The 55,880-nt window shown below is 41.3% G+C and overlaps 2 protein-coding genes and 1 long non-coding RNA gene across 3 annotated transcripts; 1 reads left to right on the top strand and 2 right to left on the bottom strand.

Moving 5' to 3' along the window:
• The first annotated feature begins 1,718 nt into the window (after positions 1-1,718).
• LOC138986409 (uncharacterized) lies at positions 1,719-48,880 on the top strand. The gene is made up of 3 exons (XR_011463261.1): positions 1,719-1,889; positions 44,410-44,486; positions 48,786-48,880. It is a non-coding gene; the product is annotated as an uncharacterized lncRNA (long non-coding RNA).
• Positions 33,456-34,028, bottom strand: LOC102283089 (ferritin heavy chain). Its single transcript, XM_005911061.2, has one exon. It carries the CDS (start codon positions 34,026-34,028, stop codon positions 33,456-33,458), a length of 573 nt encoding a protein of 190 aa, XP_005911123.2.
• A 1,668-nt stretch (positions 48,881-50,548) lies between the features above and the next one.
• Positions 50,549-51,100, bottom strand: LOC102279158 (ferritin heavy chain-like). Its single transcript, XM_070366598.1, has one exon. The coding sequence runs from the start codon at positions 51,098-51,100 to the stop codon at positions 50,549-50,551; it is 552 nt and encodes a 183-aa protein (XP_070222699.1).
• Between the last annotated feature and the right edge of the window lie 4,780 nt (positions 51,101-55,880).

Genomic DNA, 55,880 nt, shown 5'->3' with positions numbered 1-55,880 from the left:
CAACTTTCACATGCATATGTGACTACTAGAAAAAACCATAGCTTTGACTACCCAGACCTTTGTTAGCAAAGTAATGTCTCTGCTTTTTAATGTGCTGTCTGTGTTGGTCATAGCTTCTCTTCCAAGGAGCAAGTGTGTTTTAATTTCATGGCTGCAGTCACCATCTGCAGTGATTTTGGAGCCCAAGAAAATAAATTCTGTCACTGTTTCCATTGTTTCCCCATCTATTTGCCATGAAGTGATGGGACCAGATGCCACGATCTTAGTTTTCTGAATGTTGAGTTTTAAGCCAACTTTTTCACTCTCCTCTTTCACTTTCATTTAGAGGCTCTTGACTATAAGTGCCTGCATTTATTTCTGGGCTTTCTATCCTGTTTCATTGATTTGTACATCTATTTTTATACCACTACCATTCTAAACGTTTTTCTGTCTATGTAGGAAATTTACAACTTTCCAGCAGATTACCTGAAATACAGAGTTTGCTTAAGAGTATGTGAGAAAATATTTGAATTGCATCAGGAAGATTTTAAGTACTTATGCTAAATTTTAACATTTTATTTTTTCTCTTCCATGTTTTTGCCATAGGAAAAGTCAGGGAGAAAGGCTTTCCATGGTGGAAAGTATGATGTTGTTGCCATATCCTGAACAATAGAAGTTATTTCAAATCTAGAAAAATGTCTGAAACTTGAATGGTGGGGATAGAGTTGGGGAGGTTCATGCAAAAAAAAAAAGATGAAAAAGGATGTCTTAAGCTAAGGCTCCTCTATCATTTTGCTCATATTAAAGATAAGATGTAAGTAGCCAGGTTTTTGTGACAAAATCCCCTACATTATTGCTATTGGATATGCTTTCGAAGTAGATGAAATTCATGAGGTGAATTATCACTGCAAATCCTGAATTCTACACCCTTGTCTCTGTCTCAATTCTGCACAGAATCCAGCCTACTAAAAACTTTGGCTTGCCAGAAATAAAATATTAAAAAGAAGGAAACTATGTTACTTAAGTGAACTATGTAATAAGCACTAACAGCTCTGCCACAAATATGACAATTAGAACACTCTGCATTTTGAGTAATCACATCCATTTCAAAAGGAAACATGAGCAAGGCTCTTCATTGATGAGCCAAACCCATTTCCTGAGGGGCATATCTATTGACTAATTTTAGGATTTCAAAATAAAACCAAGTTGGCGTCTTTTTATTTTGTGCAAGCAGAAAGTGAACAGAGGGAAATAGGAATACATGGAAGTTACTGAAGGACTGGTGGCTGTGGTGGGGCCACTTTGTGCTGGGCATTTGATATTCCCAAGAGACCCATCATGTTGCAGTGGCGTCTCACGTCCGCTCGCTTCCTCACACCTCTATATTCATGTGAGGTGATGCCACAGTCTGGCAAGACCACATCTCTCCTCCACTCGCCGCTGTTATTCTGACTCTTTAGAAATATGTCCTTGTTGCTGCGGTGATCTCAAGATGAGTCAGGAATGTTGATTTTTCAGTGTGTGTTCTTCCAAACCAGCCGTTTCTTTGGCAGTCTAATTCAGTGAAGGCCGTAAGAACGAGTCATGTTATCCAAACAGAGAGAAATAAAACCACAGCTAGGCGTTATGTTGGCAGCAGGCGTCTCATGGCGAGCTTTCCCATACAGTCTGGCCGACTGTTCCCTCAATTGCTTAAGGTGAGAAACTCGTCACCAGATATCACTGCACGTAGGATGAGAGGACTTCCTGACCTGGGGCTCCTCAGAGATGCGTCTCAGCATGGCCCTAGAAGGCTCCTTCCCTGGACTTCACCTCGCTCAGAGCTGGACTTGGTGACACGTCCACCTTTATCCTCCTCCCCAAGGAAATAGCGTCCTTCTCCCACCTCGCCTGAGACTCTGGAAACACAGGTGAGTGGGGTGTTGATCGGCTCCCACCGGCCACACACTCAGGCAGCGTGTTAGCATGTAGACAGTTAGGCTGCTGTTCTGAAAACAGATCAGTAATAGAACATCGCAGCCCTGACTGAGGAGCTGAGCTTGACAAGAGCAGCAGAAAGTGAGGGAAAATCTGGGAGTGGGCAGGACAGAGAGAAGGGCCATCCCGTCTCACTAGGATGACAGGCCCTCTCATGGGACTGCTACTTTCTATTTCCGTAATGTCACCACCCTCACTGTGGCATATCTTGCTCTACAGCTTGAGCTCCTGTTCAAAATATGTGATTCTTGTGGTCTTCTCGAGCAAGAGAACGTGTTTGTCATTTAGTCGGGCTCACATGACTCATAAGATGTTTGATGGAGGGGAAAAAATACCATGATTTTACCACTTTCACTTTACTCTGTGCAGCTGTCTCACCACATTTCATTCGTTTGATTAAAATAAATATTTGGGCAAAGACAGTTGCGTGTGCCTCTCTCAAAATAATAGTGTTTTGTTGTTGTTACAAAATCATTGCCTGTGAAAGTCTCTGCCACAGAGTTGTGGATTTGGGGGCTGAGAAGAAGACAGGGGTTTCCACAGAAGTAGAGCCCACAGGCCAGTTCAAACTGTCTCCACTTATCTGCAGAGCTTCTGAACTCCAAACCAGGCCTACAGCCTGGTTTATGCCCCAGGGCCCATAATGGGAAGGCCGACTTGAAACTTCTTTCTGATTCATTTACACTCAATGGAAAGAGCCCACGCAGCCTATGTTGCTGCTGCTGCTACTGCTGCTAAGTCGCTTCAGTCGTGTCCAACTCTGCGCGACCCCATAGACGGCAGCCCACCAGGCTCCCCCATCCCTGGGATTCTCCAGGCAAGAACACTGGAGTGGGTTGCCATTTCCTTCTCCAATGCATGCAAGTGAAAAGTGAAAGTGAAGTCGCTCAGTCGTATCCGACTCTTAGCGACCCCACGGGCTGCAGCCCACCAGGCTCCTCCATCCATGGGATTTTCCAGGCAAGAATACTGGAGTGGGGTGCCATTGCCTTCTCTGCAGCCTATGTTACCTGACATTTATTATGCCCTCTCTGACCTCCCCACCGTGCAGCCCTCCCATCAAGGGGCAAGACAGCTGCACCCCAGCTACCCCGTACCTCCTACTCAGAGTGGGTGCCAGTCACTTAGGCACAGCCCAGACTCCCCAGGCTCTCTGAACTCTCCAAACTGTAACAGCCTTCACTTACTCAACTCTCTCTCCTGCAGCCCCACATCCTTTACTCATTGCTATTTGTCTCTGCTTTTTTTTTTTCCATTTTAAACTGTTTTTCAGTTCCAGGCTTTGAACTTTTCGAAACACATCCATATACATTGACCCCTCTAATCATCACATTGTACTCCTTAAGCTGAAGTTTTATAAAGGCTGACAATAACTAGAAATTCTCTAGTGCCAGAAATACCATGAGATGGAAAAAAAACCCGGCTTGAAATTGGACAAAACCGAATTTAGATGTATTAACCATTTTGTCCATATAAATACAAAAATAGCAAGAAGCACCTGTTAAGCACTGTTTATGGGCTAAGAACCATGGCAGGTAGAGTGGTGGATCCATCAGTATTGTGGCATGAAGCAAATGCCACACTCAGAAAGGGGTGATTGAGGTTGAGTGAAAGGCAGAGTTAAGGGAAACTGATAGGGTTTTCTGAAGGATCCCAGTGCTAGCATCATGGATCAGAAATAGCAGCTAGGTGTGAAGGGACGTGGGGAGTCAGCCACTGGAACCCCAAGAGAACTGATAGGTGCAAGTGAGAGTCACCCAGTGGAAACTCAAGTCCTTGGGAAAGAAAGCAGCCAGTACAAAATTCTGGCCCAAGAGACAGGAGGGTGAAAGGATGTGTATCCTGGTTTCCTGTTGCTGTCTTCCTTTTCCTAAACCCAACCAGGAGGAGAGCTCAAAGGGACCCAGCTGATAATAATCTGTTGACTTGAGGGTAGCCTCCCAGAGCACAGACATGATGGTATGGATAAGAAGTGGTGTTCTAAAGGAACTTGCCATCTCCATACCTGTTGGGAAAGTTTAATGCTGATGACAGGGGAGGTGAGAGATTCTTTGGGCAATGAGTTAGAAAGCTCAGTAACCTTTCTTTTGAGGTTTATTTGGATATGGCTAATCATGAGAGTGAAAAGCCACTTCTGATTTCCACTGCAATAACTGTGGAGATCTGTATTACTCCAAGGTAGACTATCGTGTTGCAGATGCTGTAGCAGTTTTGGAAAACAACTTGGAAACCTTAGTGAATATGTCTGCAAGCCATAAAGCTCCAGACCAAGCCCAGAGAACAAGAAAGAAGATAATAGATGTTGCTTTAAAATAGTTTCCCTTTTTCTTTGGTATGAAACTAAGGTACTTTGGTATGAAACTAAGGTAATAAGGAAAGATTATTTTATAATAGTGATTGACTAGAACTGTGAGAAAGGGCACCTCTCATGGCAAGGGAGGCTTGAAAGAAAGTACTTCAGCTGAAATACTAAAGAAGCAAGTACTTTAGCTGAGCATGTTGTCTGGACAACATCATGGTTATGTTAGTAAAGAAGAGAGGAAAATAGACCGTAGGTGGGCACCTACCAGATAATGCCCATCTTTCCATTGCGCATACCAAGAATAAGCCTCTGCCATTTTAAGCTCCTTTCCCAAGTCAGATAATAAGTGGAAGAGATGACATTTTAACGCAGGGCTGATGGGTTGAAAACACTTTTTTCTTCAAATCAGACCAAAAGAGCAAAAATACACCCCTTTGTTCACCTAATGAATCACTTCTTGAAAGCTGAATAATTGGTTCATTATTAAAATCACATAATTAGTGGAAAAGCCATACTAACTCATGATTTTCCAGATTTCTCCTTTTGATTTCTTTTTTTACTTAAAAATTACTGCTTAAAATGTATATATTTCAGAAACAACATTGGTGAATGCCTGCAATTGATTCCTTTAATGTATTAGTTACTTGCAGATGTTCTTCTGTAGAATCCAATGATTCTCTTGAGGTTATGGATACCTCATTTGATTTTTCAGTCTAACATCGTATGTGGTTTATAGCTCATATGCATGAGGTCATCTGTAAGCTTATTCTACTTCCTGTCTTTCTCCTCCTTTCTATCTCATTTTTTTGTTATTTGTATTATATATTATTTCAGAACATAGAGTATTTAAACCTTAACTCTGGCATGCTGTTTCAAGCCATTATTTTATCTTAAATGTACAGTTACATATGTTCATCAGCAGTCTTTTTGCCAAAAGTTTTCCTGATCATTACTAGTTGACTAAAGCTATGTTTAGGTTTTTCTCTAGGTTATTCCCCAGGAAAGGCACATGAAATGATAGCAGCCTGCTTACTGAATGTTTTAAACTCTTGAAGGACAGCTTGCTTGGATACAAGATCATTGGCTCTAACTTTTTTTTTTCCTCTTAAGAAATTTCTTGCAGTCGTACTTCAGTGTCTTCTGTCATTTAATGGTACTATTGAAAAAGATCTAATACCAACTCAGTTTCTTGTACCTTTTCACTTTTACCTGGATGGCCATAGAATTCTTTCTTCCTCTTAAAAATCCAATGATTTTACCAGAATATGTCTTGAGATTTACTATCCTGGATCATTTTCATCAGGTACACAGTGTTGGCATTCAAATGTAGATTCAAGTCTTCCTTTATTTCAGGAGCATTTTCTGAAATAATAGATTTGAATATTTGTTTTGTTGGCTTCCTTTGAGCTTTTTTGAGGAGTCAAATTATGTGCATTTTTTCAAACTTTTGTCTGAATGGTTTTTTATAATTTTGTGTGGGGTTTTTTTTGGCATTGGATTCAAATAGAGTTTGAGGAATCTCTACTTTGGAAAATACATAAAAGACATCTACAAAAATCACATCAGTGGCTTAAAAGAGGAAAACAATAACATCTCTATAGAAGCAGAAGATTTTTTACAAAGCTCAGCACAAGTTTGTGATAAAAACATAGACGGTAAGGGAATTTCCTTAATCTAAAGAAAATTTCTCAAAAATGTCATTCAGGAGCATTCCTTTTATTAGCAAGTCTAGAAATATCTTAATGTTTTATTATTAGAAATCATAAAAATAAGATAGAGAAAAAAATAATAGACATCAATATTGTTTCATCGATAAACCTACCCACTTTCTTAACAAACATCCAAACCATTCTCCACCATACCCTTTTGATTATTTTGAAGTAGGTCCCAGTCATCATATTACTCCATTTGTAGGTATTTCTGAATGTATCTCTAAATGAAAAAGACTCTTTAAAAAATAGAAATATCAGTATCACCTCTATGTAGTAAATACAGCTTAATATAATCTAATAGCTGGTTAGTGTTTACATTTCTGCAGTTTGTACATATTTTGTTATCATTTGAATTATCTTCCAAATAAAGCCTGTATGTTGCAATAGATTATGTCCCTTGATTCTTTTTATTGGTAAAATGCTTCTCTTTCCTTTATTTTTGGGAAAAAAAAAACAAAAACAAAAACAAAAACGAATGGAATGGTTTCTTCTGTATGGTTACACACAATCTGGATTTTGCTAATTGAATCCCTGTAGTTTAGTTTAACATGCTTCCCTGTCTCTTGTATTTTATGTAGATTGTTGATTCAGTTCAGTCACTCAGTTGTGTCCAACTCTTTGAGACCCCATGGACTGCAGCACGCCAGACTTCCCTGTCCATCACCAACTCCCGGAGCTTACTCAAACTCATGTCCATTGAGTCGGTGATGCCATCCAACCATCTCATCCTCTGTCATCCCCTTCTCCTGCTTTCAATCTTTCCCAACATCAGGGTCTTTTCCAGTGAGTCAGTTCTTCGCATCAGATGGCCAAAGTATTGGAGTTTCAGCTTCAGCAGTGGTCCTTCCAATGAATATTCAGGACTGGTTTCTTTTAGGATTGACTGGTTGGATCTTTTTGCAGTCTAAAGGACTCTCAAGAGTCTTCTCCAACACCACAGTTCAAAAGCATCAATTCTTCAGCACTCAGTTTTCTGTATAGTCCAACTTTCACATGCATACATGACTACTAGAAAAACCATAGCTTTGACTAGACAGGCCTTTGTTGGCAAAGTAATGTCTCTGCATTTTAATATGCTGTCTAGGTTGGTCCTAGCTTTTCTTCAAAGGAGCAAGCGTGTTTTAATTTCATGGCTGAAGTCACCATCTGCAGTAATTTTGGAGCCAAAAAAAAAAGTCTGTCACTGTTTCCATTGTTTCCCCATCTATTTGCCATGAAGTGATGGGACCAGATGCCATGATCTTAGTTTTCTGAATGTTGAATTTTAAGTCAACTTTTTCACTCTCCTCTTTCACTTTCATCAAGAGGCTCTTCATTTATTCTTCACTTTCTGCCATAAGGGTGGTGTCATCTGCATATCCGACATTGTTGATTAGATCTACAATTTTCATTAGATTCTGATTTGCATTTTTAACAAAGCTGCTTCATAAGTGGCATAGTGTACTTTCATTAGAAGGCACTGTATTACTGATGCTCTGTCTGTTAGAGTAACAGCCATTGCTAGGCATTGCTTTGCTCCATTATTTCAGTAATTGCTGCAAATTGATGATATTCCAGTCTTTTTTAAAAATTTGTTTAATAGCTAGAATGTTTCTATAAAGAAGTACCTGAAGTTACAGTTAGTTAAGTCCTGGAATGGCAAGATAAGTATTTAATTCTTTCCTTTTATTTATTTTCTAAAACCTTTGCATTCCTTAAAGTCAATCAGTGGTATAATGGGGTGTGTGAGAGAGAGACAAAGAGAGAGAAGGGGGTACTAATGGATTTAAAGATGTTAAAAAACTTATTTATGCTTTCCATTCTTTGCAGTTATTATCCATACCCTAAATGTCTTGTTGCTGGCAAAGTATAAGTCTTCTCTCGTTGGTGCTCATGATTCAAATATTATTTAATAATCTCCTGGTTTTCTAGTATGAACAGATATTCTAGGCTCACTTTCCATGTTTTTATCCTCAGGTGTGTAATCAGCCATTTTTATGAGGAGACTTGCTTTTAATGTTTTAAATCACTTCTTTTTACTTATGTTTCCATAAACTTTAAACTTTGGTCTTCATTTATTTCTTCTCTGTCCTTTACTGTGCTGTGCTTTCTGTAGTGGTTATTCTGTGTTCCTTGTACTTTCGTCTTCATTTGAAATATTTTTTTTAAGTTCGTGTCCTAAATTCTGTTGATTCACATTTCATATCATCCTATTTTTAGGCCATCACTTCCTGTTTCCTGACCACCTTTTAAGTACTTACATTTGTATTTCTATGATATTCCTGCATAACTATAGTTGCTTTTTGAAGCATTTGCTTTTGTTTTCTATTTTCTTTTCTCTAAAAACTTTTTTTTGTTGGTGTAATGTTAAATTATGGGCTTCTCTGGTGTCTCAGATGGTAGAGAATCTGCCTGCAATATAGGAGAGCAAGATTTGATCCCTGAGTCAGAAAGGTAACCTGGAGAAGGGAATGGCTACCCACTCTAGTATTCTTGGCTGGAGAATTCCATGGACAGAGGAGTCCAATTTTTATCTACTTGATCATAACCATTTTTAGATGAGCTTTCCTATCATCTATAGGAATTAATGTTACTGTCATTCCCACTTTATTCTGGAGTACCTTTCTGTGTTGGCAGAGTTTACTCCTTTCCTGTTGCTTTCATTTAAATGAGATGGATTTTCCTGGACTTCTAGTAGGGACATAGTGTGAGGAATACAAGGATGTTCCAGGATATCATTTCCAATTCACAGCTCTCACCCTCCTCCTCTGTCACTACAGTATGCATCTTAAAATATGACCAACTCTGTAGCCAGCCCCACTCTGACTCTCTGAGCGCAGCCTCAGTCAAGTGAGCTTCTCCTGCCAGCCCTGGGTTTCCTAGTTCCCTCCTTGGCCCTTTCTTCCACCATCACGCACTCTCAGACACTGTTTCTTGCTGGCATGTTCTGCTCTCTGCCTCCTCTGGGCATCTCAACTCTTTCTGAACTTGGCTTTCTGAACTTGTCTGTCCTTCCCCAGTGCTCTGGAGGTTCTTAGTCTCAGTTATACTCCTATAGTTCCCGCTCAGGTGGGAGGCCTCATTTGAGAAGCAGCTATTGGCTGGAGATGTCAGAGATCCCAGAGCTCTCTGAAGCCCTCTGCTGCCCCCTCAGTGCTCTCATAGTCACCTCCTTCTGTCTGGCTTCACCTTTGATGTAATCTATATGCAGCTAAGTCTGTGAGTTTTTTCTGTCTCCTAGTTTCACTGACACTTATTCCTTGGAAGGAAAGTTATGACCAACCTGCATAGCATATTTAAAAGCAGAGACATTACTTTGCCAACAAAGGTCCGTCTAGTCAAGGCTATGGTTTTTCCAGTAGTCATGTATGCATGTGAGAGTTGGACTGTGAAGAAAGCTGAGTGCCGAAGAATTGATGCTTTTGAACTGTGGTATTGGAGAAGACTCTTGAGAGTCCCTTGGACTGCAAGGAGATCCAACCAGTCCATCCTAAAGGAGATCAGTCCTGGGTGTTCTTTGGAAGGAATGATGCTAAAGCTGAAACTCCAATACTTTGGCCACCTCATGCAAAGAGTTGACTCATTGGAAAAGATTCTGATGCTGGGAGGGATTGGGGGCAGGAGGAAAAGGGGACGACAGAGGATGAGATGGCTAGATGGCATCACCGACTCGATGGACGTGAGTTTGAGTGAACTCTGGGAGTTGGTGATGGACAGGGAGGCCTGGAGTGCTGCGATCCATGGAGTCTCAAAGAGTCAGACACAAGTGAGCGACTGAACTGAACTGAACCGAGTTTCACTGAAAGCACCAAGTTTTTTCTTGTTTATTTCTCCATTTTTCTATACATCTGCACAGGACTTCCAGAAGAAAGGAGGTAGCTCAAAATAGGTTGCATGACTATAAAACTCTTGATTATAAACCATTTGGTTATGCAGTTTGATTTTCAGACTTTTCTAAATAATTAGAAAAGTATCATTTGCTAAGGATTGCTAAGGCCCAGGTTCAGCACCATTTACTATACATGTAATTAACTCATTTTGTTACCAAACACAAGCTCACATTCCCAAATCACTTTGGGTGTTGTGTACATATTAACAATATCATATATTTCAATCCATGTACACAGGATGTTATCCCATTTATCTGTATCTTCTTAAATTTCTTTCATCAAAGTTTTATAATTTTCAGTGTTCAAAACTTATACATTTTTGGTTATTTTTCTGTCTTTTATTTAGCATTTTTGTTGCTCTTGTGAATGGGATTGTTTTCTCAATTTCTTGTTTAGATAGTTCATTATTACTGTAAACAAGCGTGATTGATTTTTGTTTCCTGTAATTTCACTGAATTCATTCATTTTAAAACATTTTTTTATTGATTCCTTAGTGTTTTCTGCATGTATGATCATGTCATCAGCAAACAGGTCACTTTGCTTCTTCCTTTTTAATTTAGATGCCTTTTATTTCTTCCTTTGTAATTACTCTTGGTAGAATTTCCACTACTTTGTTGAATAAAAGTGGTCAGAGTGGACATCTTTGTCTTCTACTGGATATTAGAGGGAAAGCTTTGAGTTTTCTCTCATTGCTTATGATATTGGCTGTGTGCTTTTCATATAGGGACTTTATTGTGTTGAGGTAAGTTCCTTCTATTTCTGCCTTATGAAGAGTTTTAATCATGCATGCACGTTGAACTTTATCAAATGCCTTTTCTGTATCTAGGCCAGGGATCACGTGGTTCTTTTTCTTTCATTTTGATCTGGGGTGTCATTTTGATGGAGGAGGGTAGTATGGAGTCCAAACTGCACCATCAACTTTAACCTGCAGGGGGCCTCAGTGACAAAAACTTCAGGGGTCTGCAGTGGTGATTCCCGGAGTCCTCTTGTTCTCTTCCACCCATGCATGGTTGCAGCTAAGGAGATTTCTCTTGATGCTGAGTTTTGATGGAATGGAGGATTAGCTGACAAAAGAAAAAATATGCTTCCTATGCCTTTCAATGCAACTGATCCTGTTTTTTTGTCTTCTACAAATTTTTTGCAGCTTTCTTCTTTCACTCCAGAAGTCTCCCAGAGCTAGTTTTATCAGTTATTTAGTCATTGTTTTTATTGTTTTGGTGGGCTGAGATGGGCGTTGAGCCCTCTTAGTCCGCCGTCTTGCGAACATCACTGACCTCTATTACTTCTGATGTCACCCGTTAACCTTATGGGGTTCGCTCAAATGAGTCATTTTTTTTGTCTTGCTATGTTCAGAAGTCTCTCTTTGGCGTTCAACATTTTGACTCTAATGAACTCTTTGTATTATAGCTCCTGAAGTTTATTGAACTCTTTGGATTTGTAAATTGCTATTTCTTTCCCTGCTCTTGTGTTTCAAATTGTTTTGTTTTGTTTTGTTTTTTTTGTCATTTTCTCTTGCTTTTCTTCAAGGGCTCCCATTATGTGTATCTTGGTGTGATTAATGGTTTCCTATATTTCCCTGGCTCTTTTTTTTTTTCTTCTTTTTTTCCCTCTTTTCTTTAGATTGCATTATCTCTATCAATCTGTATTTTATTTCATTGATTCTTTCTTCTGCCAGTTTAAACTACTGTTGGAGCCTCTAATGAGTTCTTAATATCAATTATTATATGTTTCAACTTCAGATGTTCCATTTGTTCTTTTGAAAAAGTCTGTATCTTTAGTTATATTCTCTTTTGAATGAAACAGCATCATCATACGTTTAATTCTTTACGTATGCATTCCTTTATTTTTTTAATATACTTATAAGCTACTTTGAAATTTTTATCTAATAAATCCATCATCACAGACCCTTTATAGACAGTTTCTATTGCTAGCTTATTTCCCCTGCGTATGTCACACTTTGCTGTTTCTTTGTATGTTTCATAATTTTTTTTTGAGCTAGACATTTATATAGTTTATTGTAGCAACTCTGGATTTTGACCTCTCCTCAGAGGTGACTTTTGTTGTTTTTACTTGCTTGTTTAGTGGCTTGACTTAGCTACTTCTGCAAAATATTTTTCCCCCTCAGTGTTAGAGCCTCTAAGTTATTTTTCCTGTTGTTTTTATCTTTTAAATTATTGGCTACCCAGAGTTAACTTATGCTGTCATAAAGCACTTATTGGTCAAAGGCTATGTTTAAGAACCCTTGTGTGCACGCATGCTAAGTCCCAAAGTTTGACTCTTTGCAACCCTCTGGACTGTAGCCTACCAGGCTCCTCATTCCATGGGATTCTCCAGGCAAGGACCTTAGCCAGTTAGATTTTTAATCTTTACCATGGGATGTTTGTTTGGTTTGAAGGCTACTATCAAAGTTCATGGAATTTACATTTTTGTCCCACATTCAGCTGGGTCCTAGTGGGTTTAAAGTTTTCCTCTGATAACTCTAAACAGAGTGCAACCTTTGGCATGTATACAGTCTTCCAGACTACTCAGATGATGATGGTATTATTTGTAAGCCTTTCTTTGGAGTCACACCTGGTTGAAGTAGCTCGTTAGGTAGTCAGTGTTTTGTCATGGGTTTGTTGAAGCCTCTTGTGCTGGTAAGGCTTCTGCCCTATATTAATGGGTCTGTGTCGCTCTGTTTCATGTTCTGCTCTAATTGCTTTTGTGGATGCAACATAATGCATATGCACAGCCTTTACAAAGTCTAGGACTGGCTGTGATCCTTGGAGGGCTTTTCATCATGCTCTGCTTCCCTGGTCCTCACTATTAAACTTCTGACTGTTCTGACAATTTATATCTGAACTACATCTCTAGTCCAGTAAGATCCCTGTTGTCAACAACACTTTCTGGCATGAGTTCTCCACTCACTGATTCAAATAATGTCCATCTGTCCTCTCAGGCAGAGCTGAGGGCATTTTGTCCAATAAATCTCACCTTTATTCCTGGAAGAATACCTGTTGCCACTGCACTGGAACTGAGGGTGAGGCCCCACTTTTCCAAAGCAACAACCTCCTTATAACATTGGGCACTGGGAGATAGAAGCATTGGCCCTGGTCTTTTCTGCTTGTCCCTCCAGACCTCTACTCCATCACTGGTCTGAGGCCAGGCTTCCTGCTTTCTAGCACCTGAGGTAGAGTTTTCACCTAATGAGGAAAGACTGGATGTGAGGACGGAGACCATTCCTCTCTTCTGCCCATTCAGGATAGAGGTTTTGCACTTTGAGAATGAGACGAGTGAGAAAAACCAGCAGTCTGACCCTCCTGAGATGAAAATATAACCCCAGACTGGGAGCTGGAGTGAGAGAGACCCACCACAGTCTTTGCTTTACATGCCTGGTAGACTGCATGTGAGACAGAACTGGGAATGGGTGACTAACGGGCCAGGCTGCAGCTCGGATGCTATAGACTCACACAGTTTACCATGATGCAGTAGATTTTCTTTAATAAACATCTGTCCTATGCTATATGGTTTTAGGAAAATTTCCAGAGATTTTAATAGATTTTTTAAAAATTCTGTAATTTTTACTGGATAAATAGGTTTGCTAGGCAGGGGATTTGCCATGCCTCACACTCCATCATTCCAGAAGTTTCACCTCTAGTAAGTACTTCATATTCTTTGTACTCAGAGTTTCTACCCCATTATCTTCATGTTTCTCATCTTTGTTGTCTTCCTCTTTGTTGATGCTAAAATAATGAATGAAATTCTCAGGAAGTTGGCTGACAAGCTCCTTAGAATGGTGGTTCTATGTCCTGCACACCTGTTTTCCTTCCCCTGCTTTATGTTGGGAAGAGGAGCATTATTTCTGTTTAGAAGAAAGGCTTTATGTAATTTCCCTCTTTCATTCTACATTGTATTTCTAGTATCTGGAGACTTTAAAAATCACCCATAAATTTTACTCAGAAATCCTTAGGTAAATTGGGCCTTGATGATCTCCCATATGCTATCCCAGAGTTAGTAACATAGATAGGAAATATGTTGTGTCACTGGTTCATACATCTAGTAAGCTAATATATTTTTTTAATTTATTCAAGTCTAGTTGCTTTACACTGTTGTTCATTTCTACTGTATAGTGAAGTGATTCACTTATACGTATATGCACTTTCTTGTTCATATTCTTTTCCATTCTGGTTTATCACAGGATATTGAATATAGTTCCCTGTGCTATACAGTAGGATGTTGTTGTCTATCCATCCTTTATATAATAGTTGCATCCACTAATGCCAAATTGTTCCATCCTCCCCCCACCTCCCCTCCCCCCCAGCAACCACCAGGCTGTTCTCTGTCTGTGAGTCTGCTGCTGCTGCTACTGCTAAGTTGCTTCAGTCGTGTCCGACTCTGTGTGACCCCAGAGATGGCAGCCCACCAGGCTCCTCTGTCCCTGGGATTCTCCAGGCAATAACACTGGAGTGAGTTGCCATTTCCTTCTCCAGTCTGTGAGTCTAGTTCTGTTTGATAGATAGATTCATTTGTGTCATATTTTAGATTTCACATGTAAGTGATATCACATGCTATTTGTCTTTCTCTACCTGACTTGTTTCACTCATTACAATAATCTCTAGATTCATCCAAGTTTCTGCCAATGGCATTGTTTCATTCTTTTTTATGACTGAGTAATATTCCATTGTATATATGTTATTGTTGTTTAGTTTGCTAAGTTTTGCCCAACTCTTTGCAGCCCCATGGACTCATGGATTTACCAGGCAAGAACACTGGAGTGGGTTGCCATTTCCTTCTCCAGACGATCTATCTGATGCAGAGATCAAACCCATGTCTCCTGTATTGGCAGGAGGATTCTTTAGTGTTGAACCACCAGGGAAACCCATTGTGTGTATGTGTGTGTACACACCATATCTTTATCAGTTCATCTGTCAATGGATATTTAGGGTGTTTCCATATTTTCGCTATTGTAAATAGTTCTACAATGAATGCTGAGGTGTGTCATAGTCCAGGCATGGAATATTTCAGACAGGAGTTAATTTATTAAGAACAAAGAACAGAGATAATCAGGGTGCTACAAGCTCAGAGAGCCCACCTCCTGACAGACAAGGGAACGCTGATTGTTAGGGCACTGGGCTGGCTCAGAGGTGAGCCAAGGCTGTGTTAGTCACTCCATCATGTCCGACTCTTTGTGACCCCGTGGAATGTAGCCTACCAGGCTCCTCTGTCCATGGGATTCTCCAGGCAAGAATATTGGAGAGGTTTGCCTCTCCTTTCTCCAGGGAATCTTCCCAAACCAGGGATTGAACCCGGGTCTGCTGCATTGCTTTACTCTCTGAGCTACCGGGGAATCCCTTTGTGGGCTAGTAGCCAAGTTTTATAGCTTCAAGACAAAGAAAATTCCTACTGGAAGGATAACATCAGGTGATTGGTTAGCGTGCTATAGGGTGAGTAATAGGGTGGGATATTTTTACCTAATGTGAGGTCAAGGAGCTGGCTGATTTAGATTGGAGTGGTGGGGAGGAGGGATTGGCTCATTGGCAATGGTTGCTATGGGGCTTGCTAGATATCCTTGGTACAGTATGCTGCATCTGTGCCCTTGGTATAGGGTTCCACAGGGGGCTTGTATCATTTTGAATTATAGTTTTGTCCAGATATATGCCCAAGAGTGGGATTGCAGAATCATATGGCACCTCTATTTTTAGTTTTTTTGAGGAACCTACATACTGTTCTCCATAGTGGCTGCACCAATTTATATTCCCACCAGCAGTGTAGGAGGGTTACCTTTTCTGCATACATTCTGCAGCATTTATTTCTTGAAAAATTTTTGATGATGGTCATTCTGACAGTGTGAGGTGATATCTCATTGTAGTTCTCATTTGCATTTCTCTAATAATTAGTGCTATTGAGCATCTTTTCATGTGCCTATAGGCCATCTTTATGTCTTCTTTGAAGAAATGTCTATTTAGGTCTTCTGTGTATATTTTGATTAGGTTGTTTGCTTTCTTGTTATTGAGTTGTTAAAATGATTTTTACTTTCTGGTAAAACAAAATGATTTACATCAAATTATTTTTTCCATGAGTTCCAAGAGTCTTTAGAAGAATGTAACTGGTGTTACTGAAATCTTCTTTACACTTGACTAAAAACTGAAATTAAAAAGTACTGTCAAAGAATTCTTTACATCATTATTATCTATTACTTAACATTGGGGTACACTGAGGATGAATTCAGGGAAGTGGTTTCTGATCAGTAAGGTGGGACTCTTCCTTCCTGTGAACTGAACACTACTTTTAATACAGCCCTCAATGGAGGCAGATAGTATGTGGTATTAAACTTTGCCAGATGTTTCTTGGCTTATATTCTGAGAGTCATCACTGTAACGATTCTAAATGGAAACATATCTATTAATAGCTAAGATGCAGTTCTAATAATTCACAGTTTCTATGTGCCTTTAGAGTTCTCTATTTTCACCACAAAACATTTCCAATCATGGCAGGTGACTCCCTGGTTTATGTCTTGGGTCTGAGAAAATAGTTCTGCTTTCTCTCATATCAAACAGTGATCATCTTTTAGCTTATAATCTCTAAAAGTTTTTTCTTTCCATTTCCCCTTATACAGAGGATCTTGGTTCAGTTTTATTTTTATATGACCCAGTGTTTTTCTTTTTATATCTGTTATCATTTTCATTCTCTAAAGGATGTCTGAACAGGCTCTTAGGACATAATGCCCTTGGAAAAAAATAGAGTTAATCATTCCTTAAAACAGTAATTCTCTTAGCTATAAGCAATGTGAAAACACATATAGAAAACGTACTGACTTCAAAGGGTTATAAATAACACAAATGTAGATACCAGGAAACTGAGTCAGCAGGGGTTAGGTGGGCATTTTCTCCTGGAAATGTATTTAAACTGCACTTAACTAGTGGTGTCAGAGGCCTTGAAATATTGTTACCAGTGAGTCTACATCTAAACTCACTGGAGGAAGTGATGGAGGCAGGGGACAAGTGGGATTGGAGAGCAAAGTGTGTATTTCTACAGAATGTTTATTTATCTGTCTCCAGAGGACACATAACTCCGTTAGTTAGTTATTTCTCACTTTGTTGACCTGGAAATTACTATTTTTGATACCAGTGTCAAACAGAACAGCTGTTTATGTGCTCATAATATTTTGCTTCAGAAGCATCTATGGTCTTTGTATTTCATGCCTAGGATGAAAATAATATTTATATGAACAATAGGACTGCTAAATCATTAAGCTAACATGTTTTCTAATTCTTATCTGCTACCTTCCCTATTGGCTCAGATGGGAAAGAATCCACCTACAGTGCAGGAGACTGGGGTTCGATCCCTGGATTGGGAAGATCCCCTGGAGAAGGAAATAGCAACCCACTCCAGTATTCTTGCCTGGATAATCCCATGACAGTGGAACCTGGCGGGCTACAGTCCATGGGATCGAAAAGAGTTGGACATGACTGACTGAGTGACAAACACTTTCACTTCACCAACATGCTTTGGTGGAATTCCAATGTCTGAATACCTCAGTGCTGTTAAATACAGTGTGGGAACCATCAAAATCTGTTTTTTCTGTTGCCCACATTTTCTGATTACAGCTTAAGTATGAGCTAAATTTACATGTTTGAATATTTAAAAATTATAGTCCATCCTGAGGATTAATAATGTACACAGTTTAAAATGAAAAATAATTATATCTTCCAGCAGAATAAAACACAAACATAAATGCCATGTTTTTTCATTTAAACAGAATTGTAGATTTTAAAAAAATGTTTTTAAAGGATGATTCTATTTATTTTTGGCTGTGTGGAGTCATCGTTGCATGTGGCTTTCTCTAGTTACAGGGAGCAGGGGCTACTCTCTATTTGCGGTGCATGGACCACAGTGGCTTCTGTTGCCGAGCACGAGCTCTAGAGCACATGGACTTCAGTAGTTGTAGCACATGGATTTAGTTGCTCTGAGACATGTGGGATCCTCCGGGACCAGAAATCAAACTGGGTCCCCTTGATTGGCAGGTGACTTCTTAACCAATGGACCAATAGGGACATCCAAAATCATAATTTTTGTTATTAAAATGGGCCTACAATTTTTTACTATCCCCATCTGTATACATTGTTATTTAAGGAATTTTGCATAATCTACAACCACATTTTTATTTATAAACTATTGGAGCTTCTTAGGTGGCTCAGTGGTAAAGAACCCACTAGACAATGCAGCAGATACGAGAGATGCATGTGGGTTAAATCCCTGGATTGGGAAGATGCCCTGGAGAATGAAAAGGCAACTCACTCCAGTATTCTGGCCTGGAAATCCCATGGACAGAGGAGCCTGGTGGGCTACAGTCCATTTGGTCACAAAGAGTCGGACATGGCTTAGCTACTGAACATGCCAGCATGCTCACATATATAATTTTGTTGTATAAATATAATAAAAAATATATAAATAATTGTTCTCAAAATATTTAATTGGAAAAACTTTCAAAATCTAAAAGCCAATACTTTGTTAAAGTATAAGATTTCAAAATTTGTTTTTCCAAAGTAATCATAACACTGACAATCTGACTGTATGTGTGTGTGTGTGTGTTTACATAATTGTTTCACTCTTTGCAAACAATAGCATACTTTGGAATTTGTTCAGTCTGGCATTATTTGAAGAGTAATGAATATTTAGAGACATAATAGTTTCTACAATAGTAATATTTTTATAGAGAGTTAAGTATAATCTTTTCCAACAAAAGCTACAATAATTTGTGTAATTTTAGTAAACCAACTTAAATCATGCTTTTTATCCTACTTGACTATATATATGAAATTTCTAAGTGAAGTGTGAAAATAAGCTACTAAAAATACTGATGGGAGATGTGCTTTATTTTATCTAACTACTTTCCATTCCTTTTGCTCTAAGCTAGGATAGTGGTTGTCTTAGGACAGCCAAAAGAATTCAGAATGTAGATGTTATATGATTTTAAATTAGCCTAAGTAACTTGTTTGGATAATAATATATTTGAATCTTTATTAAATTTTACTCAGTACCAAATATGATACTCATTTTCCTTCAAGGTCAATTAAAAAATTCGCAGTTGTGTCTGACTGTTTGTGACCCCATGTACTATAGCCTGCCAGGCTCCTCTGTCCATGGAATTTCCCAGATAAGAATACTGGAGTGGGTTGCCATTTCCTTCTCCAGGGGATCTCCCCGACCTAGGAATCAAATCCAGGTCTCCTGTGTCTCCTGCAGTGGCAGACGGGTTCTTTACCACTAGCGCTACCTGGGAAGCCCCAATTAACTATATAGTGACAAGTTATTCTTGCATGTCTTTGTCTCATGGGTGTCAGTTCACATTCTCCAGGGTCATTATTTTTCTGTAGATGTTTACAAAATCATATGAAATTATTTGTGCCAACTGTATGCTGTATCGCTTTAAAATAATGAAAATTTTATTTTTGCATTTTCTTCTGTCCAGTAATGAAGTGGTACTTGTTTTTTATCTTAATAAAAACCAAAAAGTGTTTTCATTCTTGAAAGTGCCTGATTTTGCAGGGTGTGGCAGAAGATGGAATAATTGGAGGGCAAGTCAAGAAAAAAAAAAAATGGGAGTTCAGTCATTACCTGGAACATACCAGGATGCTACTTAAGAAGAATTAAATAAATCTATGTGAGTTCCCTGGTGGCTCAGATGGTAAAGCATCTGCCTGCAATGCAGGAGACCTGGGTTTGATCCCTGGGTTGGGAAGATCCCTTGGAAGGAAATGGCCACCCACTCCAGTATTCTTGCCTGGAGAATTCCATGGACAGAGGAGCCTGGCGAACTCTAGTCCATGGGGTCATGAAGAGTAGAAAACGACTGAGCAACTAACACTTGCAAGTAAATTTACCTTCTTCTGGGTATTTCTTTCTATCATTTATTCAGTCAAATAGCCATTGTACATGGCTAAGCAGAAATGAAGAGAGGAGGACGTAAAAATAATCAGAATTTGGCTTTTAAATTTCAAATGTCTAAGATCAGAACAAGGTATAATGTATATTAAGAAATATATTCAGTATTAATGAGGAGTTATGTTAAGTAGAAAAAACATTCCCCAATTTGGTGAGAAAGGTGATAGTGTGAGTATGAAAAGTAAGGAAATTCTGCCAGGGCATAAGATTTAGGACAGAGGAGCCTGGCGGGATGCAGTCCATGGGGTCATAAAGAGTTGGGCATGACTGAGCAACTGAGCACACACACAACAGTAGAAAACATCAACAAAACTAAAAGCTGAATAAATTATCAGCAAACCACGATCAGCAGTTTGTTATTAAAATTACATGATCAGATCAGATCAGTCGCTCAGTCGTGTCCGACTCTTTGCGACCCCATGAATCGCAGCACACCAGGCCTCCCTGTCCATCACCAACTCCCAGGGTTCACTCAGATTCACGTCCATGGAGTCAGTGATGCCATCCAGCCATCTCATCCTCTGTCGTCCCCTTCTCCTCTTGCCCCAATCCCTCCCAGCATCAGAGTCTTTTCCAATGAGTCAACTCTTCACATGAGGTGGCCAAAGTACTGGAGTTTCAGCTTTAGCATCATTCCTTCCAAAGAAATCCCAGGGCTGATCTCCTTCAGAATGGACTGGTTGCATCTCCTTGCAGTCCAAGGGACTCTCAAGAGTCTTCTCCAACACCACAGTTGAAAAGCATCAGTTCTTCGGTGCTCAGCCTTCTTCACAGTCCAACTCTCACATCCATACATGACCACTGGAAAAACCATAGCCTTGACTAGACGGACCTTTGTTGGCAAAGTAAAGTCTCTGCTTTTCAATATGCTATCTAGGTTGGTCATAACTTTCCTCCCAGGAGTAAGGGTCTTTTAATTTCATGGCTGCAGTCACCATCTGCAGTGATTTTGGAGCCCAGAAAAATAAAGTCAGCCACTGTTTCCACTGTTTCCCCATCTGTTTCCCATGAAGTGATGGGACCATATGCCATGATCTTCGTTTTCTGAATGTTGAGCTTTAAGCCAACTTTTTCACTCTCCACTTTCACTTTCATCAAGAGGCTTTTTAGTTCCTCTTCACTTTCTGCCATAAGGGTGGTGTCATCTGCATTTCTGAGGTTATTGATATTTCTCCCAGCAATGCTTGTGTTTCTTCCAGTCCAGTGTTTGTCATGATGTACTCTGCATATAAGTTAAATAAGCAGGGTGACAATATACAGCCCTGATGTACTCCTTTTCCTCTTTGGAACCAGTCTGTTGTTCCATGTCCAGTTCTAACTGTTGCTTCCTGACCTGCATACAGATTTCTCAAGAGGCAGATCAGGTGGTCTGGTATTCCCATCTCTTTCAGAATTTTCCAGTTTATTGTGATCCACACAGTCAAAAGCTTTGGCATAGTCAATAAAGCAGAAATAGATGTTTTTCTGGAACTCTCTTGCTTTTTCCATGATCCAGCAGATGTTGACAGTTTGATCTCTGGTTCCTCTGCCTTTTCTAAAAGCAGCTTGAACATCAGGAAGTTAACAGTTCACGTATTGCTGAAGCCTGGCTTGGAGAATTTTGAGCATTACTTTACTAGCGTGTGAGATGAGTGCAATTGTGTTGTAGTTTGAGCATTCTTTGGCATTGCCTTTCTTTGGGATTGGAATGAAAACTGACCTCAACATTGTAAGAGTAGTAATATATTAGATAATTTATTTAAGTAATTCTATAAAATAAATGAGAGAAATATTTCATTAACAGTAATTGTCGTATTATAGAAATAAAATGTAGTAGCAACTAATGATAACTGTTTTTGGCAAAGTCAACTTTCATATGTCTATCTACCAGACACCTATAATAACACACACACACACACAAATATATATATATATATATATATATACACACACACACACCATAAGATGCAAGAAAACTTAAGAATACTTAACTTCAAGGCAGGGGAAAAAAAAAAACCTCTTATAAAAACAATATTGTGCTCAAAATCCTACCCATTACAATAAAACAAGAGAAAAAATATGGATCATAAATGTAAAAGTTAGAGACAATTTATAAAAATAATACAATAGATTTCCCCCTCTATCTGCAAGTAGAGCGTTTCTGTGAAACATTTGGTAAACCAAAATGGCATAAAGTCAAGGATCAATTACCTTAGGACATTTCTTGCTGACGGATGCACAAAATAAACTGGGATAAAGCAGAGATGCTCACAGACAAAATTCATTGCCAGCATGGCTTAATGCTGAGAAGCTGAGTGTTGTTTCCAGGGAAGGAGCTTTTGGAGAGGATACTTTCTATGTTTGGGGTGTGCTCTGCCCCTTTAACAGCTCACTGTGAAACAGATGCAGAACACTATTTTCACCATTCACCTTTTTTCCTAAATGCAGAAATCCTTTCAAATTCCCTTCAGTTAGCAAAAATAAGTCATGTTAATAATGTAGGCCTTTTGTAAAAATGAAGTGGCATGAAAACAAACAAATAGAGATAATTTCATATATGAAACAGTTCAGACAACGGACTAAACTTAGAACTAAAGGAAACATTCACCATGGAACATGAATTTACACTGACAGCTATCCATAGTATTATGCTCTTTTACTGCCATTATCCTTAGTACACCACATGTAAGAATGGAGACGGAAACCTGTTGAATTGGCTTATATGATTGGTTTGTCAGTTGTATGTGGTTAAAAAACGAAATTTAATGATATTATGGGAACTTGTTCGAAGATAGTTGAGAAAGTCATTGAGATCTGACTTTTATTTTTAGACTTAATGTTTAAACCTAAACGTACTAGATCATTGTCAACGACATTTCCAACTCTATGCTGTGCAGATGTAGCTTACATGTGATTTTCACTAAGAAAGTAAAGTTTAAATGTACAGACATCCTTCCTTGATTTGCTTTTAATATACTCATCTCAAAGAGTCAGTTGAACATCTCTTAGAAAAAGCAAGCTTAGTTTCCTTAGTGGAATAAAGTATTTTGACTAATCAAAATAATGTGTTTCAGATCTTTTATTCAGATGAATATAGTTTAGTTAAAGGATGATAAGGAGAGATGAAACTATGTTCAATGCAAAGCAAAGCTAGCATTGGGACTTCTCCAATAGACCAGTGGTTAAGATTCTGAGCTTCCACTGCAGGGGGCCCAAGGAACTAAGATCTTTCAAGCCAAGTGGTATGGCCCAAAAAAAGCTAGCATCATTAGAGATGCTACTTCAAGAATAATGTGTAACCTTTATTTCCCTGTTCACACATAGTTATAACAATACATAGACATTGTTTTGAGTTGTTAATAGCATTCTATCAGTTCCAAAATGTATCATGTACTTTCTTGATTTAATATACACATGAATAAAAAGATACCAAAGCAAAACTCATTTTTCATACAGAAATGAAAAGGAATGAACAAGCAGAGATAACTACATATGGTTTGCTCAACCCTGCTGCAATGAATTGTACCTCATTGAAAACATTTCTATTAGATTTTAAACCTGTTGATTGATGAGTTATTTTTAATATTCTTTCTGTTGGAGATGCACCGGCTATGCACACACAGAAAGCAATTCATTTCTCATACACAAAGCCACTTAAAGTTGAATAAAAACAAACAGCTTTCTAATCTCATGACATTTGGAAAACAGCATGTGGAAAAGAAATTAGAGTATGGATTTGGCAGTAAAATAAAATGGCATAATTAGATTCCCTCATCTATTCTTTCCCAGCTTGAGGAAGATCTAAATTAAGAAGGTGGTAAAGAAGGTAAAATGAGCCAATCATAAATAAAGCCATCTCTTTGGAAAATATTTCATTTTTAAATGTGCCAATGATTTTTATAATTTATATATTACTCCAGCACTTTTCTTTAACTTGTAATTTTTAAAAATTTGCCTTTGTGATCAGTTATCAATAGTGAACTAATCTCTTTCAATTTTTGATAATCAAGTCTACTCAAAGTGGCCTACTCAAAATTTCTAACTTGGGCTTTTGAAAGCTAGTGAGCTGTTACCAAAAGTGCAATCCTGTCTCTTCCTTAATACAAGAGTCCCCAGCCTCTGGAATCTAATGCAAGTGATCGAGGTGGAGCTAACATAATCATAATAGAAATAAAATGCACAATAAATATAATGTACTTGAATCATCCTGAAACCATCCCCCTGCTCCCCCGGTCTGTGGAAAAATTACCTTCCACGAAACCAGTCCCTGGTGCCAAAAAGTCTGGAGACCACTGCCTTAATAGACTAGAAGTCTTCAATGCAACAGTGCTAATAATCAGATTTTGAAAGCAATTGTAACCCTCCAAGTCAAGCAGTGACTTACAGCAGTGATCCTACTTCATTGTCAGTCAGTTCAGTCGTTCAGTTGTGTCTAACTCTTTGTGACCCCATGGACTGCAGCACGCCAGGCTTCCCTGTCCATCAGCAACTCCCCGAGCTTACTTAAACTCATGTCCATCGAGTCAGTGAAGCCATCCAACCATCTCATCCTCTGTCATCCCCTTCTCCTTCCACCTTCAATCTTTCCCAGCATCAGTGTCTTTTCCAATGAGTCATTTTTTCACGTCAGGTTGCCAAAGTATTGGAGTTTCAGCTTCAGCAGTGGTCCTTCCAATGAATATTCAGGACTGATTTCCTTTAGGATTGACTGGTTGGATCTCCTTGCAGCCCAAGGGACTCTCAAGAGTCTTTTCCAACACCACAGTTCAAAACCATCAATTCTTCAGCGCTTAACTTTCTTTATAGTCCAATTCTCACATCTATACATGACTACTGGAAAAACCATAGGTTCGACTAGATGGACCTTTGTTGGCAAAGTAATGTCTCTGCTTTTATAATATGCTGTCTAGATTGGTCATAGCTTTTCTTCCAAGGAGCAAGCGTGTTTTAATTTCATGGCTGCAGTCACCATCTGCAGTGATTTTGGAGCCCAAAAGAATAAAGTCTGTCACTGTTTTCATTGTTTCCTCATCTATTTGCCGTGAAGTGATGGGACCATATGCCATGATCTTAGTTTTCTGAATGTTGAGTTTTAAGCCAACTTTTTCACTCTCCTCTTTCACTCTCATCAAGAGGCTCTTTAGTTCTTCTTCACTTTCTTCCATAAGGGTGGTGTCATCTGCATGAAAAGTGAAAGTGAAAGTCACTCAGTCCTGTCAGACTCTTTGCAACCCCAGGGACTATACAGTCCACGGAATTCTGCAGGCCAGAATCCTGGAGTGGGGAGTCTTTCCCTCCTCCAGGGGATCTGCCTAACCCAGGGATCAAACCCAGGTCTCCTACATTGCAGGCAGATTCTTTACCAACTGAGCTATCAGGGAGGCATATCAGTCATATGCATATCTGAGGTTATTGATACTTCTCTTGGCAATCTTGATTCTAGCTTGTGCTTCATCCAGCCCTGCATTTTGCATGATGTACTCTGCAAATACATTAAATAAGCAGGGTGACAATATACAGCCTTGATATACTCCTTTCCCAATTTGGAACCCATCTGTTGTTTCATGTCCAGTTCTAACTGTTGCTTCTTGACCTGCATACAGATTTCTCAGGAGGCAGGTCAAGGGGTCTGGTATTCTCATCTCTTGAAGAATTGTCCACAGTTTGTTGTGATCCACACAGTCAAAAGCTTTGGTGTAGTTAGTAAAGCAGAAGTAGAGGTTTTTCTGGAACTCTCTTGCTTTTTTAACGATCCAGAGGATGTTGGCAATTTGATCTTTGGTTCCTCTGCCTTTTCTAAATCCAGTTTGAGCATCTGAAGGTTCGTGGTTCATGTACTGTTGAAGCCTGGCTTGGAGAATTTTGAGCATTAATGCATCAGTGAGTATACATTAATATATCATTTCTTGAGATTTCAGAAATAATAGCTTTATTTCCCTATAAACATAAAAGTAGTGAAGTCAACTTTTGTTTTGAATTGCTAAATTATTTCATCTCTACATATTTTGTAAAGTAATATTTACAAAGTAAATAGAAAGTAATTTAAAAAGTAATATTTAGAAATAGATACTTGGGAACTACTTAAATGTGTTAGGTTAATTCTCTGTAAGTCCTAACTAAGTTCATGTGACCAGATGCATTTTTTTAATCAATCATCATTCAAAAGTGTTCCTTTTGATAGGATACTTAAATGAGACCCACTTTGTAAGCTGAGCCTTCGGCTCAGATGGTAAAGGATCTGCCTTCAGTGTAGGACACCCAGGTCCAATCCCTGAATCAGAAAGATCCCCTGGAGAAGGGAATGGCAATCCGCTCCAGTTCTCTTGCCGAGAGAATTCCATGGACAGTTGCAAAGAGTCAAACTCCGCTGAGTGACTGCACTTTCACTTTCTTTTGTAAGCTGACATTAAACTAATTTTTAACATTCTTTGAATAAAAACAGAGATTGATTAGATATTTCTTGCTATACCCAGAAAGTAAATGATTTCTATATTTAGTGTATTAACTTGGAAAGATTAAAAAAAAAAAAGAAAAAGCACATTGTCAGTTATTGCCGCCATCTAGTGCTGAATGCCTGTCAGAGCATGGGTGAAATGCTGTTGGAAATACAGAGGAAACAGAATACAGAGCCACCTAGTGATTATTGTAGCACTTCAAAGCAGACATATCCAGTAGGAGGGGTCAATTTTGCTTAGATGTTTCATAAATCTAAAATAGTTCCAGTTTTCAAATAGCATCAAATTTTATTTCATCCTATGGCTCTTGATCCTCTCTAAAACAAAGGTTAGTAAACCATGGCCTATGGGCCAAATTCTGCTTACCACCAATTTTTGTACAGCATATGAGTTAACAGTGGTTTTTACATGTTTGCATAGTTGGGAAAAAAAAAAAAGAAAATTTTGTGACATGAAGATTTTGGTGCCCATAGTTTCATGGAAACATGACCATGCCTGTTTGTTTATATGTTGTGTGTGATTGCTTTAGAGCTGTGACAAAACAGCTGAGTAGTCAAAGCTGTATGTAGCACACAAAACCTAAAATATTTATTATTTGGCTCTTTACAGAAAAAAAAAATTGTTGACCCCTTGCTCTAAAATAATGGGCTTCCCCGGTGGCTTAGTAGTAAAGAATCCACCTGCCAATGTGGGAGATTCCAGAGACACTGGTTAGATCCCTAGGTCAGGAATATCCCTTGGAGGAGAAAATGGAAACCCACTCCAGTATTCTTACCTGGAGAATCCCATGGACAGAGGATCTTGGTGGGCTACAGTCTGTAGGGTCCCAAACAATCTGACACACAACTTAATGACTAGACATTCTTTGGTATGCATATGTTCTAAAATATTTTGGATTTTGGAAAACAACCCAAGATAAAACAATACATTCATGTATTCTATTTAATATGTGCAATATATGTATTTATATGTCTCTGTATATCTATAGGCCTATTTCTAGTTTCTGTAATACATCTACATGTTGTGGTATTTATTCAGTTCCAATAAAACATGACTTTCCATAAATACAGGATACCATTCTTTTGCATAGTTTCACCCTCAGTGAGTCTAGGATACAGGCTTCCTGTTAAAGCTCCACTATTTTTCCCTTTATCCCTTTGTTCATGGATGCTCCACACCTGCGCCTAAGGGCCCAGAGCCTGCAAAACATTCCTACTGCCCAGAGCCTTGCATCCTGCATGGTTCCAGGTGTTTCACACCATCTGGGTGATTTCTTTACAAAGGCCCTGCAGGGGTGAGGAATTGTAAATCACCACTTGGCTTTTCCAAAGGGTTTACAAAAGGTATGGAAATCCTATTAGCATTGCCTGAGAACTGGCCAGCCCCCATCTTTCCTGTCTGGAGACTTTGATAGCATAATGTCTCTATAAAATGGAAACAGGCCCAAAAGGAAGATAAAGATGCAATGGTAAAGGTTAGAAAATGCCAATAAAATTAGTCTAAGAAATATGCAGACATTATGGCTGCCTTTGACATGCAAAGAAGGAAGAATGGAAAATTTCAGGAAGGAGATGAATTAATGTAGCATTTGCTGCTCTGGACATTAGGCTCTTATGCTTGCAACAAAATGATTGTCAAACATACTTGAGATTTGTCTGGTACTTATCTTCTCAGACTTACCTGATTTCTAGAATTCATTTGTATTTGGTTTGTAAAGTATTGAGACATAGCAAAATACCTTTTAAGAGGCATTGCTTTTGCTGATAATTATTTAAGTTTTTATTCTTCCTTTTGTTTTACAACCTTAGTATCACTAATACCTGTGATTTGTGAGGATAATACAAAAAAATTTTTATGTACATAGAGTATCTTATGGAAATTTTGTCAGGGCCTCTGCTCTAACTTCTCTGGCCCAATGGAAGATAGTCTTCATCAATATTCCTGTCAGTACTGTCAACTGAAAAAAAAAAAAAAAAAAGCAGAATGTGAGAGTTGTGAGTTAAGTTTTATTTGGGGCCTAATGAGGTCTATGAAGGCACGAGGAAAAAGAGACGACAGAAGATGAGAGGGTTGGATGGCATTGTCGACTCAATGGACATGATTTTGCGTAAACTCTGGGAGTTGGAGAGGGTCAGGGAGGCCCGGCGTGCTGCAGTCCATGGGGTTGCAAAGTGTAGGACATGACTGAGCAACTGAACTGAACTGAACTGACGTCTATCACCCAGGAGACAGTGTCAACTAAGAAACGATGTACAACTTGAGAGTTAAGTTTTATTTGGGGCAAAATGAATTACACCTTCTAAGCCCCATGAGTGGGCTGTTGTCCTAACATTGGATATGAACAACACAAGTGCTAACAAAGCAAAAGACTACTGGCAAAGGGTGCCTAGGCTGAGAGCAGCAGGGTAAGGGAACCCAGAACTGCTCTGCCATGTGGCTCACAGTCTCAGGTTTTACAGTAATGATGTTAGCTTTCCGGGTTGTCTCTGGCCAGTCATCTTGCTGGATTCTAGTGTGAAGATTTCTGGGAGGTTGGCAGGACATATCATCTCCTCATTCTTCCTTTTGGCCCCTCTAAAATTCTTCCAGGTTAGTGTTGCAAGACAAATTGTGGACTGGTGTCTCCTCCCTCCTTTTGGCTCCTCACACATTCTCCTTGGTAGTTTTCTACATGCTTTATCAGGACCCACTGTTGTGAGACAACTCAGGCAAGTGGTTATTATTTTGCCTGACCAAGAGGGGGCGATTTCAGTCAACCGTCTTGGGAATCAAATGATTCCCAAGGAACATACATAAGGATACAGAAATAAACAGGTCCTGTCAAACTGGAAAAAAAAATGAATGAGTTTGCTCAAATTCATGCCCCTTGAGTTGATGATGCCATCCACCCTTATCCTCTGTCACCCCTTCTCAACCTGCCTTCAATCTTTTCCAGCATTGGGGTCTTTTCCAGTGAGTCCGCTCTTTGCATCAGGTGGCCAAAGTATCAGAATTTCAGCTTCAGCAACAGTCCTTCCAGTGAAGTTTCAGGACTGATTTCCTATAGGATGGACTGGTTGGATCTCTTTGCTGTCCAAAGGACTCTCAAGAGTTTTCTCCAACAAAACATTCCGAAAGCATCAATTCTTTGGTGCTCAGGCTTCATTATGGTCCAACTGTTGCAGGAAGGGGGGCCCCTTCCAGGGCCTGAAACTGGGCTCTTGTCTAACACTCGGAAATGAATTGTCCGAGGAGACACATGTGCTGACAAAGCAAGAGATTTTATTGGGAAAGGGCACCCAGGTGGAGAGCAGTAGGGTAAGGGAACCCAGGAGAACTGCTCTGCTGCATGACTCACAGTCTCGGGTTTTATGGTGATGGGATTAGTTTCCGGGTGGTCTTTGGCCAATCATTCTAATTCACAGTCTTTCCTGGTGGCACACTGTTGGAGTTTTCCCTCCGGGACTTGGAAATGGCGAACCTGAAAGAACAACACTTGGACAGTCTCTGCAAGGACTGACAAGTTTATTTTTGCAGTCGAGCCTTTTTATAGGAACGAGGAACAAAGAGCTTAGAGCATACGGCCAGCAGAGCACGTACGAGGCTAAGACATAATCAGTAAAAGATACTTCAAGGAACAGTGCAGTCTTAACGACCCATGTGTTTATTCATGACTCATTTTCTCAAGCAACGTCTTTAATGTTTAATTGTTAAATCTTGGCACCGAGCATAGCCAAAGGCAGGAAATGTTTTTCAGCTATCAGTACATAATGCCTGGGTACTTCTGGCCCTTCGCTATTTTCCCATGGACCTTCTCCTTCAAGGCTATTTTGCACTGTGCCTCCCAACACACATGCATCACTCAGCCAAGATGGATGCTAGTGAGAGGGATTCTGGGAAGTGGACAGACACCCGGTGTCTCCTTTCAACTTTTCCCAAACTCTTCCCATTGGTGGTGGCTTATTAGTCTTACTAGATGCAGACCTCCATTAACTGGGATTTAACATTTTTTGAAATATCTTTTTTTCCCTAAGGTTATCCTCATTTTTATCAAATATAATCAAATTAAGGGTGGTTTGTTTGCAAAATAGGTCTGTTCTCACTAATTTTGGTCTGATGGTTTATATAACCATAATTGATTATAGACTTTTTATCTTGCTGAAACATTTATAGAGTCTCAGACTGAACTTTTAAAATAAAACAAGGCTGAGAAACTCACACCAAAGTCTTACACAGATTTTGCCTAACAAATCTAGGTGAATTCTTCCCTTTTTAAGGTCTCAAAAATTTCTTGAGATTTTTGTACCCATGAGATAACCTTCCTAACTCATTTGATAAACTTACTGGAAACCTAAGAATTTCCAATTTTTGAAGGAGTCAGATAGAGAGAAAATATAATTGTTTTGCTTATAATGTTTAATTTTACCAAAGTATTGTCATAATTAGTTTGAGAGGAAGGTTTTCCCTACTCCCTGAAAACCCGTAATTTTTCAGATAGAAACCATTTCATTCAGTCCTTTTGTTAACTTTTGTGAAGTCATCAGGTTTTCCATTAGAATACCAGGACATATCAGAATGTTAAGAACTCCATCTAATTTCTAGGATATCTGTATTAGTAATTTTACCATACATTATAATATGAGCAGATTTATTACTCATTTGATAATGTTTTTCATGTAATTTAACCAACCAGATAAACACAGTTTAATATCTCTCTTTGGGATGTTTCAGGGGCCCTCTGAAGCACCCCAAAGTTAGCTAGAGGTCAAAAGAACTTCAAAAGAATTCTATTTAGGAAGTTTTATCAAAAAGATCAATTAAAAGGGTTTAGAACATTTGGTCAGATATAGTCAATGTTGATGGGTGTATCATTTAGCTTGTTGATATGGCACAATAGGCCTAAATACCAAGGCCCAAGGTCTACTGAAAGTCTGCTCCACCATCTTGGACCTAGTTGACTCTAACCACTTTTCTTATGGCTGTGTCCTTTCTAACAAAATCGATTTATCTAATTGTAATCCAACTTTAGAAAATCCTGATCATGCATAACTCTTTTTAGTATTTTTTTCATACCTTTTTCTTTCTTTCTTTTTTTTTACTGAAAACATACTTCCTACTTTCCTTTAGCAATCAAGAACTAACTTTTATATTAGCATTTTCTAAATCAGTGAGCATAAATACCAGTGTTAATTTCTAAAACCCTTGCTTTCTTAGAACATTTTAGGATGGCATCAAACATTATTCATTTATAGTCCCAAATCTCTTTAATTTCTCTGTAAAAGGAAATTAGTGTTTAGTAGTAAATGTTTCAAAATCTTATTTTATTTGGAAATGACCTAACTATTCAATAGACTTCAACACTTTAATTTGGCACAACCCTTAGAAATTTAAGTTATGCCAATCTGGAGAGACTATTTTAGACAGATATTTCTAAAGAATAATTATTCTTAATAGAGTTTATATAAAAGCTCATATCTCATTTACATTTTTTAGAAGTTTCCTCACTTGAGGTAATTTCCTTGTTGACAAACTTGTAACAGATATAATATTTAACTTATATCAAACCTAGGTACAATGAAAATATTCTACTTAATGTTAATTACTCTAAGACATGTCTATATTAGATAGGTCAACAAACATTAATATCAGGTATTTAATACTGAATATTTCCCAGTTCACATGAACCTGGAATTTATTGTTTAATTTAGAATTATTTGATTTGTAAGCGCTTACCTTTTTTTAAGCCAAATAAATAGAGCCCATTTACAAATTAACCTCAAAAATATTACCCAGAGACAAAGACATACCAAGACATATTTAGACAGACACAGTGCAAGATCTAGCTTCATTTTCTAAGTTTAGTCATGAATTAGATATTACAATATAAAATTTACTAGTTTATTAAAAAAAAAGTTGAAATAAATAAAATTTTTAAAGTCTTTTCCCCTCAGTCTCAGGAGTTAGAGATGGTCTAGATAAGTGTTCCTGAGAGCCCTGGTCTCAAGGCACAGGTAAAGAAAATCAAGTTCTAACAAAATGGCGGCAGGTCTAAACCAAATGGTGGCCAGACAAAGCAAAATGGCCATCAAAGATCATAACACAGAACACAGTGTTAAAACACACACATATAAACCTGGCAGTCCTCATCAGACACTCCCTTAAATACAAGAATACAGTCTCTCAGAAAACCTCCTATAGAGACACAGAACTTCAGATCCAAGTACTAACATCAAAGATTTCAAAGCGAGGAAAGGAAGCCAGGTTGAAAGAAGGGGCAGGAGGCGGGAGAAGGGGGTGAAAGGGGTGGCCTTACACACGTCTCCTGCCACCTACAGATACCCAGGCATTATAGGACTTTACCCTGGGCCTCCAGAGAAGGGAGGACTGGAACTCGGCCCTACCAGAAATCAGAACCAGAATTCGAGTTCTCTGCCAAGAGGAGGTGATCAGTCTCCAATCCTCAGCTCAGGCTGAGGCCCTTCGACCAGATTCCTGTGTCCAGGACTGGGGGACTAGAAAAACGGGGAAGGATAGGAAGGGTTAAGGAGAGGAAAGAGAGAGGGAAGGAGAGAGAGGTCAATAGTCTCTTGTTGCTTACCGGTCAGGGCGCTCTGGACAGTTGTCCACATCAGGAGGAGACCAGGGACAAAGGGTCCCAGTTGTGGCTGCTGGGTCTGGTCCATCAGCAGGCAAGCTGGCCCCTGAGTACCCCGAAGAGGGATTTGGCCAAGCTGACTTCTGGACCCCCCATCGTGCTACCCAGAATTAAGCAGTAACATTTCACATAAAGTGAAAACCCCCTTCATTTCAACCCTTGCCCAACCCCATCCCCTTCACTTTTTCCCCAGATCAACCCCAATCATGATTTTCAGGCCATGTTTTGATACTTTAACTCTGCTCAGGCATCCACACTCACCAGGGCCCCAGACCACGCCCCACCCAACATTGTTTTACTAGGGGAGGATTGATTTTGTGTTTTCCATGGTCCCATGGAACACCTTCCCTCTCCACCAATGGAGATCCTAAGCTGCATGTGGACAGGGCCTGGGTAGCTGGAGAGACTCTTGTAACCTGTTTTAAAGTTTAAAAGTGAGAGATTTGCACATACAAATTAGAGACGTTTATTTATGCATCAACTATTAACTTTATTTGAAGAACCAATAGCTTTATGTGAAGAACTGCCAAAACTGCAAGAAAAAAACTTCAGTGAAGTTTTTCTGCAAGGGCAATACTGCAGACTTCATGGCAGGCAGGGTGACCCTGGGCAGTCACCCGGGACTCAGGGGAAAGTCCAGTCTAGGATCAGTCCTCCTTGTTCGCCGTCGCCCAAGGTGAGCTTGTCAGAGAAGTACCCTGCCAGGCTGCCTTCCGGGGACCCCACGTTGCTCAGCTTGCTGACATGGTCTCCCAGCTCCTTGATGAACTTGACCTGCTGGTCCAGGTAGCCGGTCTCCAGGAAGTCGCACAGATGGGCGTCGCTGCTGTCGGTGGCCAGCTTGTGCAGGTCGAGCAGGCTCTGGTTGACGCACTTCTCCAGGTGCAGGGTGTCTTGCATGGCCTGGAGTGCACTCTCCCACTGCTGGGTCTCGGGCTTTCTGATGTCGAGGAAGGAGACGCGGCCCCCACGCCGGTTCTGCAGGAACATCAGGCTCTCGGCTGTTTTGCTGTGCTCGTGAGAGCGGAGCAGGAAGAAGTGGTGGAAGTGCTTCAAGGCCACATCATCACGGTCGAGGTAGAAGGCCAGGGCCAGGCACTGGAAGGAGGCGTGGAACTCCAGGGCGGCGTGGCTGTTGAGCACGGCCTCACACTCAAGGCGGTAGTTCTGACGAACCTGTGAGGGCGGTGTGGGCATCATGGTGGGCGGCTCCAAGGCCCAGGGAATGGCGGCTCGGTCAGCGGGGGCGCGGGCTGGCATCGGCGGGGGCGCGAGCGCCAGCGGCCTCCTCGGAGCCTTCCCATGGTGGACGATGTGGTGGCCGGAGGCGGGCTCCGGGCCAGACGACAGGTGGCTGGGTGCGGGCTCTGGGATGGATGGGTAATGGCGTCTGTTGGGCCGGGTCAGTGCCTGGGCTTGAGATTGGTTAAGGAAGAGGTCACGTGGATGGGCGGGATCCGTGGGCAGGCGGGGTCTATGGTCTTGACCCTCCTTCTTTCTGCCTGGTGACGTAATGGCTGTTGAGAAGGGACTATAAGACAATTTCAGCAATCAGCTCCTGGGAAATAACCCAGAAAAACTCCACTCCTTGTCTCTCTCCAGGTCCTTCTCACCTCTCTACTTTCTGATTCAAGTGAAATAGTCAGACTACAGTGTGTAGAAACTAGTCTCCTGAGGGGCTGATGAGAGGCTGGATAACATGTCATTTATGTGTGGAAGAAGCCCCTTCAGGGTGGGCTTTGACCAATGAGAAAGGGGGCTGGAGAGAGCCTGTAAGATAAATACCAATGCCACCCTCTTCCACACTGCCAAGTGACCTGAGGAATGCTTTCAGATTCTAAACCTCTAGACAAGCCTGTTCAGTGAGTGATCTGGTGAGTCACTGTGGCTCATTGGGAAGCAGTGGCCAGCGTGATAAACACATAAGATTACATTTCTTCACATCTTTCCGTGCCTGATGTTTCCTTTTTTTCACCCTTATTGCTGTGAGTTCACACATTCTAACAAAATCAGCATCTTAACAGCATTTAAGCTGAGTCTCAGTCTCTGTTTTCTAAAAATCAAGGCTCAAACTCCTGTGTTCGTCATTCTGGGAATCTGTTATATGCCTTATTAAATATTATTTTATTTTCTCATATATTTTATACCTATTAGTTCTTTGAGAATTTCCTCTCTCTTCCTTTACTAGCTGGTTGTCATTTCTGTCCTCCCTTGGTCCTATAGTGTTGCGGCAGGATTGTTTTGATTACTTAACCATCTCTCTAATTTGTTTTGATTATTCTATTAATTTATTGGATCATTTTCTAATTTGCTATTCAGCAGATGGCAGCCCACCAGGCCTATTTCTACTATTGCCATTTCCTTCTCCAGTTTATTGTAAAAGTGAAGTCACTCAGTTTTATTCCCATGGACTGAGCCCACCACTCCTCAGTCCATGGGCTTTTCCATGCAAGAGTACTTTTCATTTTTCATTCTGATCTCTAGTTTATTTTTATTTGAAAATATTGATATAAATATAAATATATATATATATATACATTTTTTTACTGCCTGAGTATATTAAGAGTATTTATTCTGAAGTTTTGTTCTTACTCTACTAATGCTTTATCTTTGAGTGTTAGTAAGGTTTTTTGTTATGTATTTTTATTTTGAAATATTCTCAAAGTTTCAGAAAAGTTGCAAGGATAGTGCAAAGAACTTGTAGTTTCTGAACCATTGGAGAATAAGTCGTTGACCTGATGTTTCATCAGCTGAAATACATTAGTGTCTAATTTGTGAAAATATGGAAATTCTCCTGTAGCTACAACAGGCAAAATTGAGGAATGAACAGTGATGCATTACTACCATCGAATAGTCAGATGCCATTCAAGTTTTTCCCAGTTATCCCCCAAATGCTTATGCAGTAAAAGGACCCAATTAGAATCTCATGCTACAGTTAGTTATCATGACTGTTAGCTTCCTTCAGTCTGGCGTAATTCTTGAGTCTCTCCTTGTCTTGCATGCCTTGCCACTTTTCAGAATCATAAGCCGGTTATTTTGTAGAATGTTTCTGACTTTCAGCTTGTGTAATATTTTAAGTATAAGGACTCTTTTTTTCATTTATTCAGTTTGATATTTCTTCTTGATAGTTTATTTTTTCAAGGTTTTCTTCAAACATTTGATGATTTTTAATTCATGATTGGTTTTTAGATTCCTTTTTAAACATTCAGCTGTGTGAATTTAGAAAGCTGGGGAGATAAGAGGGGGGACAACTTCTACTCTGGCCGGTCATTAGTGAAATTGGAGAGAATCAACTCATATTTTTGATGAACTGCTGGTTTTGGATTTTCCTTGTTCTTCCCAGGTTTTTCTACTCACCTGTGGGTACTGTCCTAACCTGTGACAGAAGCTTCCACACATCCTGCTCTGATCTAAAAGCATTTACCCCCGCTCTTGCTACTGCTCGGTGTGGGGACTAGGAAGCAGCTGTGGGCAACTGTATGTGTACTTCCTGTGATATCCAGCTAATCACCTTCTTACATGTGTCCAGGCTCAAGGCTGAAGGACCCTATGCATAATTGGAGATAGTAGAGCCAAGCATATTCTATCTAATTAATCAGTTCAGAACCTGCCTAGTAACATTTGGAAGTGTGTTATGTTCCCAGTGAGTTTGTATTGCTGAGGAGGGCCCAGCAACATTTATATACAGCATTCATATGGCTTCTTCCTTTCTTTGAACAAGCATGACAGGAAAAATAATCAGAGATGAGGGCCAAAAGCCACAATCCAAACTCCAAAAACTTCCTTGTGTTGAGAACATAAAACAGAAATCTGCAAGTTGGGGCATTCACAGAGAGGTGGTTGGTGATCTAGAAGTTGTTCAAAAACTTAAGAGCCACCTCATCAACTTGAATGTTCTAGGGAAAATGGATGGACCATCACAGAAGTCACTTAAAATCTTTAATTTCTTCATCTAAAAAAATAAGATTAAAAAACTCAAGCTTCTAGCAAAAATAAATATGTAGAACACATGCAAATTGGGAAGTTCCATACAAAAAGTATTGTATTGAAATTGTCACAGGGGAAGGCAGAGGATACATCACTAAAATGCATTGTCTAAACTGTGTAATACCATGGCCAATTAATTTTACTAACTATTAAAGATGAATAACTTGGGAAAGAGGAAGTCAAAGGTTGGTTGCGTCTTCCTTAGTTCAGTTCAGTTACTCAGTCATGTCCGAATCTTTGCAGCCCCGTGAATCGCAGCACCCCAGGCCTCGCTGTCCATCACCAGCTCCTGCAGTTCACTCAGACTGACGTCCATAGAGTCAGTGATGCCATCCAGCCATCTCATCCTCTGTCATCCCCTTCTCCTCCTGCCCCCAATCCCTCCCAGCATCAGAGTCTTTTCCAGTGAGTCAACTCTTCCCATCAGGTGGCCAAAGTATTGGAGTTTCAGCTTTGGCATCATTCCTTCCAAAGAAATTCCAGGGCTAATCTCCTTCAGAATGTACTGGTTGGATCTCCTTGCAGTCCAAGAGACTCTCAAGAGTCTTCTCCCATGCTACAGTTGAAAAGCATCAATTCTTCTGTGCTCAGCTTTCTTCACAGTCCAACTCTTACATCCATACATGACCACAGGAAAAACCATAGCCTTGACTAGACGGACCGTTGTTGGCAAAGTAACGTCTCTGCTTTTGCATATGCTATCTAGGTTGGTCATAACTTTTCTTCCAAGGAGTAAGCATCTTTTAATTTGATGGCTGCAGTCACCATCTGCCGTGATTTTGGAGCCCAAAAAATAAAGTCTGACACTGTTTCCACTGTTCCACCATCTATTTCCCATGAAGTGATGGGAACAGATGCCATGATCTTCGTTTTCTGAATGTTGACTTTTAAGCCAACTTTTTCACTCTCCTCTTTCACCTTCATCAAGAGGCTTTTTAGTTCCTCTTCACTTTCTGCCGTAAGGTTGGTGTCATCTGCAGATCTGTTATTGATATTTCTCCTGGCAATCTTGATTCCAGCTTGTGCTTCCTTCAGCCCAGCATTTCTCATGATGTACTCTGCATATAAGTTAAATAAGCGGGGTGACAATATACAGCCTTGACTTACTCCTTTTCCTATGTGGAACCAGTCTGTTGTTCCATGTCCAGTTCTAACTGTTGCTTCCTGACCTGCATACAAATTTCTCAAGAGGCAGATCAAATCTCTTGAAGAAAATTCCACAGTTTATTGTGATCAACACAGTCAAAGGCTTTGGCATAGTCAATAAAGCAGAAATAGATGTTTTTCTGGAACTTTCTTGCTTTTTCGATGATCTAGCAGATGTTGGCAATTTGGTCTCCGGTTCCTCTGCCTTTCCTAAAAGCAACTTGAACATCAGCAAGTTCACGGTTCACGTATTGCTGAAGCCTGGCTTGGAGAATTTTGAGCATTACTTTACTAGCGTGTGAGATGAGTGCAATTGTGTGGTAGTTTCAGCATTCTTTGGCAAGACTAGAGATCTATTCAAGAAAATTAGAGATACCAAGGGAACATTTCATGCAAAGATAGGCTCGATAAAGGACAGAAATGGTATGGACCTAACAGAAGCAGAAGATATTAAGAAGAGGTGGCAAGAATACACAGAAGAACTGTACAAAAAAGATCTTCATGACCCAGATAATCACGATGGTGTGATCACTCACCTAGAGCCAGACATCCTGGAGTGTGAAGTCAAGTGGGCCTTAGAAAGCATCACTACGAACAAAGCTAGTGGAGGTGATGGAATTCCAGTTGAGCTATTTCAAATCCTGAAAGATGATGCGGTGAAAGTGCTGCACTCAATATGCAAGCATCTTGCTTAAAATAACCATAAATACTATTTGTGCAAGGTGGCATAATTGATATAAAGTAAATTGATATAAACTGATATAAAGTAAATTGATACAATTTATCAATAAATATATCAATATATTAATTGATATAAAGTCTTATAATTTGTACTCAGGACACTTGAATGGAGCTTAATCAAGTAGGAAGGGATTGGTAGCTGTCTTGGTGGACATTGTCTCGCCTACTTACTGACTTTGTAGAATAAACCCAGTAACACGCTACATGTAAATAAATGGTCATGGGTCAATTCCAGTAAAATTTTATTACAAAAGCAGATGGTAAAAATCACAGCAAGTTATTTTGTAGATATCACTAAAATTATTATAAAATTGGTAAGCAGAAGCAAACAGAAAAAACGAAATAGAAGAGCAAATACACTATTAAAGGAGAACAATAAAATTGGAAAACTGACATTACTCGACCTCAAGACTTACTATAAAGCAATGGTAGTTGAGACAGCATGATATTGGGGAAAGAATAGCCAGATAGTTCAATGAATAAACTAGGGAATAGGTAAAGAATCTGCCTGCAATGCAGGAGACATTGGTTGGATCCCTGGGTTGGGAAGATCCCTTGGAGACAGGAATGGCAGCCCATTCCAGTATTCTTGCCTAAAGAATTCCATGAACAGAGGAGCAGTCCATGGGGTTGCAAAGAGTCAGACATGACAGAACACACACACTTTATCTCCAAGCAGTGTTAGGACCCCCAAATGGATATACTAAACCACCACCAGGGAGTCCAGAAATACAACCATATAAATATGATGAAGTGATCTTTAGCAAAGAAGAAAGGGCAATACAATGGAGCAAAGATAGTATTTTCAAGAAATGGTGCTGAAAGAACTGGACATGCACATGCAAAGAAAGGACACACACTGTACATCATTTATAAAATTTAATTTAAAATGGATCATAGACCTAAATGTAAAATGTCAAGTTATAAAGCTTCCAGAAAAGAACAGTGGAGAAAGCTCAGATAACCTTGGGTATGTAATTGACCAACTGTATTTGATTAAAATTTAAAACTTCTGCCCTGTGAAAGACAATATTAAAAGAATGAGAAGACAAGGCACAGACTGGGAGAAAATATTTGCAGAAGACACATGATCAAGGATTGTTATCCAAAATAGATAAATAACTCTTAAAACCTAACAATAAGAAAACAAGCAGTGTAGTTTTAAAATGGGACCGAGACCTTAAGTGCTCATCAAAGAAGATACACAAATGGCAAACAAGCATATGAAAAGATGCTCCATATCATATGTCATCAGGGACGGTAACACAAAAACCTGCATGCAGATGTTTGTAGCAGCTTTATTCACAATACCAAGGTGTCCTTCCATACGTGTAGAGATAAAACAAATTTTGATACAATCAGACAGTGGAATACTAATCAGCACTAAAGAGAAATGAGGTATCAAGATATGGAAAGATATGGAGAAGACATAAATGCATCTTACTAAGTGAAAGAAGCCAATCTAGGAAGGCTATATATACTGTATGATTCCAAATGTATCACAACCTAGAAGAGACAAAAGTATGGAACATTAACGAGAACAGTATGGTATTGGCATAAAAACGGACACACAGATCAATGGTGGAAAATAGAGCCCAGAAATAAACCCGATTTAATTAGTTTATGCAAAGGAGCCAGAAATATACATAGAGAAAAGACAATCTCTGCAGTAAATGGTATTGGGGAAACAGGACGTCCACATGGAAAACAATGAATCTGGACCGCTATTTTACACCATACACCAAAATCAATGCAAAATGGATTAAAGACTTGAACGTAAGACTGCAGCCATAACAGTTGTAGGAGAAAACAGAGGCATTAGTAAACTCCTTGCCATTAGTCTTGGAGGTGAGGTTTTGTATTTGACACTAAAGTGAAGGCAAGAAAAGCAAAAATAAATAGGTGGGACTACATGAAACTAAAAGACTCCTGCATGGCAAAGTAAAACTATCAACAAAATAAAAAGGCAACCTATTGAATGGGAGAAAATATTGGCAAATGATAAATGTGATAAGGCAGTGGTCCCAAGTCTTTTTGGCACCAGGGACCAGTTTTGTGGAAGACAATTTTTTCATGGACTGGGTGTGGGGATGGTTTCAGGATGATTCAAGCACATTACATATTTTGTGAACTTTATTTCTAATCTAATGCTGCTGCTGCTCGGACTGGAGGTTGAGGACTCCTGTGATAAGGGGTTAATCTCCAAAATAGCAAAAAAAAAAAAATTGATTACTAAAACTTACAGAAGATCTGAATTGATGTTTCTGCAAAGTAGACATACAGATGGCTAAGAGGTACATAAAAAGTATTCAGCATCACTTATCATCAGTTCAGTTCAGTCACTCAGTCGTGTCCAACTCTTTGTGACCCCATGAATCACAGCAGGCCAGGCTTCCCTGTCCATCACCAACTCCTGGAGTTTATCCAAACTCATGTCCATCAAGTCGGTGATGCAATCCAGCCATTTTATCCTCTGTCATCCCCTTTTCCTCCTGGCCCAAATTCCTCCCAGCATTAGTGTCTTTTCCAATGAGTCAGCCCTTTGCATGAGGTGGCCAAAGGATTGGAGTTTCAGCTTCAGCATCAATCCTTCCAATGAACACCCAGGACTGATCTCCTTTAGGATGGACTGGTTGGATCTCCCAGCACTCCACGGGACTCTCAAGAGTCTTCTCCAACACCACAGTTCAAAAGCATCAATTCTTCGGTGCTCAGCTTTCTTCACAGTCCAACTCTCACATCAATACGTGACTACTGGAAAAACCATAGTCTTGACTAGATGGACCTTTGTTGGCAAAGTAATGTCTCTCCTTTTGAATATGCTATCTAGGTTAGTCATAACTTTCCTTCCAAGGAGTAAGCATCTTTTAATTTCATAGCTGCAGTCACCATCTGAAGTTATTTTGGAGCCCAGAAAAATAAAGTCTGCCACTGTTTACACTGTTTCCCCATCTATTTGCCATGAAGTGATGGGACCAGATGCCGTGATCTTAGTTTTCTGAATGTTGAGCTTTAAGCCAACTTTTTCACTCTCCTCTTTCACTTTCATCAAGAGGCTCTTTATTTCCTCTTCACTTTCTGCCATAAGGGTGGTATCATCTGCATATCTGAAGTTATTGATATTTCTCCCAGCAATCTTGATTCCAGCTTGTGCTTCTTGCAGCCCAGTGTTTCTCATGATGTAGAAGTTCAGTAAGCAGGGTGACAATATACACCCTTGACGTACTCCTTTTCGTATTTGGAACCAGTCTGTTGTTCCATGTCCAGTTCTGACTGTTGCTTCCTGACCTGCATATCAGTTTCTCAAGAGGCAGGTCAGGTGATTTGGTATTTCCATCTCTTGAAGAATTTTCCACAACTTATTGTGATCCACACAGTCAAAGGTTTTGGCATAGTCAATAAAGCAGAAATAGATGTTTTTCTGGAACTCTCTTGCCTTTTTGATGATCCAGCAGATGTTGGCAATTTGATCTCTGGTTCCTCTGCCTTTTCTAAAACCAGCTTGAACATTTGGAAGTTCACGGTTCATGTACTGCTAAAGCCTCGCTTGGAGAATTTTGAGCATTACTTTACTAGCGTGTGAGATGAGTGCAATCATGCGGTAGTTTGAGCATTCTTTGGCATTGCCTTTCTTTGAGATTGGAATCAATACTGACCTTTTCTAGTCCTGTGGCCACTGCTGAGTTTTCCAAATTTGTTGGTATAGTGAGTGCAGCATTTTCACAGCATTATCTTTTAGGATTTGAAATACCTCAAATGGAAGGCATTAGGTGAAATGAAATAAGTCAGACTAAGAAAGACAGATACCATATATGTATCTGTATATGTATCTCCTTTATATGCGAGATCTAAAACAAGAACAACAAGCAAAAACCAAAACTCGTAGAGGAGAGATTGGTAATTGCCAGAGCAAAGGTGAGGGGGTCAAGGTCAGCAAAATGGGTTAAGGAAGCAGAAGACAAAATCTTCAGGTTATAAGTCATGGGTTATAATGTATGGCATGGTGCCTGTCATTAATAACACTATTGTATATTTGCAAGTTCCTAGTACAGTAAGCCTAAAAAGTTCTTATCACAACTAAAACATTTGTAACTATTGTATGGTAATGGATGTCAACTACTTGGGATCTTTTCACAACATATACAGATATCTAACCATTATGTTATATACCTGAAATCATTGGTATATGTCAATTATATCTCAATGTAAGAAATATGGAGACAGTAAAAAGATTAGTGGTTGAGAGGGGAGGAGTACAGAATATGTGAAGAGGATATTTTTTAGGGCACTGAAAAGTCTGTACATGACTATAATCAGGAGTACATGTCCCTATACATTTGTCCAAGCCCATAGAATGTACACCACCAATAAGGAATCCTAACATAAACTGTGGCCTTTGGGTGATTATGATGTATCATTGTAGGTTCATCAGTTGTAACAAATTTACCACTCTGTTTCTGGATGTTGAGTGTGGCATACATTATGCATATGTGGGGCCAGGGAATATGTGGCCTGGGAATATCTCGGTTCCTTTCTCTCAATTTTGCTATCAGCCTAAAACTTCTCTTAAAAGTGTTGTTGTTTAGTCAGTAAGTCATGTCCAACTCTTTGCGACCCCAAGGATTGTAGTATGTCAGGCTCCTCTTTCCTCCCACTGTCTCCCAGAGTTTGTTCAAATTCATGACCATTGAGTCAGTGATGCCATCCAACCATCTCTTCCTCTGTCTCCCCCTTCTCCTTTTGCCTTCCGTCTTTCCCAGCATCAGGGTGTTTTCCAGTGAGTCAGTTCTTTGCATCAGGTGGCCAGAATATTGGAGTTTCAGAAATAGTCCTTAAAATGAATATCCAGGGTTGATTTCCTTTAGAATCAGACTGGTCTGATCTCCTTGCAGTCGAAGGGACTCTCAAAAAACATCATCTTTAACAAATTAAAAAAGTAACACAATAGATGGTGGGCGGGATTTGGCTTGCAGGCCATAGTTTGACAACCCATGGTATAAAACAAAGCAGTCTGTGATGAAACAAATAGGTAAATGTGTGTGTGTCTATGTCACTTGATGCGTCTGGTTAACCGTGCGTCTATTACCAAGAAAGGCTCACTGCCTGATGTGCATAGAACCCCGTACTATAGCATTGGCTTTTGAGAAAAGGAAGTTTTCTTGTGAGGTCAGCTGACAAGGAGACAGGAGGCAAGGCTCTCAAATCTGGTTCTTCACCCCAAGGTTGAAGGAGAAATTTAAGGGGTTCGAGGAATCAGCTGATTGGCCAGTCTCAAATCAGCCCATTTGAACTACTTGTGCTGCTGGAAGCCATGGTTTCCTTTTCTCTTGGGAGGGTGGAATGTATTGCTTTACAATGTTGTGTTTGTTTCTGCTATAGAACAAAGTGAATCGGCTATATGCATCCATATATCCCCTCCCTTCAGCCTCCCTCCCACACCACATCCCACTCCTCTAAGCCATCCCAGAGCCCCAAGCTGAGCTCCCTGTGCTACAGCAGCTTGCCACTAGCTGTCTATTTTACACATGGTAGTGTATATATGTCTGTGCTACTTTCTCAGTTGGCACCCTCCCTCTTCCCCTCTTGTCCACATGTCCATCTTTATGACTGCATTTCTATTTCTGCCCTGCAGTGGGTTCAGCAGTACCGTTTTCCTAGATTCCATGTATATGCATTAATAGACCATGATTTTTTTCTCTTTCAGACTTACTTCACTCTGTATGACAGACTCTAGGTCCATCCCCATCACTTCAAATGTCCTAATTGTATTTCTTTTTGTGGGTGAGTAATATTCCATTGTATATATGTAGATCTTGTTTATCTGTTTTTGTGTCACTGGACATTTAGGCTGCTTCCATGTCTTGGCTATTGTGAACAGACCTGCATTGAACATTGGGGTACATGTGTCTTTGAATTATGGTTTTCTCAGGGTATATGCCCAGTAGTGGGGTTTCTGAGTCTATGGTGGTTCTATTTTTAGTTTTTTAAGGAACCTCCATACTGTTCTCCATTGTGGCTGCACCAATTTACATTCCCACCAACAGTGCAAGAGGGTTCTCTTTTCTCCACACGCTCTCCACCATTTATTGTTTATAGAATTTTTTGATGATAGCCATTCTGACCAGTGTGAGGTGATACATCGTTGTAGTTTTGATTTGCATTTCTCTAATTATTACCGACATTGAGCATGTTTTCATGAGCTTTTTGCCCATCTGTATGTCTTCTCTGGAGAAATGTCTGTTTATTTGTTTATTTTGGCTGTGCTGGGTCTTTCTTGCTGTGTGAGGGCTTTCTCTATTTGTGCTGCATGGGAGCTACTCTCCAGCTGTGGTGTGGTGGGTTTCTCATTTCAGTGGCTTCTCTTGTTGCAGAGCATGGGCTCTAGGCACGTGGGTTTCAGTAGTTGTGGCTCGTGGGCCTAGTTGCTCTGCAGCATGTGAGATCTTCCCAAACCGGGGATTGAACCAGTGTCCCCTGCATTGCAAGGCATATTCTTAACTACTGGGTCACTAGGGAAGCCCTCATGGTAAGTTTCAATTTGTATTGCTCTACTAATTAGTGATGTTGAGCATAACATCCCCATTCATCTGCTCTCTAGGTCCATGACTGAATACTGAGGCTTAAACAGCAATAGGTCCACACGTGGGATGAGTGCTAGGGTTTTAGGACCTGGGGTTTTGGTTCTGGCTGATTTTCTGTGGCCTGACAGACCAAATTATTTCCCAGGTGATGCTAGTGGTAAAGAACCCGCCTGCCAGCTCAGGAGACACGAGAGAGGTGCATTTGATCCCTGGGTCGGGAGGATCCCTGGAGGACGAAATGGCAATCCACTCCAGTGTTCTTGCCTGGGAAATCCCATGGACAGAGGAGCCTGGGAGGCTACAGTCCATGGGGTTGCAGACAGTTGGATATGACTGAGTGACTTAGCATGCGTGCATGATGGGCCAAATTATTTCCATTAGTTATGTTACTATCCATCTTTTGGTGGCCTGGGGAGTGAGTGATGGCTGGTTCTTCCAGCATTCTAACAGTCTAGTAAGTCCTGGATCTCCTCTGTGTATTCCTTTCCTTCCTGATGTTCATAGGCCTCTCTTTTCATATGGCCCAACATACCTGTACCACAGAGAAGGTGTACTTAGAATGAGTAGCAGGAGTTGCCTTTTTCTTAGCTCCAAGGTGCAGGGCTCTCATGCAGGTTATTAGCTCTGCCTTCTGGGCAGACATACCTGGAGGAGGAGTTCTGCTTCTAGGACTTCCTGATGAGTTACTGCTGCATACCAAAGAGTCCCCCATCCATGAAGCTCCTCCCATTTGTAAGCATTTCTGTATCTGTATTGTCAGGTCAGGTCTGCTAGAACGGACTTGAGTGAATTGTACAGAAAGGCCTTATGGCATTCTGCAGTCTATCTTAGTGGCTCATTGTTATTTCCTTTAAGAGCGTCACATAGGGGTTTACCATGATCCCAAACTTAGGGATCCAAATACAACGAAGCCCAGCCATTCCTAAGAATCCTCAGGATTGCCTTTTGGTGGTTGATGCCGTCACTCTAATGCGTCCCTTCCATTTGGAATATGTTTCTTTGTCATAAATATTTTACAGTTGGTTGAGAAGTTTTCACTTTTCCCATGGACACTTTATATCCCCAGTCTGCCAGAAAGTTGAAAGTAAGGATTGTATTTTGGCCTGAAGCTTCCTTCGTTTTACTGGCCATTAGGTATATTATTCATATATTGCAGTACAATTCTTTGATTTAATTGGCGGTCCCTTAAGTCCTTGGCTAAGGCTTGCCGAGAAGATGGTGGGGGCATTCTTTGATCCTTGTGGGAGCACCATCCAACAATAGAGTTCTTTCATATTAGTCTCTGGATCATCTCATTCAAAGGCAACAGTTCCTAGGCCTCAGGACTAAGTGGTATGCAGTAAAAGGGATTTTTTAGGTCCAGAATTGTAAACCAGCAAAAGTCTCCAAATAAGATTGTAAGTAGAAGTATAAGAATTTGGCACTGTGGAACATACATCGTGTACAATTTAGTCAATGAGTCTCAGATCCCATGCAAACAATAATCTCTGGCCCCTGGCTTTTGTACCGGCAGTATTGGAGTATTTTATTGATATTGATAAGTTTGATAAGGGGCTTCCCTGGAACCTCAGATGGTAGGTAGAGAATCTGCCTGCAATGCAGGAGACCCAGGTTGGATCCCTGGGTAAGGAAGATCTTCTGGAAAAGGGAATGGCTACCCACTCCAGTATCCCTGCATGGAGAATCCCATGGACAGAGGAGCCTGGTGGGCTACAGTCCATGAGGTCGTAAAGAATGGGACATCACTGAACCACTAACGCTACACTCCTGACGTTGAATTACTTGGCATTTAATAAAGGTGGTTCTCAGAGGCTTTATACTTCACATGCCTCTTTAAAGCTTATTGCTTTTTCAGTTCTGACACTTGGCACCGGGCTGGAGTTTCCTCCTTACTGGGTTGGCGGTCTTGGCTCTTCCTGGCCTCCCCACAACTCAAGCATCAGCTCTTACCTTTTGAAGAATTTCTTCAGGGACTTCTGGTTGAAGTTTGTCTCTCCATTGTCATAGCACAGCTTGGAGAGGGCAGGCTTGACCTAGGAGTACTTTAGTGTCTACTTTTTCTGGTGAGAAAGTCACTTAGGCATTTAACTTTGTTAGATCTTCCCCCAGTAAGGGAATAGGGCATTCAGGCAGATACAGAAAGCTGTGCCCTACATATGCTCCACACCGCCCACCACCCCCCCCCTGCCAATTATATCAGATCTGAGGTAGAAAATGGAGAGTGTACATGTACGAATGCCCTAGGTTGACCTTGGTCATCTAGCCCTTTGGGAACTTGTTTCATTTGATACTGCCCTGCCTGAGGGCAATTGAAAAGATACAAATTTTAAATATGTTTAAATTGAAATTAAACATTTTCAATATAATAAACAATCTACTCTTTTAAGCCATAGTTTTTTGATCCCTATTTTACATATGAGAAAACAGAGGCACAGAGAAGTTAATTCACATTCCCCAATGCCTTCAATTTAGTAAGTGGCTAGAATGGCATTTGAACCCAGGCCATCTGTGGGGAAGAATCCACGACACCAAACTGTTTCTCCAAAACTGGAGAGCAAGAAGGATCTTTAGGCTTCCCTGGTGGCTCAGTGGTAAAGAATCCTTCTGCCAAACAGGAGACCTGGGTTTGATCCCTGATCCAGGAAGATCTCACATTTCGCAGAGCACCTCAGCCTGCGCATCACAACTACTGAACCTGTGCTCTAGAGCCGGGAACCACGACTGCTGAGCCCATGTGCCACTACTACTGAAGTCCAAGCGCCTCGTGCCTGTGGTGTGCAACAGGCAAAGCCACCACACTAAGGAACCCACACACCACAACTAGAGAAGAGCCTGTGCAGTAATGGAGCCCTAGCACAACCTAAAAGTCAATTTCTAGTTATAGAGATGAACAGCTACTCACCTGGTGCTTGCTTCTATCTAGAGGAGAACAGTTAATTGACATATGTAGGATCTGAGACATTGTCAGAGAGAGGAAAATGAAAGTGTTAGTCACTCAGTTGAGTCCGACCATTTGCGACCCCATGGATTGGAGCCTGCTAGGCTACTCTGTTCATGGAATTCTCCAGGCAAGAACACTGGAGTGGGTGGACATTCCCTTCTCCCAGGGATCTCCCTGACCCTGGGACTAAACCAGGGTCATGTCTAAGCTACAGGGAGGAATATTTGTAAATATTTGAAATTTATTCAAAGCAGTTTGCAAACTTTAGGGAGACTCAGACTGACCATGTGTCAATCTGAGGACCATGTCTTATCAAGGACCATAAGACAGGCAAGATCTGTACAATTTTACCTTTTGCCTTATTAACCACACCTAGGCACAGAAGAAACATATTTTGAGTGTTTTTATTAGGATATTAGGGTTTACATGTGTAGAGACTTCATCTGATCAAATAGAGTTGACTGAGAGGCTGAATTTTTAAAGGGGAAGAGGAAAAAAATAAAGATTTTTTTTTTTTTTTTTGCTGTCCTTTGTCTGTGTTGCTGCGCATGGCCTTAGTTCTTCTGAGGCATGTGGCATCATAATTCCCGGACCAGAGATCGAACCCATATCCCCTGTGTTGGAAGGCAGTTTCTTAACTACTGGACCAACAGGCAAGTCCTTATCATTTTCTTAAGAAATCTTTTTTTTTTTTAAACTGGAAAATTTATTTCTGCATAGTTACAAGAAGATAAAAAGTTCAGTCTTCTCCCCATTCTGAAAGCAGATCCCAGGAGGCCACAGTGAGGTCACAAACAGGCTGATTTGGGGCCACGGGGTGTGGGCACAGGTGGGCACAGTCTGCAGTGAGCTAATGGTCAAGGTGAGGTCAGCACCCCTCTGGGCGTTTCATCACCTCAGCCCTGCTTCTACATGTTCGTTACCCAGGGCTTAGGCTCTGCCACACTCCTAGTCCACTCTCCAGTGAGGTTTTCCACTCCCATGACCACACACAATCTATATAGGGATCATGATATTTCCCATAGGTCTATTTCTAAAGCTGACATCCACATCCACTCTGAACTCCAGGTTCATTTTTCTGGCTACCTGCATGACAGTTCCACTTGGATGTCTAATATGCATCTCAGATTTTACATGACATGCCTTCTCCAACCTTCCATCCCAGCTGTGCCCCTGGCAAAAGACCTCAAATTGATAAAATGGCACCACCATCAACCCAGGCTAAATTAGATTAATTTCTTCATATCTCACTCTTCATCTCTGGTCCACGAAGAAACCTTGCTGATGTATCCCAATCCATCTGCAGTGTGTCTACATCTCTTCATTTCTTCATCCTCCACTCCAGTTCAATCACCATTGTCTTTCACCTGGACCAGCTGTGATACCTCCCAGCTTCAACCCTTCCCACACTACATTCCTCAATACAGCCAGTACCAGTGACTTCATATTCAGGGGGATTCATTTTACTTTATATTCAGTATCACAAATTGGCCTTCATTCAAGAGCTTATATTTTTCACCCTGTAGAATGGCTATATAGATTAACCCTCAATGGAAATGAGGTAAATTTTGAGTGGTGCCATGTTACTTTATCACAGGGTGGTACAGTTCAAAAAAAATCACACGGGATGTTTTATAAAGGGTGCATCCATGCTCAACTGACCACAGGAAGTGTGTCTCTAGGAAAGCCAGGCCTGCCACCCTTAGATTGTCACTGTAGCCCAGGGTGAGCTTGTCAGAGAGGGACTCTGCTATGCCAGCATCCAGGGCCACCATCTTGCTACCCAGAAGTCTGCTTCAAACCAAATCAAGACCCCTTTATTTTGTTCCCTTCCCAATCCCAGTCCCTTCACTGTTTCTGGAGATCTACACCAATCATGATTTTCAGGCCATATTTTTATAGCTCATCTATTCACAGTCACCCACATTCACCAGAGCCTCACCTCACCCACACCCACCCCATGTACCACATTGTTTATTAGGGGAAGGTACATTTTGTATTGTTCAGGATCCTATGGGTCCCCTTCTTCCCTCCCTCTGTGCAGATCTTGAGCTGCCTGTGGACAGGGCATTGGTAGCTCAAGAAACTCCTGGATACCTGTTTTAAAACTTGAAAGGTTAAGGTTTTGCACGCATGAATCAACAAGGGACCTTTATTTCTTTATGAAGCAGTTTATTGGAAGAACTGTCAACACTGAAATAAGGAAAACTTAAGTGAACTTTTCTGTGAACTTATTCTGCAAGAGCAATACTGCAGTCTGCATGGCAGGCAGGGTGACCTTGGGCAGTCACCCAGGTCTCGGGGGAAAGTCCAGTCCAGGCTCAGTCCTCCTTGTTGCTGTCACCCAGGGTGAGCTTGTCAAAGATGTAGTCTGCCAGGCTGCCTTCCGGGGACCCCATGTTGCTCAGGTTGCTGACATGGTCCCCCAGCTCCTTGATGAACTTGTCCTGCTGGTCCAGGTAGCCGGTCCCCAGGAAGTTGCACAGATGGGCATCGCTGCTGTTAGTGGCCAGCTGGTGCAGGTCCAGCAGGCTCTGGTTGACGTACTTCTCCAGGTGCAGGGTATCTTGCATGGCCTGGAGTCCGCTCTTCCACTGTTGGGTCTCAGGCTTTCTGATGTTGAGGAAGCAGATGCGGCCCCCACGCTGGATCTGCAGGAACATCAGGCTCTCGGCTGTCTTGCTGTGCTCCTGGGAGCGGAGCAGGAAGAAGTGGGAGAAATGCTTCAAGCCCACATCATCATGGTCGAGGTATAAGGCCACGGCCAGGCACTGGAAGGAGGCGTGAAACTCCAGGGTGGCATGATTGTTGATTGCGGCCTCACACTCGGGGCGGTAGTTCTGACGCTCCTGTGAGGGCGATGTGGGCAGCATGGCGGGCCACTCCCCGACCCAGGGAATGGCGGCTGGGACAAAGCGTCTCGGGGCAGGAATCGGCGGGGGGGGGGGGGGGGGGGGCCAGTGGCCTCCTGGGAACCTTCCCAGGGTGGACAATGTGGGTGGCCGGAGGCGGGCTCCGGGCCAGATGACAGGTGGCTGGGTGGGTCTCTGGGATGGATTGTTAGAGGTGTCTGTTGGGCAAGGGTCAGTGCCTGAGCTGGCGATTCGTTCAGGAAGAGGTCACGTGGGTGGGCGGGATCTGTGGCCAGGGCACGACCACTGTCTAACAAAGCCAGGGTGTGGCCAGGGCGAGACCACTGTCTATCCAAGCCAGGGTGTGGCCAGGGCGAGACCACTGTCTATCCAAGCCAGGGTGTGGCCAGGGCGAGACCACTGTCTATCCAAGCCAGGGTGTGGCCAGGGCGAGACCACTGTCTATCCAAGCCAGGGTGTGGAGACCACTGTCTATCCAAGCCAGGGTGTGGCCAGGGCGAGACCACTGTCTATCCAAGCCAGGGTGTGGCAGAGCTGCTTTGAGCTGAGTACTTCGCATCCACAATTTTTAATTTTGCCGTAATACTTTTTTTTCCAAGGACTTTCTCTTATTCTCTAATTACTCCCTTTTATAGCACCCTGTTCCCATTTTATAGACCCACTGTCATTTTTACAGTTCTGAGAATATGAATTTGGATTGTTTGGTAATGTTCTCTTGTTTCCTGTAGTATATTTGTCTTTTTCTCCAGAAATCGTTCTATTTATTCATCATGATCTCTTTCACTTCTGTCAAATATCTGGTAATATTTGTCCATCCATATTTGGGAGTAAAGGACTCAGGTTCGATCCCTGCATCTGGAAGATTCTCTGGAGAAGGGAATGGCTATCTACTCCAGTATTCTGGCCTGGAGAATCCAATGGACAGAGGAGCCTGGCCGGCTAATGTCAGTGGGGTCGCACAGAGTCTGACAGGACTGAACGACTAACACTTCCACGTTTTTCATTGTGATTTCACCACCTCACCCCCACCCAACCCCCCGCTCCACCCCGCCTTGTGGTTCTTATTATGATTGCAAGAGGTGTCTCAGCAACAACCCTTAGGGAACTTTGTAAAGAAAATATGGCTTATTACTCACAGGTGCTGGAGGCCGCACGGCATGCATCGGGCTGCACAGCCAGATCATGGGTAGAAAGTGAGTACACGTGCCGCCTGGGTCGCTTTTGTTGGGGTCTAGGATGGGATGCCTAGCGTGTCACAGATTTAGTCTTTCTTGGTGAATTTAAAACAGGAGCGTGAATTAAAATGTCAGAAGGGAAAACCAAGTGGTCAGATGGCAGTTATCCTAGTCATCCAGTGATCTCTAAAACAAAGGAAACTTCTGTGATGGGGAAGCCTGGTTCTCATCTAGTCTGGTAGCTGGCACTGTGTTTATTTAAGACAGCTGTCTGTGATGTGGATGCCTTGGCAATCAACAGCTTAAGATCAGACAATTATGTTACAATAAAAAAACATTAAAAACAAACAAAAAAACAACTCAGGGGATTTTCCTAGTAGCCCAGTGGCTGCAACTCCAAGCTCCCAGTGCAGGGGGCCTGGGTTCAGTCCCTGGTTGGGGAACGAGATCCCACATACTGCAGCTAAGACCCAGTGCAGGCAAACAAAACAAAGCAACCCAGGTGCTTAGAGTACAGTCCAGCCTGTGATGCTGAGACAGCAGAGTTAGGAGGTGAGGACATGAACGGCCTTCAGTATTTGTAGGCAGCAGCGCTGTCTGTTTTGGGGTGCACCTTTTGACCTGAGAAATGACTGGCAGTCTGACGGGCCTCTTGGTCTAGGGTTGGGTCAGCTAGCCAGCACCTAGCAAGTTCCGCCATATAACATCATAGCGGCTCGTCCTCTGGTGCCATCAGGCAGTGCACTTAGTCCATTGTTTCTGGAACGTCTCAGTCCACATTGCAGTGTTCCACAATGTGAACTGGAGAGCAAGCCATCTGGGTGAGCAGCTACATCTCCAACATGGTGCCCTGGCCCTTGGGTGTCATCTCCAGTGGACAAGGCATAGGCGTCTCCGATGGTGAACTCCTGGCCTGGGACAATGTCACCTGGGATGGGATCATCTCCAGCGATGAGTCTGTGTCACTCACGAGTGAGGTCTTCTGGAGTGGAGGCCACCCAGGGGTGGGAACCCATGTGGATATGCAGTGTTGGTCATCGGCTGGGCATAGGCTAGCCTGATATAACCTAGAGGCTTCCTTGAGGACTGCAGGGCATGCTGCCTGTGGAACAAATTGTTGAGAGCTCTCTGGGGTCATCAAGGACATCTTTAGCAGTGGAATGCTGTCCTTTCCTTCCTGGAAGAGCTCATCCAAAGCACATGAATATTCTGGGGACATTTATATCCTAGGCTACAGGCGATCTTATGGATGCTACTTAGGCACAACCATGAGGGCAGTCCCTGCACAGATCCTGGGAGCACATTCCCCATATCCAGATGGGTTTTGTGGAGGAGGGATCATAGGGCAAGTTGGCTTGTAGCACTATTTGGTGTTGATCCTGGAGGGCAAGTATCATTTGGATGTTGCTTCCAGAGAGCCTGTTGCCTTTAAAAGGGCTTCCCTGGTGATTCAGAGGCTAAAGAACCTGCCTGCAAGGTGGGAGACATGGGTTTGATCCCTGGGTCGGGAGGATCCCCTGGAGAAGGGAATGGCTACCCAATCCAGTATTCTTGTCTGGAGAATCCCATGGACAGAGCAGCCTAGCGGGCTACAGTTCACAAGGTCGCAAAGAGTCAGACAGGACTGAGTGACTAACAGTACACTACTAAGTTTGGATTACTTGGCATTTAATAAAGGTGGTTGTCAGAGGCTTTATTCTTCACATGCCTCTTTAAAGGCAATTGCTTTTTCAATTCTGACACTTGGCACTGAGCTGGAGCTTTCCCATTACTGGGTCAGCGGTCTTGACTCTTCCTGGCCTCCCCACAACTCAAGCAGCCACTCTTACCTTTTGTAGAATTTCTTCAGGGACTTCTGATTGAAGTTTGTCTCTCCATTGTCATAGCACATCTTGGATAATGCAGGCTTGACCTAGGAGTACTTTAGTGTCTACTTTTTCTGGTGAGAAAGTCACTTGGGCATTTAACTTTGTTAGATCTCTCCCCATAAGGGAATAGGGCATTCAGGCCAAACAGAAAGCTGTGCCCTATGTATGCTTCCCCCCGCAATTATATAAGATCTGAGGTAGAAAATGGAGAGTGTACATGTACGAATGCCCTGGGTTAACCTTGATGATCTAGAGCTTTTGGAACTTGTTTCATTGGGTATTGCCCTGCCGGAGGCTGAGAACCCCCTGCACCAAATTTAGTACCCTGGTAGGTTCAAGGATGGGGAGACCAATCCCTTTCGCCTCTCTGATGAGGCAGGGTTCAGGGCTATGGGTGGATCTGTGGCCTTTGGAGGAGTATTGATGGAAGCTCTAAACTTTGTGGAGGGATTCTCACTTTTTATGGCGGGGAAAGCATGGAAGTCACTGAAGGAGGAGCCAGATGGACTCAGTCAGGATTGTCATTAAGCTCTGACCCAAGCGAGACAGGCTTTTTCTGAGGTTCAGTCTTCTCCCTGAACCATACCTTCCTTCTCTTCTGCAAATTCATATTCTTCAGAATAACTTAGAAAAACCGGTTGAGGTCAGACATTGTGAACGCACTCCTTGTACCTGCCTACTCTTGATCTGAGGGGAGTTGATAACGCCAGTGCTAGGCAGAGCTAATGGGAGGACCACCAAGAGTTCTCCGTCTGGGAGTACGTCCTCTGAAGAAAGACCCTTCGTGAAGCCAGAGCTCAGAGGTTGGCGGACCATTTTCCACCACTGTATGGCTCAAGCTAGTTGACTTTTACGCCAGCAAAACCACGAAGGGCCGAGCACAAGTGCCAGTAGGAAATGCCTGCCACCTCTTCCCAGCCTTCACGGATGGGGCTCAACCTGCAGTCTTCTGAGAAACGTGCGGTCTGGGTGATGTGGGAAATTTGGTGGCACCAAACATTGCTTTCATGGGTGCTGCAGGGAAGCAGCAGGGTTTGCCAGTCTGGGCTCACAGTACACTTTGTCTCTTGGTAGGAAAAATCGAGGCACACGAGAGACTTGCCCCTCAACCACTCTCCACTTTTGTGCTGGTTCTGAAGGGTTAGCCAGCCCCTCTGAGAATGGATGTTTTGAGGAGAGAGAGAACAGACAACCCCTAAGTCAAAGGCTTAGTCGGTATCCCAGGTTTCAAACCCAAGAGCTGAGAACAGTCTATGGATTGTCCTGTCTTAAAAAAACTGGCCTCCTTCATTCCCCGCCCCCACCCTAAACAGTCTAAGAAGTTTAAGAGAGGGAGCCGGAGCGTAGTTTAATTTCTGGAGCAAAGGCGGCAGTGACTATCCACAGTTTGACTGTAAGAATTTCCTGGAGAAGCCACGGAGGAGAATGGACCAGCTCCAGGATGACCAGCTTGGGTTTGAGGGTTCACTTAAGGAAGACAGAAAAAGAAGCCATCCCTTAGAGATAGTTGGCACAAATGGTAGCTTGAAAGCACCCAGCTGCCAAGGAAGCGTCCCAGCAGTTCCAATACTGGAGCCCATTTGGTCAGAGGCTCCTAATAGCTTTTCCCCTGGTGCTGAGCGGCAGGCTTGCCTATCACCGAGGGGCCTGTGAGAGTCTAGGCTCCATCTCACTTGCCACCTTGAAGAACTTATCCAATGAGGAGGAGGGTGAAAGAGGTGATTGTATCACCTGGGA

This window comes from Bos mutus, chromosome X, assembly GCF_027580195.1.
Source record: "Bos mutus isolate GX-2022 chromosome X, NWIPB_WYAK_1.1, whole genome shotgun sequence".
NCBI lineage: Eukaryota > Metazoa > Chordata > Mammalia > Artiodactyla > Bovidae > Bos > Bos mutus.
This window is presented reverse-complemented; position numbering and strand designations above follow the sequence as displayed.

Excerpts from the sequence above, each read along its gene's own strand:
- LOC102283089 (XM_005911061.2), bottom strand. The coding sequence starts at position 34,028 with ATGCCCACACCGCCCTCACAGGTTCGTCAGAACTACCGCCTTGAGTGT.
- LOC102279158 (XM_070366598.1), bottom strand. The coding sequence starts at position 51,100 with ATGCTGCCCACATCGCCCTCACAGGAGCGTCAGAACTACCGCCCCGAG.